This window comes from Vigna angularis, chromosome 3, assembly GCF_016808095.1.
Source record: "Vigna angularis cultivar LongXiaoDou No.4 chromosome 3, ASM1680809v1, whole genome shotgun sequence".
Classification (NCBI taxonomy): domain Eukaryota; kingdom Viridiplantae; phylum Streptophyta; class Magnoliopsida; order Fabales; family Fabaceae; genus Vigna; species Vigna angularis.
In genome coordinates, this window is record NC_068972.1 from 33,284,029 (window position 1) to 33,350,873 (window position 66,845).

A 66,845-nucleotide genomic window follows, 5' to 3' on the forward strand; every position below is an offset into this window, starting at 1 on the left:
GTTTAAACTAGTGTAAAGAGTTTGAAGAGATCAAGATGTTGATGTTGTATGGTCTTGATAGATGTCCTTCTAGGAGGTTAGGCCAACCATGAAGGAGAAGGTATAAAGAAGTCTAGAAGAAGACAATTTCATAAAGTAAGAACTCAAAAAGAGAAGCCTTGCAATTTTGGCAAGAAGACTTTACACTCAATCAAGTTCTAAGGATTACAAAAGGGTGCCTCTCCTTTTATAGGTGAAGGAGAAGGCTAGAGTACATGAAATGTTTAGGAGCCTTTTCATCATTTGATGAGGAGCCTCATCATTAAATGAGGAGCCTATGCATTAAATGAGGAGCCTAAACATTAAATGTTAGGAGCCTTATGCTTTGTAACAAACTTAGTCAAAACTTGTAATGCAAAGGATCCTTGCAACTAACTCCTTTCAAACCCATTTTTAACTCATTTCTAACCCATTTTAGGTGTTACCTTATAACTAAGGACCTAATGGTGCGCTAGCTCTCTCTTAAAGCCACCAAACCTTCTAAGCAAAGCTAAATAAAGTGTCTTGGCCAAATACAAGGCCTAAAATTGATCTATATTACATATTTACAAAAGTGCTTTAAGATAAAGAAGAAGACTAAAATGTCCTCCATAAGAGTAGAATCTTTGAAGCTCCATCTTCTTCCATCTTCTTTGACCATGGCTCTTTATGAGAGGTCCAATGTCTTCTAAGGTTTGAGGGAAAGCAAGAACAAGCTTGAAAGTCCTTCTTCTTCCAATCTCTTAACCTTAGCTTAAGTTGATGCTCCCTTCATGAATCTCCGTTTAGTTCCCAAAACGGATTCCATCAAAAAGCCATGATTATTCTAGAAGAGTCTTTTGATGAAATTGGAGAAAAAGTCTCTTTAAGGTCAATCTCTTCCTTTTTTAGTATAGTCCTTCGCCACAAGACGAGCCTTATACCTCTCCATATTACCTTTGGAATCTCTTTTGGTTTTAAGTATCCATTTTCAACCAATGGGTTTTACATCTTCTAGTAATTAGACAATTTCCCAAGTCTTATCATATTGGATGAAGTTATACTTCTCATTCACTACTTAATCCATTTTTCTGAATTAGGATTTTGCATGGCTTGACGAAAGTTGACTGGGTTATCTTCCATCATACCATTATTTTCCTTGTTTTCTTAGAGTAATACCACACAATCATATGGAATAACATTCTCCTTTCTCTCATGGATCTCCGCAAAAATACTGTCTCATGAAGCATAGATTCTTGAGGATTTTGAGTTTGTTCTTCATAACCAACCGAATTGTCTTGAGTAGGAGATTCAATAACCATTATCTTGTAGAGGTTATGAAATTGCTTCATAAAAAACAAATGTATGAATCAGATAAGAAATTTTCATAAATTCTTCTTTTAAGATAAAGTCTTTAACCTTAATCTTTATCCAAAAACTCAATATCCTCAATGTGCGAGTTTCCGTCGTCTCAAAACATTATCTTTAAGAAAAAACCTAGAAATAATAGTATGTACTCATAAAAATGTTATGATTTTTATGTATATTTGTTCATTACTTTTTAAAAAAAATCAATATCTAATATGGTTCTTATCAAATTAAAATATTAAATATAATATTTATATAATTAATATTTCATAATATATATATATATATATATAATTTTAATCATAAATATAATTAATTAAATCATCTTAATATTTTCACCAGTAATAATGATCGTAATATATTTAATTATTTATTATATATATCACCCAAATGCTAACATTAGCTATGATTAATGTTATAAGCTGTGATTAATGTTATTTACATATTTGAATATTAAAATTTCCTCGTCTGTCCGACGGAAATTTTAAGAATATATTTAAAAGAACTTATTCTACATTCATTTGGTCACAACTGATAATATACTATGTAAGGTGAAACAAATATAAAAATTCTATCTTACACTAATAATAAGAAGATGAAACTGTGCAAGTATAAGTAAATATCAGCGAAGCAAAAATGAATATGCCCTTGCAGCATTAGGACACAACGAACCTGCGAGAGTAGATGCTATCAACTGTTCACATTATATCATATTATACCCTTTGAGTCATTAATTTATACAATTTTCATGAGTAATATTTCATATGTTTAGGCATATATGACTGAAGAGTATTTTCAGTACAGTTTGTTTCTTTTGGCAGAACTTTGAAAGTAGCCATTTTTCCAATTTTGTTAAGCTATAAACGTATTATATGTGAAGCTTGCTTTTATACATATATATATATATATATATATTCTTTTGCAATGACAGAAAAGTAATTGAAAAAGAATCACCTTACCAAGGCATGTTTCACCAGAAATAGATATCCTTATCTTGGTTTGTACCTCACAGTCAAGAGAGTAGACACCAACACATTTCCAACGAAAAATTTTAAATTTTTTTTGAAGAAATTAAGTAGTAGGTGGCAAAGAAATTGAAGGGTACACGTGTTGAACTCAAAGCAGTGACTGCACAGAACGAGGTTGAACAAACGACACCTGTCCTTAACGTGGCAAAAGGTGCGATCAGGCTTAGGAAATTGGTCTCTGATATTTTGTTCTCTACGTGGGACAACCTCAGTTCCTCAATTCTTATATAATATGTTACTGCATTTAACAGCTTTTTATCCTTTAATTTAGTAACTGTGTTTTTGTGTGGCGTCTCTGTGAGTTTGAACACACACACTGTGCAAGTGTTGCCACTTCCAAAACCTCTTCTTCCCAATTAGCCTTATAATTAAGTTCTGAAAATGTTGTAAGCCACACAAAAAGAACTGGTATTTGAGTTGAACACATTTTTCAGGTATCTTTTCTTTTATTTTTTTACTATATTTTTGTATACATTTATATTTATATAATGTAATTGTGTATCCTTGCTGATCTGTGTTGTCATTGCATTATTCATTCTGTCTTTTGGTTTGAATATGAGTTATAGATTTCACATACCAGAATGCATGCTTGATCCTTTGGCTTGACTTTCTGGATTATTTTTTTTTTACTTGTAAATTTATATTTGAACAAGAGACTTTCACCTTCGAATTTTCTTCGAGTTTTTACACAAAAGAATTGATAGAACATATAATTTTTCGTTAAGAATAGCTATGTCTAACGACTTTTTCTTTTGGTAACTAACTCACTTTTCAAATGATGTATCGGAGTTTACAAGTTTTCTATATTTTCATTTAATTATAAATTAGGACATGCTATTTCTTAATTTGTATTATAATTTAAAAAGTTATACTATTTTATGATTGAACAAAAACCTACTTTTTATTTTTTGAAATCTGGCCATTTTTATTTCTCTGAAAAGAATTACATTTGAGAAGAGTTGTAGTTGTTGTTTTTGGTATTTTTGTTTAGTGAAAACTTAACTCACTTTAAAGAAAAACTTGAACGGTATATATATATCAGATCTCTTAAATATTCATTACATTATTACTATCATTATCAATATACTTGTAATTTTGATTAGGCACATAAAGAGTGAAATCCCCCTAAGAACAAGGTTCTAAATTTTGACCTCTTGAATTGGTACAATATTAATGGTTACGGAGGCCCATCCATACCTACTGCACTTCTGTGCTGTGTCTTCGATATTTGTAGGCAATGCACTAGACAAAGGATTCAACTTTTGCTGCTATCCCTTGCCCAACTTCATACACTCATAATATTCTTTCTTCATGCACTTTCTTAAGTGGGATTCGGTGGAGACCAAGAATTTCCTCTTCAGTCCAACAAGAATCAAAATCCACATATATGTTTCTCCATACCCTTTCGGATAATATTAAATAACACAGCTAAGTTTTTTTTTTTTTCTTTTTCAATTGTTTTTGACTTTTATCTGTGTATTGAATTTTACTATGTGGACGTGAGCTTGGGAAACCCCTTGTTTGATTCTCTTACTCATCCAATAGATGTGCTACAATTGTCACTACTACTGCGACATCTAGTTCTAGAGCTATGAATCGAAACATTCATTGCTCCCTTTAATTTTGATATATGTTTGGATTTCTATTTACTAACGCAATGCCAAAAATAAGAATTGAAAAGATAGTTTTTTGTTCTTTTATTAAGAACACAGTGCCATCATAATAAAGTTGTTTAGTTTCCCTCCTATTCATCTTTTGACCTTTCACAACGCAAGTGTAAGAATAAAGAGAACAAAAAACCAACGCTTGAAAAGCATGGTGGTGGCGGAGTCTGAGATGAACTCACAAAACGACGCTGAATCTTCGATAGAGTTGGAGCAACTGCACGACGTCAACAAGAATCACCCATTCTCTTCATTGGGAAGAGAAGCTTCTTCCATCTACTCCATCACCCTCGACGAGTTCCAACACACGCTATGGGAGAATGGCAAGAACTTTGGGTCCATGAACATGGACGAGTTTCTCAGCAGCATATGGTGTGCAGAAGAAATTCAAATTTTAAACAACAGCATCAACATTAGCAGCTTCTCACTGAATGAAGCTTCCGCAGAAAAAGGGTTGATAAGGAAGCAACCGAGCCTTCCTCGGCAAGGGTCTCTAACACTTCCTGCACCTTTGTGTAGGAAAACAGTGGACGAGGTTTGGTCTGAGATACACAAAGGACAACAACAACGGCAACCACAGAAAAACAACGACAATAACTGTGGAAGCGTTAATAATGATAACAATGCTCAAAATACCGATTCTGCCAGTCGCCAACCTACCTTTGGAGAGATGACTTTGGAGGACTTCTTGATAAAAGCTGGGATAGTTCGTGAACAGTGTGCCATTGCAACGCCAGTTCCAGCTTCTACAAGTCAAAATCAGCATTTGCAGCAGTATGGCTTCTTTCCTAATAACAACCGTACAATGGAGCCTTCTTTTGTCGGAAGGCAGGTGATGGGGCTTGGTGGCGGCGGTTTCGGCGGTAGTGCTGGTGGGAATGTGGTTAGACCACCTTATCAGGCGGTGACTAAGGGTGGTGGTGGGGGTGGTGCAGTTGGACAGTCTTCTGGGTATCCGGCGGCAGTGCCGTCAGCGGTTTGCTTTGGACCGAGGGCGGTGAATGGTGGCGGTGGTTACGAGGCAGTGAGCAACATGGGAGTGGTGGCGCCGGTGAGTCCGGTTTCGCCGGAGGGGATAGGTACTGGTGAAAATTTTGGTTCCAGATTTGGGATGGACAAAGTTGTGTCAAGAGGGAGAAAGAGGGCGTTTGATGGGCCTGTGGAAAAGGTGGTGGAGAGAAGACAGAGGAGGATGATCAAGAACAGAGAATCAGCAGCCAGATCCAGAGCAAGAAAACTGGTACTTTCTGCATTTCATGATTAAACTGCATTGATACGAAGCTAGATGTCTTGTCTTGTTAATCATTGTTCTTGATAAATATGCTTTTTGTTTGTCTGGTTCTTAGAAATTATACTGTGAAATTTGCACTGCAGCTTTCATAGTTTAGATTTGAAGTTCTATTCTTCCAATTTTTATGAGGGTTACACACTTTCTTTTAGCAATACAACTTCTCTCCAAAAAGGAGTGAGAAAAAGGAAAATTAATCTACAAATGAAGTAGTTTGTCCCTCTTGAAAATATGTGACTAAATCAACTCCTAATTTAGCCACAGGATCTGGCAACTTGTTTTGATATATTCTTTTTCAAATTTAGATAACAAGGATATCAAATTGTCAGTAAAATTTTGTTGGCTGCCACATGCCTAGGTGCGTTGTGATTTTCAGTTGGTGAGCTCCCGCATCACTGATAATTGAGGCAGGCAAAACAGTTAGGCTAATTAATTATAAAAGCACCTTTTTTTAACATTGTATAGTTTACTCTTTTGATTCTTCTTTATTGATAAACTTTCTTTCCCTTAAGTGACAAAAGGGTGATGTAAAGGGGTAGCGTAAAAGATGTTAGAATAGGCTTTTTCTTGTTAATTAAACTGATTACCTGCTTTGGAGGAAAAGGTAGAGAAAAAAGGTACCTGATTAGATAAGTAGGATTACTTTTGAGAGCTTTTGGCCTTAGAAAACTTCCCCCTGTATAAATTCAAACAAAGGAATGAAATTGCAGTAGAGGGATAAAAAGTTTTAAACCTTTAAAATACAAAATGGTTGCTTTCTTATCTTTACCCTTTGAACATAATATTGTTAATGACCTTTCTTTTCGTGGTATTATCTTTCACTTTTGCTTTGGCAGGCATACACAATTGAATTAGAAGCAGAATTGACCCAGTTGAAAGAAGAGAACGCCGAACTTAAACTATCACTGGTATGCCAACTATATTGTACTTTGATCAATGTTGAAGTTCTTTCTTTATTTTGTATATTGTACCCAGTAATTAGATTCCATATCTAACATGGATCATGCTTCTATACATAGGCTGATCTTGAAAGGAGAAGAAAGCAACAGGTAACTAATATTCTTATGCAATTAATCACAAACATTTATTTATTCTTATGCAATTAATCACAAACATTTATTTATTCTTATGCAATTAATCACAAACATTTATTTATTTATTCACATCACAATGTGAACTACAGTCACCTTTTTTGCAGCATTTAGAGGAAGGGAATTGGAGAGTTCAAAACAACCTTCAAAAGGCCAAAAATAAATCGAGATCATTGAGAAGGATCATGAGTTGCCCTTTATGAGAAAATGATCTGCATCTATAAACAGTACTGACAATGCTTAGATTTTAGCACAGAAAGGACTATTGGCTGTGGTGCATCTTCTTGTGTTTTTTCTTGAAAAGACTCCATGACGCAGAACTAAGAAGAAAGCAGGACATAGAAAAAACACTGAAACTAATGTCAAAGCCAATAAGGGAAGTTCGTGTCGATCAAAGGATTAGTTTACTGTTTTTCATGATGAGTGACTGGTTAGTGAAACATAGTAAATATATGTAGTTGCTTGTGTTATATTAATAATATTTTCAGTGTCAAATAAATAAAATCATTTACACTAGTTTTCTTGGTTTCATCAGCGGTCCATTACGAATTTATATTGAGGAAATAAACCGAGTGGGATACCATCAAATATTTTACAACGGTTGTATAAGCTTATTGCTAATTACTGCATTTCGTAAATAAAGTAAAATAAAAACCAATTTAGTATTCTTGATAAGTTGAACAGCTATATTGTATAAAAAAAGTAGCATAGTGATTCTGTTTGGTCATGTTCGAATTGAAACATTCATTGCTGCTTTTAATTTTGTTATATTTTTACAACAACAATGTTAAAAAAAATTGTTAAAATATTATTGATCTTATTGAAAAGGGCAGACTGTTACCAAAGTTACTGTAAACTAATCATATCAAAGTCACACTCTTTAATTCAAAATATTTTTAAAGTTGAGGCTTTAATTTAAAATATTTAAGGTGATATAATTTTGTTTAAAGTATTTTTAAGTGAAAATATTATAAAGTGAAATCGTATTATCCTCGCAATTCTTTATCTTCGCAATTTTTATCCAAACTGAACTCCACTCGAGTTTGGAAACTTCAATTAACTTCAATTTAGAATGCAAAATTAAAGTTGCCTCGTCTTGATCATTTTAGAACACGATTTATTCATATTTATAATTTTTTTAAAATTAAAGTTTTTAAAAATTTATATGGAAACATTGTTTTTGACCATAAAATCACAATTTATTCATATTTGTGATTTCTTTTAAATTAAATTCTTTTAAAATGTATACGGAAACAGTGTTTTTGTCCGCAACAGAAAAGGAAATCTGAAATAGAGATGGAAATTTGAGATAAAAATAAAAATAATAATATTTTAATATACATAAATTTTTTATTCTATTCTTTTTTATCATTTTCTTTTTAAAATACAAAAAAATAATTTTTAATGATCATTATATCATTCTAATATATCAAATAAATATAAATGTAATCATCCTACCATTTATTTTAAAAAATAATATTATTCAAATGAGTTGTGCATGAACGACACTAAAAAGAATGAAGCTAAATTTTATGATTGATAGGCAATGAATGATTCCATAAGTGAACATACACAGACACGTAAACATATGTACATATGCACAACACACATGTTTCTCATTGTAACGTGACTCAGTAAAATGGGCAACATATGAACAAAATAAAACAAAAAATTGTACGATAATCAATTTATTGCAATATTTTTATTTTTATAAAACACGAACATCCATAAAATAATCATTGGCACCTACTTATTAAGAAAAAGTACTTGTCCAAAGTAGGAATTGCCATATTTTGCAGAAAAGGAGAGCATAATTTTTTGTAAATCAGGCTTATGAAAACTACACTGACTTTTAAACAATATCACTCCTTTTATGGTTTAAAAAATTCTTATATGGAAAAAGGAAACATTGTTCTTTCTTCTTTGACTTTGTAATCATTTGATGATTTTTGAAACAATAAAGAAATGGCGGGATGAGGTGTCGAATAGTGTTTGAGGACTTTTCGCAAAAAGTGTTAGACATTGTTTGTAGGTGTTAAACAGTCTACAAACATTGTTAAAGGCTTAAGGATTTTTAAAAGCTTTTGGAAACACACTAAAAAGATGGCAAAGATAAAAGCTCGTTTTATACTGGTTCACTCAACCTAAGTTATGTCAAATTCTCCTTTAAGACTTCTTTAAGGGTTCCACTAACTTTAACAAGTTATAAACGAGTTTCACCACTCCTCGTTTACAACAGCTCAACTGGCTAAATAATGTTTAACTCCCACTGAGTTAAACAATTTGAGTGTTTTCAATCATTTTTTATTATCGAAAAACAAATGTATGTTTAAAGCTAGTATAGAAAAATAATTCTGTGATGAATCAATGTTTTCTACTATTCACTTAGCTTATTGTACTACATTTGTTTAGGGAATTGTGCTTAATTGTCCAATATTTTCTCAGTTTTGATATTCGAACTTAATTTGACCAGTAATTCTTATTTTAATTAATTTGAATTATTTGAGTGTAATTATTTTCATTATTAATTCCAGGGAATTGTTTGGAATATTATTTTAGGATTTCAAGAGGGCAAAAACGTCAACAACCACTCTTCACATAAGCGTTTTAGATTTAATTCTATAGTTTTTTGTGTATTTTTTGGACAGATTTACACCATTGGGCCATTTTGGGTCAAAGTTGTAAAAGCCTAATTTGTGGGCTGACTTGGAGACAAGGGTTTTAGCATCAAAAGGGGGGAAAACCTCCCATACCCTTCATTCTCATTTTTGGGGAGTATTTTGGCTCTTGGACAACTCTCCCATTTGGCGTTTTAGGTTTTATTTACGTTTTCCAGCACATTACATTTCAACAATATAATTTTGATTCTGCAATTTCATTTTGGACTCTTATCTTGAAATTTAGTTTTTTGCACTTTCAATTCCATGCACTGCAATTTCGTTTTAGGTTTTCCCATTTCATCTTCTATATTTCGTTTCTATATAGCATAACATTTTTCTGTTTGATTTCGTTTTTCTGCATTAAGTTTCACATTTCCAGTTCTGTTCGCATTGCCTCTGCTGTTATGTTACCCATTTCATTTTGTTGTTTCAATTCAGTCAAAATGATAGCTTAATCTGTTTTGGGTTGGTGATTAGTGACGTTGCATTGCTTCCATGAGGTTTCTGAATTGTATTGTTGAATCTGCTGCATTGAATCTACATTTCATTCAATTTGTTGTGCATCGTCGATTAGACACGCTTAGTGGTCTAATTTGGGTTGATTATCGCTTACTTAATTAATCTGTTCGGTGCATAACTGCTCAAATGTGTGCAATTAGTTTGCTTAATTCGTTTTAGGAAAACCCAATTAATCTTCGCTTAGTTGATCAATTGGTGTAGGAATAGGGTGAGAGCAGCGTTTAATTGATTGTTTACTATAAATTTTACAATAGTGTTTAGTCAGATAACGTTTAACGAGTTATCCAAGACGGCCTTTGCGATGAACACTAGTTTGATAGACGATTTTGTTAAACTTCAAAATAAGGGGTTCCTAGACGATCTTGTGTTAATAATATCTCCCTTTCAATGATTAACAAATATTATGCTAGTAGTTTATGCATATAGAATATCAGAAAAAAGAAAAATATAAGCATATAACAAATAATCAATATAAGTGTGTATGTATGATAAATGACTCCCCATTAGTAACAAGACATTGTTTACAACAACATTTAGTAAGATTGAAGGTAAAAATTGTTCAGAGTAGATAAATTATAAGTTAGGAAAAAAAATTCAAACAAAATAATTGTTCATGATTAATGTAAGCAAAGTGTTAACCATCAATTCGTTAGCATCATTCTAAGAATTTCTATCTTATCTTTTTACTCGTGTCGGTGGCATGATTTTAAGAAATTCTATCCTATCTTTTCTTTATATCATTGTGTTGAGATTTCTTTACCATTGTTTCTGTTCCTGTGAATATCTATGTTTAGTTGTTGAGATTCATGTAATTTATTTTAAAATTTTAAGAATATAAGAAAATTCCAGTTTATATACTAAATCAAGCTAAAATATTCTTATACACTCATAAAAAGGAGTCATTGTATCAAACATTTTTTAAATCCACCCACCATATCACCATTAACAAAAAAACATTGCTTGGAATTTCTAAGTGTTCTTTCATCTCATACATAAAAAGTATGGCTAAGCTCGAAACTCAAAACCAACAACAACAGAAAAAGAGTAACCTACGTCACATAATTACTAACTAACATAAAAGAACGCAACGTAAAAGAGATACAATGATATTTTTGTATGAAATTATATTATTCAAAATCTTACATAAATAAATAACATTATTATGGTACAGAAAAACTTTTTCTAACAAAAGAATGTATTTTTTTTTCGTACTTACTTCTTTTTCTTCATTTTCCTTTTTCTTTGATTTGCAATTCACTCTCCACAAGTCTTTTTATCTTTGTGGAACCCAAATTTGCAGATGGTTCACAACATCTTTTAAATTATAAGCTAAATTAATAGGCTACTTTTTTTAGTTTATTATTAGCCTAACAATATTATTGTACACTAAAACTATTGCTAACAAAAAAAATGTATTTATTTAAACAAAAATAAAGAAAAAATATTTAACTTGCTAATATAAAAGATGATGATTTATTCCTTTTCAATTTTGTACTTACTTTTTTTTCTTCATGTTCTTTTTTGTGTGATTCTCAATTCACTCTGCACAAGTCTTTTTATTTTTGTGGAAATAAAATTTGCACATGGTTCACAAGATCTTTTAAATTATAAGCTAAGGCTGCATTTTTTTAGTGTATTGTTGGCCTAACAAATTTTATAAATTCCAAACAATACATTAACCAAACACTATAACACCATCATAAACTAAGTTGTTGGTTAATAGTAAAACAATATTAATACACATAGCAAAACTCCAAGATGATATTTGTGTATTACAACTATCCTCCATATTAAGTATATAAAACTTAATTTTAGCAATGATGCATTAAGATAGTTAGTTCTTTTAAAGGATATAGAATTCATTAAAACATTTCTTACTAATGAATACAATAAGTGTAACGTAAGTTTATCTATATGAACAATCATCCTAGATATTTTGATTTCCCTTTTACAAAAGTTAATTATATGAACTTCTAGATAGATGTATAAAAACAATAGCTTGCATAATACACACTAGTGCAGAAATGACCTTTAACGTCACCCCATAGACGTCCGTCCACAACAGCTCCAACGTAAATAATTGACCGGTGGCATATCCGTAAATAAGTGAAACTCTAGACGTCCGTTGTGGGGGGGACGGACGTCTATAATATTATAGACGTTCGGGTCCCTCCCACGGACATCTAAAACCCCCCGCGAATATCAATTTGAAATCCCCAAAGACGTCATATTAATGATAGCCCCGACGTCTATAGGATTATAAACATCGGGGCCTCATAGTACTGGACGTCTAATAGTATTTATACTAAAACGCGAACCCACGAGCAGTTACGCTCACTGTTCATCGTCTTCCCCGCGAACTCTCTCTGCGGCATTGCATTTCCATGTGTGTTTTCTCTCTTTTGGACCGTTTAAATTTACTTTCAATCCGATTACATTGCTCTGTGATGAAATATCTTTGATTTGAACCGTTTAAAAATCGTTTTTGGTGTGTTTTGGTGTAGTTTGTTGTGTGCTCTTGGGTGGCTTTTTTGACTGTTTTTGGCCTACGTTTTAGGTCGTGCCCTCCTCAATTTCCCTCCCTTTCATTTGGAATCTACTTTTCAGGTTAGCTTGTTCGTTGATAAAGGTTTTTTGTATGCATGTTATTGGTTTTTGTGTATGCATGTTTTTGACTCTAAGGTATGCATGTGTTATTGGCTTTTGAATATGCATGTATTAGTTGTGTTATTATAATTGTGATATGTTAATGTAAGTATCAAATCATTGAGTGACACTTAGTTCCCGTTTGAAATTTAACACAAACGATTAATATTTTAATCGTTTGTGTTAAATTTTGAATTGTCCGATTGGACAGTTTAAGAAAATTAATTTTCATAATTTGCAAAACATGTCAATTGGAGTTTATGGATAAGATTGATAAAATTTCGGTCCAGTATTTGTGTTGTTCTCCGGATGCATATTTGATTGTGGTCATCGTTGACTACTCTCATTTCGTGTATTTCGGAGACCAATGCGAAATGCTGCCGAAATTTTATCAATTTTATCATGTAGACTTCTTTGCACGTGTCTTAGCAAATTATGAAAATTATTTTTTTTGAATGGGTAGGGCATAACCTTGTGAGAGTTAAAAAACTTATACTGATGATTTTACGAACATAGTATGGATTGAAGCTGGATGAATGAATGTCGCATCGGTGAAGAATATGATAAGGGTGTTTCGAAGTTCTTGCAATACGTTGAACAAAATGCTTAGTCTGTGAACGGGACATATTTTTGTCCTTGTGTTCGTTGTCTTAATCAAATACGGCAAGACTTAGGCAATGTGTGTGACCATCTATTCATGTACGGCATAATGAGGACTTATACCGTTTGGACTTGGCATGGAGAAGTACTGGACCAGCCTACCACGTCACGCGGAACATATTATGTGGAAGAATGGATGAATGACCATTTAGAGGACATGATTCGTGATGTCGGTGAAGATAATTTTGGAAGAGTTAATTTGTATGATTCTCTTATTAATGATTCAGAGCAACCGTTGTTCCCAGGATGCTCGAACTTTACACGTCTGTCTGCAACTTTAAAGTTGTTTAGTTTAAAAGCAAGGAATGGATGGACCGATAAAAGTTTCACCGAGTTGTTAGAGTTGTTGAAGGAGATGCTTCTAGAAAATAATACTCTACCTATTCGTAATTACGAGGCCAAATTTGTTTTATGTCCAATGGGTCTTGAATATCAAAAGATACATGTTTGTCCTAATGATTGTGTTTTGTACACAAAGGAGTTTGCTTCGCTAAAGTATTGTCCAACATGTGGTTTATCCCGTTTTAAAAAAAAATCTGACAGAATCACTGCTAATGAAGGTAATTATGGTGCACCTGCTAAGGTGATGTGGTATTTGCCTATAATACCTAGGTTCAAACGTATGTTCTCTGTAAAAGAAGATGCAAAAAACCTTAAATGACACTCTGACAAAAGAAAGTGCGATAATCTTCTTCGACACCCTGCTGATTCACCACAATGGAAAAAGATTGATGACAAATTCCCAGAATTTGGTGCAAATCCAAGAAACTTAAGGCTTGCACTTGCAACTGATGGTATGAATCCTTATGGAAACTTAAGTAGCAAACACAGTTCGTGGCCAGTTATGTTGATGATTTACAATCTTTCTCCTTTGTTGTGCATGAAGAGAAAATATGTGATGTTGTCCATGATGATATCGGGTCCTAAATAACCTGGAAATGACATTGATGTTTACTTAAAACCTTTAATTGATGATTTGAAATTGTTGTGGGAAGAAGGGGTCGACGTGTTTGATTCACATGTTCAGGAACAGTTCCGTTTGTGTGCAATGCTGTTTTGCACTATAAATGATTTCCCAGCGTATGGAAACTTGAGCGGTTATAGTGTTAAAGGTCATTTTGCATGTCCCATATGTGAAGAAAACACTAGTTACCTTCAGTTGAAGCATGGTCAGAAGACGGTATATACAAGACATCGAAAATTCATTCCTCGTAATCATCCTTATCGTAGATTGAAAAAAGCATTTAATGGAAGTGCTGAGGATGGGGTTGTGTGCAGACCCCGGAATGGTGAAGAGGTGTACAACGAAGTCAAAAACATTGACATTGTGTTTGGAAAACATCGTAAAAAGTACCTCTGCAAAAAACATTTGGAAGAAACAGTCAATATTTTTTAAGCTTCCATATTGGTTTGAACTTGATGTTAGACATTGTACTGATGTGATGCACGTTGAAAAAAATGTTTGTGACAGTGTCATCGGAACTTTATTAAACGTCAAAGGGAAGAGCAAAGACGGAATAAAAGCACGACAAGATTTGGCTGACATGGGAATCCGATCTGAGTTACATCCACAGATAATTGGAAGACGCACCTATTTGCCCCCAGCCTGTCACACACTTTCTAAAAAAGAAAAACAAAGTTTTTGTAACTGTTTAAGAAGTGTGAAGGTTCCACAAGGTTATTCTTCAAATATTAGTAACCTTGTGTCTATGCAAGACTTAAAGCTAGTTGGTTTAAAGTCTCACGATTGTCATGTATTAATGCAACAATTGTTACCTGTTGTTATTCGAGGCATATTACCTCCTTCTGTTAGGGGTATTCTGACACGTCTGAGTTTTTTCTTTAATGCCATTTGCAAGAAAGTTGTTGACCCTCGAGGTTTAGATGAATTGGAAAATGAGAGAATAAGACTACTATGTCAATTGGAGATGTATTTTCCACCTTCTTTTTTTGACATCATGGTACATTTGATTGTTCATCTAGTTAGAGAAATTTGAATATATGGGTCGGTCTTCTTAAGGTGGATGTACCCAGTTGAAAGATACATGAAGATCTTAAAGGGATATGTCAAGAATCAGTATAGACTAGAAGCTTCAATCATAGAGCGATACGTTGCAGAAGAAGCCATTGAATTTTGTTCAAGTTATATGTCATCTTGTGAACCCGTGGGTCTTCCCAAGAGCAGACATGAAGGAAAATGTGAAGGTAAGGGTGTTCGAGGTGTGAGAATTCAAAGTGTTAGCAGAAAAGAAATTGACCAAGCTCATTTGTACGTCTTAAACAACACTATTGATGTCATTCCTTACATTTCTGACCACGTTAATGAAATAAAGGCAGCAAACCCAAAAATGAGTGAAAAATGGCATCTTAATGAACATGTGAAAACCTTCTTACAATGGTTTAAGAAAAAGATTTATGCGACTCCACATGTTTCTGAAACTTTATTGAGGTTATCTCGTGGGCCGAACACAGATGTCATTACATATGGTGGGTACTATATAAACAATATTTCTTTTCAGACAAAGGTAGAAGATGACAAAAGCAGAGTTCAAAATAGTGGTGTCACACTACAAGCTGAGGCTGTGCACTTTGCTAGTTCTAAAGACAAAAATCCAATCACAGCATCCATCAGTTATTTTGGAATAATACAAGAAATATGGGAAGTTGATTACGTCACTTTTAGAGTCCCAGTTTTCAAGTGTAAATGGGTTGATATAAATTCTGGTGTCATGACAGATGACCTTGGTTTCACATTGGTAGACTTGAACAAGATGAATTACACTGATGAACCATTTATTATGGCTAGTCAAGCAAGACAAATATTCTACGTCAATGATCCAGCGAATAACAAATGGTTAGTGGTTTTAGAAAGAAAAAACATGCATGGACATGATGATGACGATTCTCTTGATAAACTTGAGACAACATCTGTTGCATCTAGACCCACTGAAGACCCAATTGATGACGTTGCCGATGTCATCCAAGCAATTCGTAGTGATCACAATGAAGGGATTTGGGAAAAAACAATATCTTAATAGGTTGATATTTTGTTTTTTATTGACTTTATATGTATGTTCATCATAATTGATTTATTACTAACCTTGTATAATTTTTCAGGTATGTCGGCCTCAGACTCAGGATTGGGAAAGACTAGACGTGGTCGAGGCGTCACCCGAGTGGCAGATGTGACATCCGGACGTGTGGATGGTCAGAGGAGACATGTTGACATTGACCCCAGATCAGGTCATCCATCAGGGCCAAATGCTGATAGGTTTAGGAGTTATTTGGTCAAGTTAGCAAAAAGTCATGTCTCTATCCTTCATGCATGTTGGGATGACGTCCCAAAGGTCGACAAGAACCTCTTATGGCAAGATATTCAGGTATGTTTATACTTCATGCAATTTGTGATGTACTTATCTTTCATGTTTTCTTATCAATAACATGTTTTTTGTTTTTGACAGCAACATTATGATATTCCAAACACAATACAAATTAGAAAGAAAGTGTTATCGCATATAGCGATAAGATGGAGGGATTTCAAGACAAGGCTGACACGACTCTATGTGTTTGGAGACAGGCAACATGAAAATCCCTGTCAGCAATATACATTCACAGAGGAGGATTGGATGCAGTTTCGTGCATCTAGAGAGTCTGAGGAATGGAAGGTATGTTTCTTAACATCTGAAAATGTATTCATTGAGTTTTTATGATTTTACACTTATTTATATACATGGTTTCACAGGGTAAAAGGTTAGCCGCCCAAGAAAGACAAAGGCTAAACGATGCACCACACTTGTTATCACGATATGGTTATGCAAAACTGGAAAAGAAACTTAGAAAGTCTAGAGCGGATGCCTTGGGACTTGAGTCGCCGGACCTAGCACCTGCACCTGCTAGGTACGAGCTGTGAAAGGCTGCTCGGACTAAATCTGATGGGAACATGACATCTTCCTCAGCTGCCTTGATCTCACAGAGAATTGTAAGTTCAAATTATAAGCAGTTGTTTGATTGTGTATCTATCACAGCATGTCTTCTAAGTAACAATTTTTTTTTATGTGTAGGATGAGTTGGTTGAGCAGCAGACTCAGGGCACATTTGCTGGCCAAGGTAGGGACGACATTCTAACAACGGCCATTGGAAGACCCGAGCACCCAGGACGTGTACGTGGAGTTCCTGGGGCGATTGGTCTTCGTGACTACTTTGGCCCTACACAGAAAACCCCCCATCAATGAGTCAGGAGACACTGAGGCAGATGGATCTTCAGTGGGAGGAAAGACTCAACCAAAGCATGAGATCAATGGAGCAACGATTCATGGAGCAACTACAAGAACAAAAAGAAATACAAAGAGCGCTTGAAGAAAAGCTGCATTCCATGACGCAAGGCAACATGGGGGCCGCTGAAACTCCCACACCACCTCGTGTCAGGACTAGAGGATCATGTTCTGCTGTAGAACCCACTCAGTATAGTGGTCAGTATGAGCTGTTGGTTGATGGGGATCCCCCACGCATTGTGGCTGTCGAACGAGTGCTTTAGGGAGGGCAGACTATTCATGGTGTTGCCATATTACCCCAACACGTGCGTGTGACGATTGACGAGGTTCGGGATCCCCAGGCTCAGGTGCCTGTACCCACTCCAGAAATTAACTTTGTGGGGGAGGCCATAGGATCATTTATTGCCTGGCCTAGAGCATTGATCATGTCACACATCGCTACTCCACAGGTATAATGTCTTTTTCCTTAGTATTTCTATGTTTATTCTTCAAATATTTGTTGATAACTCTTTGACGTAAATTCTTATCTTCAGTTCACACATCCTCAGAAGCAGTCAATTCATGATACAGTCATACATGAAGATGATGACATGGCTGAAGCGGAGGATGATCCTCTATCAAAGCTAATGACAAAATTACCCAGGTTGAAGAAAGCACCATTAGAACTATACTGGGATTTGAGAGTATTTGGTGTTCCCCCACATGTGCCAGTTTATATCACATTCTCTGATGCATTGGAGGTGATTGGGGGAGACAGGATGTTGAATATTTCCATCATTCAGCTGTGGTGCATGTAAGATAGTCAATTTGGTCTTTCCTATTACTTTTATTTAGATTCATATAGTTTCTAACAACTTAACTTTGTTGTTTTAGGTACATGGACACAATCGTTGTAGACCAAGGTCGGTCTTCCATGTACGAATTTGTTGAACCTCAGACCATTCAACCGTCTGGTAACACACTTCAAAACAGACAACATTATTTGCAAACATGGATGGATGAGTCAAAAAGAGACGTATACCTTGTACCATACATTGATGGGTAGGTGTTGTTATATGTGGCCAGTTCATTATTATAGTTTCCGTAATTAGTTAAATAACTATTTATCCTTTATGATAGCATGCACTGGCAGCTGATGGTCATCATTCCCAAAGCATGTAAAATTATATGGTTTTGTTTGTTGCATAGGAAGATGAAAAATGACTTGAGAACAATGCTTCAAGGGTAAGTGTTTCTCCAAAAATGACTTTGAATTTGATGTTCACCTTCAACTTTTATGATAAATATAGTCATATTAATTATACTTTGTGTTTTCAATCTGTACAGAGTTATTGGTAAATCACGTGGTCAACTGGTTCAAATTTTGTATCCAAAGGTTTTAAGTCATTTATAGTTCTAATTCATTTTCTATGTTATTGAATGATCTAAATTCTTAACTATTTAGTTTGTTATTTTAGTGTAACCAGCAGCTAGATTCATGGGAATGTGGCTTTTATGTGATGTGTTGGATTAAGACCATCATTCGAGCTGTCATTACAGATGACTGGAATGAGGTAATAATGTATACCTTGAATACATTACAAATCAAATTCATCTTCAAACATATATGAAACCATAATGAATCTTTCTTGAATTTTGCAGCGCTTCAAGAGTACATCGCCTATTCCAAAGGACACAATTAAACAGATAAGGCAGGAGTGGACCGCTTATCTTCTGCAAAGATGGAGTTAGGAATAGTTTTATTTGTTGTTGAACATTGCTTAGTTTTAGTTTAAGTTTTATCTTGATAGTTTTAGTAGTGGATTATATTTTACATTAAGTAGAACTTTGTTTATATGAAATGCATATATATATTATTGCAAAATTGTTCTAGGACAATTTTCTGCTTTTCAGGTGTGGTTTTATGGCAAAAAAAATTAATTTTTTAAAAAAATACGCCCAGTAAACGTCGGTTAGTGCACTGTCGGACGTCTATAGACATCTGGCAGTGCACAAACGGACGTCCAACCCCACCCCTACCACAAAACAATTCAGGCAGGTGGTCGTCGGGGGATACACCTCGGACGTCTGTGTAGACGTTGGGGGAGGGAGGAAACGAACATCTTTGGGGATGTCAGACGGGCACGTGGGACGTTTATATGGACGTCCGAGGGTGTACACCAGACGTCTGGATAGGCGTCGGGCCTGACACATCGGACGTCTATATACACGTCCGATGTGGACCCCCCGACGTCTGAGTAACGTCACCCACAAACACGTCGGGGGAAGGTCGAACGTCAAAAGGCCAAAAGAACGGACGTCTAAAGCCCTTTCTGCATTAGTAACAAGAGAAAATTTATTCATTTGCAGTTTTGTATTTATTTCTTTTTCTTCCTCTTCACTTTGGTGTGATTTTCACTTAACTCTATAGAGTCTTTTGTTATTAATGGATTAAAATTGACCCTTTGATAACAAAAAAAAATTATTTTTGGTTTATAAGCTCAATTAACATCAAAATGATTGTATACGTCCCATATAACCCATTAAGAGAACACAATAATGCAAACATAACACAATCATAAACCAAGGGGTGGATTAAAATTAAAACAACATTAGCACACATAGTGATGGTCTAGAATTGGTTTTTATGTATTTCAATTATACTACAAGTTCTTTAAGTCATGATAGAAAGATAAGTAACTAGTTTCACATCAAATTTCCTTCAAATACTTGTTTGGTATTTGTTCTGCCAAGTAAATGTAGAAATGTCCCATAGCTCCAGTACGAAACTTGTTTTCATATATGGATTCTAGTGTTAGTATTTCTCCATCTTTGATCTTTATGGAACCAGGTTTTGGATAACAAACTAACATTCCAACTAGGTAACTTGTTTCATTTCCTACTTCTTTTCTAGTTCCGTATTTTGGATTTGAAGTGCATAAAACCCTTCCATCCAAAGTTCAGCATAATCATAAAAGTGGACATGATTCAATAAAATATTTTTCTTATAAAGATATATAAGTATCAACAAAATTTATTCCTAATGAATATATGAATTAAAAAATATTTAATGTAAGTTTATCAGCATGATATAGCCTATATGGGAACAACAAATATCAAATATTACCTGTCCATATATAGTAACATTGACAACACCAGTGTGCATATGAGCAGTGTCATATATAAGATAACCACCTTTTGTCATTGGGATGTCTGCTTTCTTAACATGAGGAAAGTCATTGTCATGATTTAAAAATATTTTACATACCTCTAAGTTTATATAAGTTAAATATATATTAAGATTATACTTTAAAAATTAATTGTTGAATTGTTGTGTCCTTGAATCTTAACTACCGGAAACAAAGTTGTTTATAGCTAGACTAATACCATGATTATAACCTATTTTTTTAATCAAAATAAACAACTAATGCAACACACACCAAGGTTGTATAATTTTCGATGTTCAAGTGCTACGATTGTGATATCACTTATATGAAATGCTGAAAAAGTAAATTTCACATATACATGTTGCTCATTGTTATGTGACTCAGTAAAATGGACAACATACCAATAAAATAAAACAAAAACTGTGGATGTACGATAATCAATTTATTGCAATATATTTATTTTTATTAAAGACGGACATGCATAAAATAATCATTGGCACCTACTTACGAAGAAAAGACAATTATCCAAAACATCAATTGACATATGGCAGAAAAGGAGAATATAATTTTTTGTAAATCAATCTTAGCAAAACTACATTGACTTTTAAACAATATAACTCCTCGTTTATAACAACCCAACTGGCTAAATAACATGTAACTCCTGAAGTACCTGAAAAACACTAGAAAGGGGAGAGGGGGTTGAATAGTGTTAATGAAAACTTTTTTCGCAACCCTTCTGATATAGCACTCTATCGAGATTTTGGAATATTCTTTAAAAAGATTTGAGGTTCGACTTGAAATATATGTATAAGCGTTGATAAGTTTGTCGTACTATTCAAAATATATCAATTGTAGTGTTTTGTAAGAACTTACTTAAAAAGAAATTATCGTTTAGCTTGGAAGTTCTTGTATTTGAAATATAAAGCTTAACTGCAGGTTTTGTAAGAGGATCGTTTAGGTAAGAGAAGAGAAAACAACATAAGAGATTTTATACTAGTTCGCTCCAACTTAGCTACGTTCGGTCTTCTCTGGAGAGGGTTCCACTATAATCTTCACACGATTACAAATGACTACTAGCACCACTCCTAGTACTTAGCTACCTCGTCGGGATGTCCTTTGAGTATTAACACCACTCCTAATATTCAACACCCTGTCGAGATTTTCTTTGATTATTCGCACCACTCCTGGTACTCAACAACCTTAGCCGAGATTTCCTTTGAGTATTTAAACCACTCTTGGTACTAGACTACCGCGCCTAGATTCCTCAACTCAAACAAAGTTTAGTTGCAAGTGTTTTAATTCTCTTCAGAATTGCAATCAACGATTGCTTACAAGTAGTTAAAACTATATCTCTCAACGAGAGGATTTGATTACAATACAACGCAGTCTAAATACCCGCAAGGATTTGATTAGAAATTTGATGCATAAGCTCGAGAGTATCTCTTTCTTTTTTTCTTTTCTCTTCTCTTTTCTTCTGCTCAGATGTATTCTTTTTCATGAGCTCTTTCTCTTTTTCTCTTTAGGATGGATATTTTGTTGTAAGCTTTTCTTGTGCTTTTGAGCTATCCTCTTGATTTTGTTCTTGAAAGATCTTCTATTTATAGGCTTCTTAGATATTTTTCTGTTAGACTAAGTTTGTAGTATGCCTTTATAGTTGTGTTTTCTCTTCCTTCTTTTCGCAGTAGTCGTTGTATAAGTCAACTTTGTCAGAGCATGCATACTTTTTCAGTCCTTTGCTTGAAGTAGGTTGTACGATCTTTTTAGACTTTGCTTCAAGTGAGGCACATTTCGTGAATATCTCCTTTGTCTCTAACGTTCACATTTTGATATTTGATTTATAGCACTGTGGATGCGAGTAGAATAACTTATCTACAAAATTGGAGTGAAATGTGCATGCAATATATATGACTTCTCTTATCACTTTTTGTTGTTTTTGAACGTTGAACATTTAATGTCATTTAATGCTTTATTAGAACAACAAAATGCTTTTTGATTTCCTACCGTTAGGTAGCATTTTGTAATTAAGTTCTTTTATCTGAAGATACCAAGCGTAGAAAAATACTCCACCAAAGGACGAGGTATTTGTTTAGCTAATGGTGTCGTTTGATCAAGTAAACGCTTCATTATCTTTTTTCTCTTTTTAGACTGATAGTGTTTAGCTTGCTTAAGCTTTCTTTTATATTTTAATGATTAAGTCTTTTAATGTATTTTATCAAAGACATTGTCTCAACCTATTTTGTTTTCGAGAGAAGCCAAATTCTTAATCCAGGTATTATAAGCATTGAGCGTTTAACTCAATCTCTCTTGGATGCTTTTAGACAGAACATCGTTTTAGCCTAGATGTTTTTCTATTTCCTAAGACTTAAGTGTTTTCCTATGTTTTTTCTATTTTTGGAGTTCAAGTTCTAGGTTGTGTTTGTTTGGGGTTTAGGCTCTAGTGTTGTGTTTTCACCCTAGCTTACTTTCTGATTGTTAACTCGTTTTAATGTTATTTGATTAAACTTCAAAACAAAGAGCATTTGTTTGAATAGAAGGTTTTGTCTTTAACAACTCCCACTAAGCTAAGCAAACCGATAATTTTGAATCACTTCTCAATATCGAAAAGCAACAATATCTGTAAAGCTAGTACAGAAATATAACTCTATTAGAGGTGATATTATGATCAAAATAATAAAGATCTCATAAACTTGTTACAAACATGAACTACCAACGGTACATGATGCACAACTAGAGAGAGAGAATTTCAACGAAGTAAGAGTATGTTCAATTATACCGTTCTTGTTCTCTTCTTCATGAGGTCTCCATTTTATAGAAAACTTCGAGAAAGATCTGTTACACTTAAGCCATTTACTTTTGATAAAGTTGTTGTAGCCTTTTTTATTGTGTTAGATATTGTGCTTTTGGAGAGAAATATTGTGTTGTTGTAAGGATGATCACGCAAAAAGCAATGAGGAAAAAAATCCTAGCATATTCCTATATCTCTTAACGTCTTTTTGGATCAGCAAAGAACTTGAACAAAGCACCTCATCCTTGATAGGATTTTCACAGATAAAGGAGCATTACACAATATACAAAATAACTATTTTTCTTCTGATTAGACACATTAGATCTAAACAATAGATTGTTTACTATAAAGTTTACGATAGTGTTTAGTCGGATAATGTTTAACGAGTTATCCAAGAGGGTCTTTGTGATGAACACTATTTTGAATATCTATGTTTAGTGGATGAGATTCATGTCATTTCTTCTAAAATTTTAAAAATATAAGAAAATTCGTGTTTATATACTAAATCAAGCTAAAATACTTTTAGGCACTCATAAAAAAATTTGCACAAGAAAACACCGTCAGCCTAAATCTTAATCTCTAATAAAAAAAAAGCAATCATTGTATGAAACTTTTTTTAAATCCACCGATCATATCACCATTAACGAAAAAACATTGCTTGAAATTTCTAAGTGTTCTTTCATCTCATACATAAAAAAGTATGGCTAACCTCGAAACTCAAACCAACAACAATAGAAAAAGAGTAACCTACGTCGCATAATTACTGACTAACATAAAAGAACGCAAAGTAAAAGAGATGCAATAATATTTTTGTAATTACGAGTAACTTTTTTGCGTACAACGTCCTAAGCTTGAAATGTAAATTTCAAAATATACAATGCATGACGTCACCGTCACTAGTAAAAAATTGGGTTTTTACAGCGCACATTATGCCACGGTTCACTAGAAACCGCAGCATAATGGTGCGCGGTGGCAGTTTTGTAAATATAACAGCGTATATGCCGCGATTCTCTGGAAAATCGCGACATATACCCCTGTCAATTTATTGCAGGGGCTGACTGAGTCAGAGAATTTCAGAAGTTACAGGGGTATATGCCGCGGATCGCTGGGAAACCGCGGCATATACCGCAGTAACTTCTGAACTTCTCCGTCAGTCAGAGAATTTCAGAAGTTACAGGGGTATATGCCGCGGTTACTCAGAGCAACCGCGGCATATACCCCCTGTCATCCACTGATATTCCCCAAAAGGCAGTTGGGGAGACAGTTGTATTCAGTACGTTACAGGGGTATAGGCCGCGGTTCTCAGAGTAACCGCGACCGATTCTCCTACCTGAAATAAATTTAAAATGAATTTGAAATATTTAGAAGATATACCGCGGTTGCCCGCTAAACCGCGGCATATAGTTTAAAAATAATTTCAAAAATGCCATTTAGGTTATTTTTTGAATGAGTATAGGCCGCGGTTCGTTGTAAAACCGCGGCATATAACCATCTTATACCGCGGTTAAGTAGTGAACCACGGTAGATTCTCCAGTCAGGGTTAAAAAATAAAACTTTGGAACAGTATCGTCGTGTTCGCGCAGACACTGCGAGTTTTCTTCTCCCGGCGCCGACCACCCATCTCAGTTCCCTCGTTTCTTCACCGTTTAAACTCAAAATTGTTCGGCCATTTCCCATTTTTGACGATAAGAAACAGTTTTAGCCGATCAAAATCGTTTGAAACGCCTGTCATTCCTCTCCGCTGCCATTCCCCTTTGTTGCACCAAGCTTTTTCGCCGCCCCTGTTCCAGGTATTTATGCCCTTTTGCATTCTTAACATGATTTCTTCATTAGTTTTTGCATAATAACAATTGCTATAGTTTTGGTAATGTATGAAATTACTATAGTTTTGATAATGTATGGTATAGGTTTTGCTAAAATTTTGGTAATGCATGAAATTGCTATAGTTTTGGTAATGTATGGTATAGTTTTTGCTATAGTTTTGGTAATGTGTGTTGTAGTTCTTGCATTATTTATAAACCTTAAATTATTATTCACTAAGTTTCAATGATATGTATGAAATTGCAAGTTTGATTTTTAGTAGCTTATCTTTTTATGTAATATTTAGGAATATGGATCGAAATTGGATTAATTTACCACGTATTAGTGTTGAGTACGAGAGAGGTGTAGAGGAATTTATACAATTTGCGCAACGTAATGAGGGGAGAAGTGATGATGAAGTGAAGTTTAGATGTCCTTGTGTGAACTGTTTGAATGGGAGAAAGTTGAACGCAACTCAAATTAGAGAACATCTTATATGTGATGGTTTCCTAAGATGCTATACAACATGGATATGGCACGGCGAAGAAATGCATTTTCCCACTGACTCTCAAACTGTAAATGTTACTGATTCCACCATGGAAGAAGATCGACCGAATGAAGACAAATTGGAGGACATGATCCGCGATGTTGGAGCAGAAAATTTTTCCAAAGCTCATGTGTATGAGACGATGTCGACTGATGCGGAAACACCTTTGTATGTCGGTTCAACTAAGTTCACACGTTTGTCAGCGGTGTTAAGGCTCATGAATTTGAAGGCGAGCAATGGATGGACTGATAAGAGTTTTACAGAACTGTTGACGTTGTTGAATGAAATGTTGCCAGATGGAAATACACTCCCCACTCGTAATTATGATGCGAAGAAAATTCTTTGTCCAATGGGTATGGAGTATAAAAGGATACATGCTTGTCCCAATGACTGCATTTTGTATAGGAAAGAGTTTGAATTTTTGACAAAGTGTCCAAAATGTGGCTTATCACGATACAAGTCAAAAAACAATAGTGAAGATAATGGTCAGATAGAAAAAAATGGATCTGCTTTGAAATAGTTTGGTACCTTCCAATAGTGCCCAGACTTAAGCGTTTGTTTGCGAATCCCAAGGATGCTAAAAACCTTAGATGGCATGCAGATGAGAGAAAAATTGACGGGCTGCTTCGTCATCCAGCTGATTCAAAGCAATGGAAAAATATTGATCGACAATTCCCCGAATTTGGTAAAGAGTGTAGAAATCTTAGGCTTGGTTTAGCCACTGATGGAATGAACCCATTTGGTAATCTGAGTACCAATCACAGTTGTTGGCCAGTTATATTGATAATTTACAACTTATCTCCTACATTGTGCATGAAGAGGAAGTACATGATGTTGTCTATCATGATATCTGGTCCAAAGCAGCCTGGAAATGACATAGATGTTTATCTAAGCCCACTAGTTGAAGACTTGAAGGTTTTGTGGGTTGATGGGGTTGAAATATTTGATCCATTCGCTTTAGAGACTTTTATGATGCGTGCAATGTTATTTTGCACCATTAATGACTTTCCTGCTTATGGTAATTTGTCAGGATACAGTGTCAAGGGTCATAAAGTGTGTCCTATATGTGAAGAAAACACTGCAGCTCATCAATTGAAACATGGAAGAAAGACGGTGTATCTGCGTCATCGGAGATTTCTAAAACGTAATCATCCATATCGAAGGTTAAAAAAAGCATTCAATGGAGATCAAGAGAGGGACAAAGCACCAAATCCACTTACTGGCCTTCAAGTTCTTGAAAAAGTTAATAAAATACATCATGTATTTGGGAAAACATCCAAGAAGTCATCTGTAACGACCCCTTGGAAGAAGAAATGAATATTCTTTGATCTTCCATATTGGTCAAAGTTAGATGTTCGACATTGCATAGATGTGATGCATGTAGAAAAGAATGTATGTGATAGCTTGATTGGTACATTACTCAACATTCAGGGAAAGACAAAAGATGGAGTGAATGCTCGTTTGGATTTGGTTGACTTGAATATCCGAGAAGAGTTGGCACCCAAGGAGATTGGTAAACGTACTTATTTGCCCCCTGCATGTTACACAATGTCTAGACAAAAGAAGATAAGTTTTTGTGTATGTTTAAAGAGTATCAAAGTACCACAAGGATACTCTTCAAATATGAAGAGTTTAGTGTCGATGCAGGACTTAAAGCTTGTTGGCATGAAGTCTCACGATTGTCACGTCTTAATGCAACAGTTGTTACCGGTGGCTATTCGTGGAATTTTGCCCAAAAATGTTAGGCACACCATAAACAGGTTGTGTTCATTTTTCTCGTCAATATGTAGTAAAGCCATCGATCCTACAAAGTTAGATGAACTTCAAGGCGAGATTGTTATCATCTTGTGTCAACTAGAGATGTTTTTCCCTCCATCTTTTTTTGACATCATGGTACATTTACTTGTTCATTTGGTTAGAGAAATCAAGTTGTGCGGACCGGTATACTTAAGATGGATGTATCCTATTGAGCGTTATATGAAGATTTTGAAAGGGTACGTTAAAAATCCATATCGTCCTGAAGGTTCGATGATTGAAAGGTATATTGCTGAAGAAAGTATCGAGTTTTGTTCAGATTACATGACATCAATGAATCCAATAGGAGTTCCTCGCACAGCATGGTTGAATAAATTTTCTACAAGTAAAAGCATCTGAGGTGTCAATGTGGTGACAATAGATCGCGAAGAATTGTTGCAAGCGCATCTTTATATATTGAACAACACAGATGAGGTGATCCCTTTTTTGGAAGCACACAAAGCCATTGTTAAGAATAAAAATCCAAGACAATCAGAGAAATGGCAATTGATGGAGCATAACAAAACATTTATGTCTTGGTTCAAATCTGAAATTGACAAAGAGCCACATTCTTCTGAAACTTTATTGTGGCTTGCAAATGGTTTGAAGTTTGATGTCGTGTGTTGTACAGGTTATGAAGTCAATAATTGCACATTCTATACAAAGACTTTGGATGATAAAAGCACAATACAAAATAGTGGAGTCAGTTTAGAAGCTGAGTCACTTCAATTTTCCACATCAAAAGATCAATCTCCTGTACTTGGATCAATGAGATATTATGGTATAATAGAAGAGATATGGGAGGTTGATTACACCAAGTTTTTTGTTCCATTGTTCAAGTGTAAGTGGTTTGACAATAAGAGTGGTGTGAAAATAGATGACTCGGGTATGACACTGGTTGATTTTCGCAAGGTGGGTTACCGAGACGAACCGTTTATCATGGTACATCAAGCATCTCAAGTTTTTTATGTCAAAGATCCTGCGTCTGACCATTGGTATGTTGCTCTTCAAGGCAAAAAAAAATTGAAGTTAACGAAGACAATCTGATTAATATTTATATTGCTGACAACCATTCATTTCAAACTACAACAAATTTGGATGACCAATCTCTAGTTGACGATGATGTACATGCAATTCGGTCAGATCATGATGAGGGAATATACATATGATGAATCCATATCTTTATGTATGAATTTTCAATTTCTATATAAGTATTTTATTAATATAACATAAGTTTTCCTTTTATACATTTCCTATGATTACTATTACATGTTTTGTTAATTTATATGATATTACATAAGTCTTGAAATAAAATTTAATGTTGTTATTTATTTTGACAGATATATGGCTGATCATCCACATTCTTCAGGGGATGAGGCTCCCCCAACCAGATCCACTAGAGGACCCACTAGGATGAAACAACTATTGATCAGGTAAAAATAGTGGTGAAAGAACTCCGGTGAATGTGAATGTCACCACGGGTGTGGCAACTGGCCCCCATGCAGATGACTTCCGATCATACCTTGGAGTGGTGGCACGTGATAAGATTAGCATTCTCATTCCATCTTTTGATCATGTGTCCGAGGTTGATCGGAACATTATTTGGAAAGATATATTGGTAAGTTAGTTAATAGCATTTGAATTAAAATTTGTTTATATTGATAATTTTGTACTAATACAACTTTATTATGTTTTTTTCAGCTGACATTTGACATTCCAAATGTCACAACACTTAGAAATAAGTGTTTGTCAACTGTTGCAGAAAATTTCAGAAACTTTAAACGCAAGTTGACATCAAGATACATCTTTGGACACCTTAAACATAAAAGTCCATGTAGTTCATATAAGTCCATTGATGAGGAGACTTGGCGGCTTTTTAAAGAGAGTCGGATGTCAGAGGAATGACAGGTTAGTGTAGTTCATATTATTCAATTCCTCATTAACAAATATATATCATATGAACTAATTAATTAATGTGTATGTGACAGGCAATTAGAAGCAAAGCACAAGGAACAAGTGCTCACAACAAAAACCCCCACCTATTATCTCGTGGTGGGTATAGGAAGCTTGAGGAGAAAATCCTCAAGCAAAAGGCAGATGCTATACCACCATCTCAGGGTGGTAGCCCTCCTCAGCCTCCTTCTCCACCGTCTAGACATGAGAAATGGAAGTTGGCCCGTATGCGACCATCGGGCACCTACTCTTCCGACACTGCACGAGAGATTTCTGAAAGAATTGTAAGTTATCACTGTTCTTAAAATAATAAGTATTGTCATTATACATACTACATTAAACTATTTAAAGAATAATGGTGTTTTGTAATGTTACAGGACGCCTTGGTTGAGCAGAGCTCCCAAGGCCAATTCACTCCAGAGGGTCGCCAGGATATTCTTGCTGCTGCGATTGGACGACCTGAGCACCCTGGACGTGTACGTGCTGCAGGTCCTGGAGTAGGAATTACAGATTATTTTGGGAGCTCTTCTCGTCAGCCTTCATATTCATACAACGATACACAAAGGATGACAGAAGAGATCACAAAAAAGGTCCGAGAAGACCTTAGAGAGGAGATCAGGGCCGAGGTGAGGGCTGAATTCCACGTCATGTTCCAGCAGCAGTTTCAGAGCATGCGCCCGGTGCCGTCTCCTATAGAGGAACATGTTATCCCTCCCCCTCCCACAGGTAAACTTAATAAACATTTATGTGCAATTATTTCTATCTTTTGTATAATCTAACATTTACTCTGACAGGGAGAAGCGGGAAAGGAAGTTGTTCCGCATCAGCCATCCCAGAGGATGACATGGACGATGGTAGTCCATGTCTGCTATACATTTTAGAGGATACTGAGATGGTGCTGGTAGCTCGTGGAACAGAGTTTAGGTCAGCGACTGTATGTCATGGTATGCAACTATTAGAGGATGAGGTGAAGGTCTCAGTGGATGAAATGATCATACCAGATGCCTCGGTTCCTTTGTCCACAGAAGAGATTTTCACTGTGGAACAAGCATATAAGTCGTTTATCACTTGGCCTAAATTTTTGGTTAAACCAGTTTCTGACCCCTCGGTATGAAATTCTTCTTTACACTTCTCAATTTTAAAGGTTTTTGATGTCAAAACTTATCTTATCTTTTCATGTAACAACAGACGCAGGCACAAGAGAAGATTCCTCTATCTGAGGATGACCCTCTTTCTTCATTGCATCTACTTGCTGACATCCTTAATGATAAGCCTTTGGAGGTTGAGTATGATGCTAATGTATTTGGGACAGGCTCTGAGGTCCCAATATACCTTAATAGCCAAGATGTCCGTGAGCTTGCGTCGGGAACACAGGAGTTGAATATTTCAATTATTCAACTATGGACGATGTAAGTCTATGACCAATTATTTATATATAAAATTGATTTATATATCAAGTATCCTTATATCAAAGTTAATTTTTGATTTCAGGTATATGTCTGGGGTCAGTAACAAGTTGGGGCGTTCTGATGATTATGGATTCATTGATCCCCAATCAATTCATGAATCAAATGATTTTGAGCAGATCAACATGAATCTGATAAGAAGTTTTGGAAGGGGCAAGAAAATATACTTTTTGCCTTATATATTCGGGTAAGTGAACTTTGTTAACATAATAATGTTCCATATGTGATTTTAATATTTAATAGTTACGTTATTATGAATTTCAGGCGCCATTGGCAACTTCTTGTTATGTCTATGCAAGACAACTATGCTTTGTGGTTCTGTTCATTGCACAGGCCTCCTCCCACACAACTCAGACAAGCAATTGATTGGTAAGAACCTCAATGTTTGGACTTTCTTTGTTATATAAATGAATGCTAAAACCTTTTTTTATATACAGTTCTATTCCAGCAAGTATGATGATGGGTGGGAGATCAATTGTTAATAGTAGAAAGATTGCTTGGATTTCACTCAAGGTTTGACATATGCTAAAGTCATACTTTGTTATAATTGTTTTATTTTAATGTTATTCACTAACTATTATCAACTGTGATGATATATTGTAGTGTAACAGACAAAATGGGTCATATGAGTGCGGATACTATGTAATGTATTGGATGACCCATATTGTTCGTTCTCACATCACAAGTCGCTGGGAAACGGTAATATTTAACTTTAACAAATTTTGATTTTTTCCCAAATGTTGAATTCATATACACTAATTAATATGAATTGTCTTTTGCAAAGATTCAAGACTACTACACCAGTTCCTGAGAAGTCACTATTATTCATTAGGAACGCTGCTGCGAAGTATATAATTAGATTATACAATAGCTCTTAGATTTAAACATTGCATTTGATTAGATTGAATTTTCTTAAACTTTGTACTTTATTTGATGTTGAAATACATTTGAACATGTGTTTGTTATGTTCAAATTGAATTTGTGTACATGTTTTTATATGCAGATCTGTTTTTGTGGTAGTGAATATCACAAAAACAGACCTGCAATTTTAAAAAACTGCAGGGGAATATGCCACGGTTGTAACCACAACCGCGGCATATAGTGTTTCGTTTTTTTTTAAAATGAGACATATGGTCGCGGTTAGTGCCAGCATCGCGGCATATACTGGAGTCTTTTGCCGCGGTTGAACCGCGGCATATCGTTGACAAATTTATTTTTTTTTTAAAAAAATGGATTTAGGCAGCGGTTCCTTGGACAACCGCGGCATATTTCGCAACCTATATACCGCGGTCATAACCGCGGCCTAAAGTCTCTGACTTACTACCGCGGCTGAATATGCCGCGGTTCGTAAACCGCGACGTATAGTGAAAAATAATCGCGGTAAAATTCCCTCGCTGCACTAGTGCGTCCGTCATAAAATTTAAAATTTATGTCGAACCATTGTTTATTTCTTATTGTAATTTGTTTATTTCTTATTGTAATTTGTTTATTTCTTATCGTGAAACCCCTCTCTTTCCCACTTCTCGTCTGTGTTTCAAACATTTTGGCTATCTTCTCTAGTTGTAACTCCAACCAGTGTGTTCCTAAGTACATTGGTGATGTAAAGTTCATTTATCTTCCGTCTTAGTGTTTGGTGTATTGGATTTTTATGTTCGATTAGATAGTAGGTTAATTAGTTTCATTAAAGTTAATGATTTAAACATTTATTTTGTCATTTAAATAAGCGTTGTGGTTGTTTCTGGTGACCTCAATCATGATGGTGTATAAATGTCTCCATTGAATTGTTGTTGCTTTGATAACATGTTATATAGATGCTTAAATTTGATATTATGAATATCAAAATTAATTTTTAAAATTAAGTTAAATAAATAATTTTAATTAAAATTTTATAATTGAAATTTAAAATATACGACAGTAAATTTTAGAAGGACTATTTAATTATTTAAGTCATTAGGACTGACTTGATTATTAAGTCATTACTTTATTTACAAAAGATTATAATAATTAGCGTATCCATGTATCCATGTCCATGTTGTAAGAATATTCATGAGTAGTTTCAATACATAAGATAAATATTAGAAGGTACTGCATCATTACAAATTTGTATATGAAATTAAATTATTCAATATCTTATATAAATCAATAACAATATTATTCTACACTAAAACTTTTGCTAACAAAAAAATGTATTTATTTAAACAGAACTAAAGAAAAAATATTTAACTTGCGTAATATAAAAGATGATGATTTATTCCTTTTCAATTTTGTACTTACTTCTTTTTATTCATGTTCTTTTTTGTGTGATTTTCAATTCACTATGCACAAGTCTTTTTATTGTTGTGGAACTCAAATTTGTAAATGATTCACAACATCTTTTAAATTATAAGCTAAATTAGTAGGCTGCATTTTTTTTAAGTGTATTATTGGCCAAACAAATTTTATAAATTCCAAACAATACATTAACCAAACACTATAACACCGTCATAAACTAAGTTGTTGGTTAATAGTAAAACAACATTAATACACATAGCAATAACTCGAAGAATATATTTGTGTATTACAACCATTCTCCATATTAAGTATGTAAAACTTAATCTTAGCAATGCTGCATTAAGATAGTTAATTTTTTTAAAGGATATTAAAAAATTTATTACTAATGAATACAATAAGTGTAACGTAAGTTTATCTATATGAACAATCATCCTAGATATTTTGATTTCCCTTTTACAAAAGTTAATTATATGAACTTTAGATAGATGTACAAAAACAATAGCTTGCATAATACAAGAGAAAATTTATTCATTTGCGGTTTTGTATTTATTTCTTTTTCTTCCTCTTCACTTTGGTGTGATTTTCACTTAGCTCTATAGAGTCTTTTGTTGTTAATGGATTAAAATTGACCCTTTGATCACACAAAAATTATTTTTGGTTTATAAGCTCAATTAACATAAAAATGATTGTATACGTCCCATATAACCCATTAAGAAAACACAATAATGCAAACATAACACAATCATAAACCAAGTAGTAGATTAAAATTAAAACAACATTAGCACAATAGTGATTGTTTAGAATTGGTTTTTATGTATTCCAATTATACTACAGGTTCTTTAAGTCATCATAGAAAGATAAGTAACTAGTTTCACATCATAGAAAGATAAGTAACTAGTTTCACATCAAATTTCCTTCAAATACTTGTTTGGTATTTGTTCTGCCAAGTAAATGTAGAAATGCCCCATAGCTCTAGTACGAAACTTGTTTTCATATATGGATTCTAGTGTTAGTATTTCTCCATCTTCGATCTTGATGGAACCAGGTTTTGGATAACAAACTAACATTCCAACTAGGTAACCCTTTTCATTTCCTGCTTCTTTTCCAGTTTCGTATTTTGGATTTGAAGTGCATAAAACCCTTCCATCCTAAGTTAAGCATAATCATAAAAATAGACATGATTCAATAAACTATTTAATTTCTTATAAAGATATATAAGTATCAACAAAATTTATTCCTGATGAATATATGAATTAAAAAAAATTTAACGTAACTTTATCGACATGATATATCCTATATGGGAACAACAAATATCAAATATTACCTGTCCATATAGAGTAACATTGACGACACCGGTGTGCATATGAGCAGTGCCATATATAAGATAACCACCTTTTGTCATTGGGATGTATGCTTTCTTAACATGAGGAAAGTCATTGTCATGATTTCTCGGGATCGTGTACTCTGCCTATAAAAAATTTAGGAATTTATTTTACTTACATACGGATGAAAACAACAATTAATACCCTGATATTTTTGTTTGGAAAATAAATTAGTCTCAAAAGTTTGTTTATAATTTGTAAAGTATAGTATGTATTGAATAAATAATCTACCTGACAATCATGAATTGGTGCAGAACCATTTGATATTACACGATCAGTTGAATCAAGTATGTAAAACTTAAGAGGCACTTGGTGTTCATCCCAATCAACCCACCTCATTTTGTATCTTAGGGAAAGCTTTCTCGTTGGGCCACTAAAACCATTTCTTAATTTGCATTGTACGTTATCTTGACAACAAAAGAGTCCTCCTTTATAATTTCTAGACAACAGTTGACCATTAATGCCTGTCGTGACATTGTAAAAGTCCTTTGGGAGATTCATACGCTTACACCTGCACTCTGTACAACCTTTTCTATCATGTGTTCCACGTGTATCGATAACCATGATGCTAAACAACCATTTTTCTCTAAACCCACGCTTTATTTTTGCAGCATTACCTAATTCAACTGCAAAAGGATCTAGAAGATTTTAATGTGTTCCTCGTGATTCTCCTCCCAAGCCCCAATAATGTGGAAGCAAAAAACCTTGGCATGCACCATCATTTCTTTCAAATTCGATACCATTGCTAAGGTCGTGAGATTGTTTAATGTAGTGTGACATGGTAATGTTTTCAATATATTTTACAGCAAACCAATGATAAAGGTATGTTTCATACAAAGGTACTGAATTACCAACTTCATCAACTACTTCAACATCAAAACTCTTGACCCCAATGTGACCCCTTGGAAAGTTAATATCTAATAATGTTTTCACCGCAATTTTTCCTGGCCCCACTTCGAATTTTTCAGAAAAAAAGTAGCTGACTTTATATGATTTTCACTAGACTCTAAAACAACTGAGTGGGTTGTGTCAGAAAGAAACATCATTATTGATAATAAAATCATAGCTACTTTAGAGATAGTCCTTGTATTAACCTACATAGAAATCGTTGCCATTAGCCATGAAAATATGTATATAGGAACATTCTTTTGATAATCATGTAGGTAACTTAAAATATAATGAAAACATGTGAATTGGATAACATTGAAATGAAAAGGTAAAGTAATGGAACATCGATAATAAAAAGTTCATACCATATAAGAAAAAGATAGTGTGTTGATCATGGCCATGATTTGTTCGAAGATGTATGATCGTTCAAATTTTAAAGGGAATAAATTAAACGTATATGAAACTAATTACTGGTTTTATATATATGGTGATACCTAAACAATGATATATCTGTCATAACTAAATTTTAAATTGATGGTGTTTGTCTCTTTTTAGTTGGATGTATAAGGTGTTTGGTAATGTATTTAAACCTAAATTAACTTGTGTTGAACTAGTTTTACATATTACAAAACTATTTGAAAACTTTTACAACTATTTATAGATGTACAAGCAACTTACTAATGATTTGTTTGAGCAAACTTGACATGGTTTCACTTTTGTAGGTTTCCTTTTTCCTTAAATAAACGTAATTACCTATTTCATGACAGTAAAATGTTGACTTAAATTATACTAATGAGATGAAAATAAAAGATGAGTCATATAAATTACACAAAAAGAAACTCGTTCAAATAAACCTATAAGAAAGAGGCAAAAACATATTATTTTAATATTAATTAATGGTACTTTAATGAATATCATATATTAAAGGAAACTTCTTAGTAATTTATATATATATATATATATATATATATATATATATATATATATATATATAAAGAGAGATAGTGTGTGTTGATTAAGTATACTTATATTTAGTTTATTACTATTCATAGTATTTTAGTCTATATGATTTAAAAATATTTTACATACTTCTAAATTTATATAAGTTAAATATATATTAAGATTATACTTTAAAAATTGATTGTTTGTTGTGTGCTTGAATCATAACTACCGGAAACAAAGTTGTTTATAGCAAGACTAATACCGAGATTATAACCTATTTTTTTAATTAAAAATAAAGAAATAATACAACACGCACCAAGAAGGTTGTACAATTTGCGTGCAAGTGCTACGATTGTGATATCACTTATATGAAATGTTGAAAAAGTAAATTTCACGTATACATGTTGCGCATTGTAATGTGACTCAGTAAAATGCACAACTGACGAATAAAATAAAACAAAAAAACTTTGGATGTAAGATAATCAATTTAGTGAAATATTTTTATTTTTTATTAAAGACGAACATGCATAAAATAATTATTGGCACCTACTTATTAAGAAAAAACAGTTATCCAAAACATCAATTAACATAATTTTTTTTAAATCAGTCTTACCAAAACTACACTACCTTTTAAACAATATCACTTCTTTTATGGTTTAAAAGCTTATGAAATAGAAAAAAGAAACATTGGTTTCTCTTCCTTGGCTTTGTAATCATTTGATGGTTTTCGAAATAATAAGCAAATAACGGGATGGAGATTCGAATAGAGTTTGAGAACATTTCGCAAGAAGTATTGGGTGTTGTTTGTCGGTGTTAGAGAGTCTACAAAAATTGTTGAACGCTTGAGGATTTTTAAAAGCATTTGGAAACACATTAAAAAGAGAGCAGAGATAAAAGCTTGCTTTATATTGGTAGACTCAACCTAAGTTATGTGCAATTCTCCTTTAGGACTTCTTAAAGGGTTCCACTAAGTTTAAAAAGTTACAAATAAGATTCACCAATCCTCGTTTATAACAACCCAACTGGCTAAATAATATTTAATTCTTGAAGTACTCGAAAAACACCAGAAGGGGGGTTGAATAGTGTTAATGGAAACTTTTTTTCGCAACCCTTCTGATATAGCACGCTATCGAACTTTTGATATATTGATGGAATTCATCCTAACATACCTTCCTTAGTGTTGTCATTTTATTTTTACGTGTATCGTATTTTTTAGCTTGTAAGGAGCATGAGCCTTATAAGTACCCAGCTCCACCCTTTATATTAGATACTTTTAAGAATGAGAATTTGATTTCTGTTGAGAGCATTCCAGATACAATTTTCCTTGAAAGTCAGGCTAGCGAATCCTAGAGATCCTCCTCTAACCACCTTCAAAACACCATCCTCCATTTCTTCATTTTGCATTTTCTCCATGGTGCTTCCATAGCTTTCTCTTTCCTCCATGGTGTATTTATTCACCAATCTGCTTCCTCTACATGGTGTGTTCCTTCAACCATGCGTAAGGCTTCGCCACGTCTTCCTCACGAGAGCCACATCTTTATTTGGCATTCTCTCTCACGAACCACATCGTCATTTTATGTTTTTCTCTCTTGAGCCAAAATCTTCATTTGCTCAAGATCACTCCCTCATGTTCAGTGTTTCTCACTGTTTTACGAGATTCATTTCTCGTTTCAGCCATAGCTCGCGTCCAAATCTAGTTTCCTCTCCTCTGCTATGTTTTCCATCTTCTTTCACCATTTCCGTCCATTTCTACCGATTGATTCTTCGTTTAGAACCATTCTTACTGATTAAACTCATGTTTCATCCGATTAATTGGTTCGAAATCGTGTTCTTCTCTATTTTAGGGTTTATCCTTCAACTTTGTGATCTCTCTTTGCAATTAGGTTTTTTCCACTGAACAAACCTTAGATCTTAGGGTTTTCTTGAGTCTGTTAATAGATTTGGTTTGTTCGTTCTCTGTTTCTCATTCTCTCTCAAGATCATCATATTCCGTTGCGTATTTCACTATCGAAGGAAACTTGAGGAGTTCAAATAACATTCTCACAACTTCAATCAGTCTTCTCCTCAAGCATCTTCCATCAAGTGGTATTCAGAGCTTCAGGTTGCTTCCATGCTTCAAGCTAAGTATTTATCTATGTTTCAACTTTTTTTTTCTCATTTGATTCTCGTCTCTGTTTGTGTAATGTTTGATTTGATTATGTCTTCATTTTGAGTATATTGTCTTGTCTTGAGCAATATGTTTCATTCTACTCATATATTATTTTTTTTAATGTCTAAATAAGATTCACATATGTTTGTTTGTTCATGAATCTCAAGTTCTGTGTTTAGGTTTCCATAAACTTGTTTGTTCTGCAATTGTGTGTTGAGTCGTTCTAAGCTTTGCATCTTATTTTCATTTTGTTCGGTCATTTCATTTTGTTTGAGTCATTTTAATTTCTAAATCCATTTGTGTCAAGTCTTAGTCATGTTATTTGTTTATTTTGTCATTTAATTTCTAGTTTATGCCTTGAATTCATGATTCTTAATTCTGAAGTGAGTCTTGTTGTTTGCTTCACAACTGCACACCATATGAGCCATGAAAAGTATGACTAAGAGCTTGGGTGCAAGTTTATTTGGCAGCAATATAGATCTAAATTGGCCATTGCATTAAGCTTAAATCTGATGGTAATGCTCTAGCTAGGACAAGCCAAATCTAGAAGCAACCAAGCCAACAAGAACAAGATGCTCAAGGTTTTAGATGGAATGTTGAATGGTGGTGGTATAACGTAGAGGTTGTCACAGCTTTGGTTGTTTGAATGGTGATGAAAGGTGTGTTTGGTGGTTCTCTAAGAGTAGTATGGCACAAAAATGGCAGCAAAACTTTACTCTAAATTAAAGGTGATTACATGATGGAGAACATCTCTATTTATGGGCTAAGGTGTCTCAAAATGGGCTGACACATTAGCCTAAAACAGCCACCTTGGTTGGCTTGGAGAGCAAGGAGAAATCCTCTCAAATAGGAGGGAGACAAGTGGAAAAAATCCTCTCAAATGAGTGACAAGTGGCTACTACCTATGGAAAAACTCTTCATTTCTAGAGTGACACATGGCCACTAACTAGGAGGAAAACTCTCCAATGGGATGCTTCCACAAGTCTAGGACGAAATTCTTCTCCCTTGTTCTCCAAGCTTAGCCAAAATGTTGACTCCTTGGTCAACACACCCATTTTAGATTTCCAAGCATAGTCAACTTTGGGCATTGGCCCTTTGTTGACTACTTTGGTCAAAATCATATTCTACTTGGCCCAAAATACAAGGCCCAATTGAAATCTTACACTACTAGGCCCATAATACAAAGCCCAAATAAAATCTAGACTACTAGTCCCATAATACAAAGCACAAATAAAATATGGACTACTTGGCCCAAAATATAAGGCCCAATATTATTCTTACTCTACTAAATCTTCATGATGGCTTAAGATGGCCTAAGAGAAAGAGTCTAGGTCCATCTTCCATAGATGTCTCCAATTCTTCATGAATGTGCTCGGTCATGGCAAGGGGTATGCCATCATCCCCTCCTTCTTAAAAAGGATTTGCGCTCAAATCTTCAACATGGGCTAAAGTCAACTTCCTTTCTTCACAATCTTCAATTCTTCCTTAGTTTTCCACCAGGATCAAATACCCATTTTATAACACAAGTTAGAACAAGTGTTATTATCGATAAGGAGCAATATGAGTGTTGAACCCATTCCCTGATGTGTTTATTTTTATGATGACAACACATTGATTGTAACAACATATATGTTTTCATGATACAACAGAAATATATTTGTGATTGATACATATGTTGGTATATAAATGATTTGTTGTGATTAAAACATATGATGATATGTTGATTGGTCTGCATACTACTGTGATCATAATACTGTTGATATCTTCTGTATGCATACTATATGTTTTATTGTGATAAAACCACAAGCACAAAGCAATTCTGTATGAATTAATCCATTACAGTAAAGTTGTAATCAATTCAGTTCATCAAAAAGCTTATGTTTTGAACTGTGGCAAAACAACAAGTCTTAACCGATTACATTAAATGTAAAGTTGATTAAAACTCGTGTCTTTGAAGATATCATTTTGAAATGTGTTGTGATCAGTTTTTGAAGTGAAAAAGTTTTCAGAATTTATTTAAGTGTAGAGCTTAATCGATTACATTGTTTATGTAATCAATTAAGTATGTTATCATTTGAAAATTATTTTCAAGCTATGTCATAACTGTAATAACGGTCGTATTTTTCAAATATGTTGACTAACATTTATTGCGAATCAATTACATTAATTGTGCATTCAATTAGAACTGTGTTAATTGTAATTCTGTTACATATGTTATTAATGTAACCGATTACATTACTAACGTAATCGATTGATTTGCATCTGATATGAGATAACTATAAATTGACGCACTGCACACATCTAAAGAATTTTTTATCATTTCTAAACTTTCATATCTAATATTGTGAATTGAGTAAAGAATTACAAGTGTGCTGAAAGGCTTCAAGAATCAAGAACTCAAAGAATTAGAAGAAACCTAAAGGATTCCTATGGTGAAAAATTTTGAATGTATTGGTTGATCAGTCTCTGCACTACTGAGGTGTTTCTACATTGATTAGAAATGTGATTCTGCAATCTTGGATTTTGTTTTTCCTTGTGCATGCGGCCAGGAAGAAGAGTGAGGAGCTCTTGGTACTTTGAGAGGGGATTCTCAAAGGGTTTTGTAGTGGAGACGTGTGGTTCTTTATGCAGGTGTTATCTTTCTAAATTTGATTGTTGAGTGGGAGAGGTGTTTACATTTTGAGAGAGTTCTCTGTAAAACCTTTGGTGTAAAACTCAAATCATCATAGTGAAATAACCTTCAATCTAAGGTTGATTGGAAGAAAATTGGATGTAGGCATTGAGGTCGAACCGGTATAAATCCTCTGTTTGTATTTCTTTCCTTATCTCTTTTACTTTCAATTGCATGCGCTTATTACCTGGATTGCAAGATAGATTCAAGATCATTCTAAGTTTGCAAAAATATTTGAAAAGAAATTGTTTTTATTGATCACCAATTCATCCCCCCCCCCCCCCTTCCTCTCTTGGTAAAGGAAACAAGGCAAAATCTTTTATAACAATTGGTACCAGATATGGTTTTCAAAAGTTATTTGAAAAACAATTGATTACTCTTTCTGTGAAATCGATTAATTGATCTTGATGACCTCTGTTTCCTAGACCTTTGGTGAAGGTGCTTCTACAAATATACCTCCTCTGTTTGCGGGAGAAAATTATGCTTTCTGTAGATAAAGATGTATGGGATACTGTGTTAAATGGTCCTTTTGAACCAAAAAAATTAGTTGATAGAAAACTTGTTTTGAAAAACTTTTCTGAGTGGAATCAAGAGGAAAATAGAAGAGCTCAATATGATATAAAGACTAGAAATGTTATCTCTTCTGCACTTACCATTGATGAGTTTTTCAGGGTGTTAACATGCAAGAGTGCCAAGGAAATGTGGGAAGTCCTAGAAGTGACTCTCATGAAGGCACTGATGAGGTGAAAAGAGCCAGAAAGAATTCTCTAATCTAGGAATACGAGAGGTTCAGGATGAAGGCTGGAGAGAATATCTATGATGTGCAGAAAAGGTTCACCCACATAGTAAACCACCTGATTGTCCTTAGAAAATCCTTTTAGAACGAGGAGATCAACATAAAGATTATGAAAAGCTTGAATAGGAGTTGGCAACCAAAGGTAACAGTTATATTTGAATCAAGAGATCTAACCACTATGAATATGGCTACACTTTTTGGTAAGCTCATGGAACATGAGTTGGAGCTGGGAAGACTGAAAGAAGAAGAGGAGACTGAACAAAAGCAGTCTATAGCTCTCAAAGCATCCAGCAAGAAAACCTCTAGGAGAACTGAATCAGATGTTGACTTTGATACAGGCATGTCACAAAAGAAAGTATTGAACATGATGGTAAAGAAATTTACAAAGTTCATGAAAAATAGAAATGTTGTATCTAATTTTGCAGGCAGTTCTAGAGAAGGCAGGAGAAAAGGAAAAGTTGGAACTCCTACATGCAATGAATGTGGAAAGGAAGGACACATCAAACCTGACTGTCTAGAGATGAAAATGAAGCAGAAAGTTGATGGAAAGCATAATCAGGATAGAAGGAAGAATAAGCAAAGAAAGGCATACATTGCTTGGGAAAATAGTGACTCTGAAGATTTATCCAGTGATGAGGACAACTACAGTCTACAAGAGGAGACAAACCTGTGTCTCATGGCTGGATCAGTGTGTTCTGAAAGCAGCTGCAACAACTTTGAAAATGAACCTATAGAAGTTAGATATGATCAGTTGTTGGATGCATTCCAGGAACTTCATGCATAAGCCATGAAACTCCAATACAAGGTTAATCGATTAATCTCTGAAAGGAAAGATTTTGAATAAGGAATAAATAACCTTGTTGATGAAAATGATAAGCTGAAAATTGAACTTGATCAACCTTTACAATCTGCTATTAATGTAAAATCTGAAACTTGTGATTGTAAAAAGGATTACAAGGATTGTCATGCTTATTTGGAGAAAATCAATTATCTAACTAAGACACTAGCAAAATTCACTCTTGGTAGATCAAATCTAGATGTTGTACTAAGATCACAAGGGAGAGTAATTAATATACAGGGAATAGGATACAAAGCTAAAAGTGAAAGAGTTAACTCGAAAAAATTTATTGATTTAAGTAAACCTTTAATTACTACCTGTTTCTATTGTAACTTTATTGGGCATACTGTTAGAAATTGTTACTATAGAAAGGTTGGTGTTCCTAAGGGAAAATTTAAATGGATTCCCAAAGAACGGATCCCTACAACTAACATGAAAGGCCCCAAGTTCATTTGGGTACCTTCTTCAAAACCTTTTGAAAGTTTTGCAAGAAAATGAATTGGACTTGCAACAAACAGCACTCAAGGAGAAATTTCAATGGATTCATCAAAAATCACTTGAGTATCATCTTTGGTAACATTTGTTGTTAAATCTGAATCACATGCATCATTGTTCTTATTTGTGAATGTGTATTGATGTGTGTATATGATGTTTGCTTGTCTATTTTGCAAAATTGACTGAATAATTGTGTTCACGACTTTTAACCGATTGCATTAGTAATGAAATCGATTATTTGTTCTTTGTATTTCTGTGTTTTTAAAAACCTGAGACTGTTAGAACTTAACCGATTTCAAAACTAATCAAATTGATTGAAATGTTATACTGGACTTCCAAATTTTTCAAAAATTTAAAATCTATCTTTTATTCTGTTATTGATGGCTTTTATCTGTCTTTTGAAAAAATTTAGGTGTCTAGTTCAATTTTGGCTATTAAGCCATTTATATTTTGATTTCTACTTGTAATCATTTTGGCAATATCACTGAATGAAATCATTTAAGTTTAAGTTACATCAGTATTGTGTGATGGATTGATATTGATTGATTATATCTGTTGAATCTGTTGTATGAATGAAAACTGTGTTATTCACTGTCATATTTCTTTTTGCATAATCATACTTGACTTGATGATTTTGTTATTTCACATTTATACTTAAACTATATTGACATTCAACAAAGATTGAGAAAAATGTGATATGCAGTTCTGTGACTGTATAAAAAGTGTTTACAGGAATTAGCAAATGATCTAATTTGGATAAGAGCTACTCTGTAAAATTTAATCGACTACAAAAGCAATAGAATCGATTAATATGTGCAAATGTGGTTTGAAACTCCTTACTGTTAATTCATTTACTCTGAATCACTTATTTTGATGAAATATGTGTTTATACATTCTGAGACTTATCATTTTATATCCGCTGTGAATGTTTATTCTTAAATGTTGCACATATATAAGTTCAGTGACCTCAAGCATTCTGATTACTACCATTTCATATGATACATGCTTGAAACTATTTTTTTGATATATATTCTCTGATACATCTCCATCTTTTGCTTTGATATTGATTTATGTATTTGAATGACTTTAGAGATACTGCATATTGATAGGGGGAGCTTAAATATCAGATTGATAAAATTCATTTCTATCACCCTCTTACACGGATTGATAAGAATAAGGGAGAAATGGAAATTGTTTGTACTGTTGATTATTGATAGGGGAGCATCATTTTTTATTATTGTATAAATTTGTTGATGTATCTCAATTTGATTCATTGTCTCTGTGCTTTACACATACATTGTGCTTTACATATACATTGTGCACTTATACATGTCTTACTAATGCCCAGAGGAGAAGAGATAGTTGAAATTTTTTTATTGAATCAACAAGAAAGATAGTTGAAATTGTTTGAAATTGATGAGATAGTTGAAATTGTTAATACTGATTGTTAACATATCTAAGACTATGTATCTATCTATATCTGATTGAAAACAATTTCTAGATGTGCATTGAACATCATGGTTGTGATTCATCAAAAAAAAGGGAAGATTGTTGATAGGGGGAGCAATATAAGTGTTGAACTCATTCCCTTATGTGTTTATTTTTTATGATGACAACACATTGATTGTAACAAAATATATGTTTTCATGACACAATAGAAATGTGTATTTATGATTGATACATATGTTGGTATATAAATGTTTTGTTGTGATTAAAACATATCATGATATGTTGATTGGTCTGCATGTGATCATTAATATTGTTTATATCTTCTGTATGCATACTAAATGTTTTATTTTGATAAAACCACAAGCACAAAGCAATTATGTATGAATTAATGGATTATAATGAAGTTGTAATCAATTAAGTTCATCAGACAGCTTATGTTTTGAACTGTGGCAAAACAACAAGTTTTAACCGATTACATTAAGTGTAAAATCGATTGAAACTCGTGTCTTTGCATATATCATTTTGAAATGTGTTGTGATGAGTTTTTGAAGTGAAAAAGTTTTCAAAATTTGTTTAAGTGTAGAGCTTAATTGATTACACTGTTTATGTAATCAATTAGGTCTATTATCATTTGAAAATTATTTTCAAGATATGTCATAACTGTAATAACGGTAATATTCTTCAAATATGTTGACTAGCATTTATTGTGAATCGATTAAATTAATTGTGGATTCAATTAGAATTGTGTTAATTGTAATTTTGTTACATCAGCTATTAATGTAACCGATTACATTACTAACATAATCGATTTATTTGCGTATGATATGAGATAACTATAAATTGACGCATTGCACACATCTAAAGAATTTTTTATCATTTCTAAACTTTCATATCTGATATTGTGAATTGAGGAAAGAATTACAGGTGTGCTGAAACGCTCCAAGAATCAAGAACTAAAAGAATTGGAAGAAACTTGAAGGATTCTTGTGGTGACGAACTGTAAACCTATTGACTGATCATTCTCTACACTACTGAGGTGTTTCTACATTGATCAGAAACGTGATTCTGCAATCTTGGTATGTGTTGTTCCCTGTGTGTGCGGCCAGGAAAAAGAGTGGGGAGCTCTTGGTACTTTGAGAGGGGATTCTCAAAGGGTTCTGCAGTGGAGACGTGTCGTTCTTTATGTAGGTGTTATCTTTCTAAATTTGATTGTTGAGTGGGATACGTGTTTACATTTTGAGAGAGTTCTCTGTAAAACCTTTGTGTAAAACTCAAATCATTATAGCGAAAGAACCTTCAATCTAAGGTTGATTGGAAGGAAACTGGATGTATGCATTGTGGCCAAACCAATATAAATCCTCTATTTGTATTTCTTTCCTTATCTCTTTTACTTTCAATTGAATGCGTTTATTACTTGGATTGCAAGATAGATTCAAGAACATTCTAAGTTTGTAAAAAGATTTGAAAAGCAATTGTTTTTATTGATCACCTCACTCCCCAACACCCCCCCCCCCCCCCCCCCCCTTCCCTCTTGGTAAAGGAAACAAGGTAAATTCTTTTCTAACAGTTATAATAGTGAGTATGTGAAGGATATAGCTCCCAGTAAGGATACACCTTAAATCAAATGAATGATTAAGGTCTTGGAAAGTTGGAGCATTTGTCTTGAAAATTTATTTCCCACACAAGGATGTTTTGGGTCTTTCCTTGCCATGCTTCTAGAGGAAGATGGCAAGGAGACCTTTACACTTTTACACAAGTTTTTGGCCCTTAACATCATAATTTTCTTGTTGGAGCATTCTTGAGACTTGTGCATCATGCTTTGACACTTAGAACAAAAGGTGTCTTTTATTTTCTTTTTATCTTCTTCTTTTTCTCTTTCTTTTCCTATTTTCTTTGTCATTTGTGCTTGTTTCTCTTCCACTTGAGAAGGTGTGAGAGGATGAAGTATAAACTTCTTTTTATGGTGAGTGATGGTTATTTCATTGGTGTGGCCATTATGTAGAGATTATCTATAAGAAAGCCAAGGCCTTCCCAATAAAATGTGACAAGCAGCCATAGGTACTATATCACATAACACACTATCTTCATAATTCCCTATGGATAGCTTGACCATCACTTGTTGATTAACTTCCAATTCCTTGTCCTCATTGATCCACTGAAGTTTATAAGATTGAGGATGAGGAAAAGTAGCTAATCCAAGCCTTTTAACCAACCTAGTGCTACAACAATTCGAACATGAGCCACTATCACAACAAGGGAACATGTTTTTTCTAAGATTTTACATCTAGTGTGGAAATCTTTTTGTGTGTGCTCTTGTGAACTAGGTTGATTATGGAGAACCCGTCTTATCATAAGAATTTCTCCCTCACAATGATGGGCATCCTCACTTGTGCTTTCTTCTTGTTTCTTTGCACCACTTCTCTCACTTTCACTCTCACTTTCCTCATCTTGGCTACTATATACATCAATACCCCTTAAGATCATGGTCTTTTTGGTGGGGCATTGTGATGCAATGTGACCTCTACCAAGACACTTGAAACACTTAATTTCACTAATGCGAGTGTCAGATGATGTTCCCACCCTTAGCCTCTCTTTTTCTTTCTCTTCTCCCTCCCTAGATTCCTAGAGGGTTATTTTTCTACCACTTGCTTACCCTCCCTCTTGTAGTCTTTCTTAACAATAGAGTTAGAGTGGAAAGCTTTCAAAACTTTTCTTAAGATTTGTTGCTCTACGTTAATGCAAATTTGTACCAAGTCATTTAAGTCTTGGTAGGGCAACAATTCCACTCTATCCCTAATCTCAAGATTAAGACCACTTAGAAACCTAAAGATGATGGTCTCTTCTTCCTCCCTAATTCTTACCCTCAACATGTAGAGCTCCATCTTTTGCCTATAGCTCTCAATGCTCATGTCTCTTTGTTGGAGCCTTTGGAGTTTGTCCATTAGCTCCCTATGATAGTATGAGGGAATGTGTCTTCTTCTCATGACACTTTTCAAGTCATTCCAATAGGTGACTTAGGGAAAATTAGAGAGTCTTCTCTCTCTCACAAGGGAGGTCCACCAATACATGGCATTCCCTTGGAAACTCAATGTGGCCAATGTGACCTTTCTTTCCTCACTCACTTGATGACACTCAAAGACTTGTTCAACTTTCATCGCTCAATCTAAGTATTCCTCAACATCTTCTTTACCATGGAAATAGGGGAGGTCTACTCTAACCTCTCTTGGAGTGTGCTCTCTATCATGAATTCTATGTGGGTGAGGTTAACAGTATTGGTTTGCAAGCCTACTATCTACCTCATGGTGTGTAAGTTAAGTTGGAGTTTTAGAAATCCTCCTTGTATGCCAAATTTTAAGCGACTTTAGCTCTTTTGCTAAATTTTTCAAAGTGGGTTTTACATCCTCACTAAAGTCACTTCCTATTTCAAAGGAATTAGTCTTAGATATCCTTAAAGGTTTTCAAAAATATGCAATACAACAAACAAATACTTAAATTTCAAAGCAAGTTCCTTAAGAGACTTAAGGAGGCAAAAGACACCTAAGTTCACTTCCTGGAAAGGGAGGTGAATCACAATGGATTTCTTAAATACCAAACCTTTTCTAGCCAAAGTTTACCTTAGGCACTCTTGAACCAAATTTCTCAAAGGGAACTAAAGTTGAAATTAAAGTTGACACGCACTAAGCTATCACAATTAAAGAAAGCAAATAAACTAGCTATAATGATTAAGTTAGAAGAACTTTGGTTCCTCCAACCAACCAACTAAAAACGAAATTTACTAAGAAATAAAGGTTCTTATTAGGATATGGGATTGAGCACCGAAGATTCCCCTAAGATACCTAACAAGGCTATGAGTTACAAGAGAAAAAAAGAAAGAAAGATTACAAAGCCAAAAATTACAACCAAATCAAAGCTACCTCCCAAGGTGTTTCTCTCCTTTCCTTTTGGCTAACACTCTACACTTCAAGTTCCCTTTGGGTCTCCACAACTTAGAAGGATAACTCTAATATATTGGATCACCTCACAAAGAGAACCTACACCACATAAAGTAACCAAAACCGAAATTGTGCAAGAAGAAACAAGGAATAAAAGCAATAAAAAGGTCCAAAAACAAGAAAGGTTTTGCAAAAGGAATTTAATTATGAAAAAACTAAGATATCCAAGAAGACAAGCAAGAAATTAAAGGTTAAGAAAGAAAGGTTAGCACTCAAAAGAAATTCTAATGAAAGGTGCTAGAATAGATTCACAAAACAAAAATTACTAGAAAAAAAGTTGGTGGTTCTTGTCTTTTGGAAACTTTAAGAAAATGGGGCACTAAGGCCACTCTTTTAACATCATAGCAAAGCCTTTTAGCCACTAGAAAGTGAAGATAAAAATCCCAAAAACACTGAGAAAAACGTTCCAAACAGATTGCACAAAAAACAGTGGTAGTGGTCCAAGCACACAATTTTTTTTCAGCACTTTTTATAGGCTCTCTTTTGGTACTCTTTTGAAGCCTTTTGCTTAAAAGCTTTTAGAAATTCTTTTTCCACTCTATTAAGGTGAAAAATAAGACCACAACACACTTGGAACAGAGGTGATATATGGGTTTTAAAAGCCACAAAGACAAGAAACACAAAATAGAAGAGGATCCTACTATAATCAAAAAAGGAGTTGAAAACAAAAAACGTCAATAGAGAAAAAATATTTTAAGAGCTTTTCAATGACCTAATGGCAAGTATGAACCCAAAACATCAAAGATAAGACCCTCAAATGGTTGTATATGGTGTAGTTTTGCAAACTAAGTTATATATTTTTTTGATGATTTTTCAAAGTTATTAGAGAAAATTGATAAGAAAAGAACTACACATGACTCTAGACAAACATGGATGGATTAAAAACTTAAAATGACTCAATCAATGAAATGCACCAAACATAAATCAATAAAAGACCCAACAAAAGCTTATTAACACATAATGGAAACCTTATTGGTCAAAATGGAATGGTTCCAAAGGATAGTAGAAACTAGAACCATAAAACACAAAAAATGAACAAGTAAAAACTAAAAAAAAAAAGACAAGAAAGGAAAGCATTAAACAATAAGGAAATAACAAAGGATAAAAACCAAGAAACTTAGCTCTTTGAAGACCAAGGCTCTTGATACCAAATGATGGCAATTCTCTAACTAGGACAAGCCAAATCTAGAAGCAACCAAGCCAGCAAGAACAAGATGCGAAAGGTTTTAGATGGAATGCGAAATGGTGGTGGTATAAGGTGGATGTTGTCATGGTTTTGGGTGTTTGAATGGTGATGGAAGGTGTGTTTGGTGGTTCTCTAAGAGAGGTTGGGCCAACTCTTATAGGAAGGTGGCTAGAGGAGGCCACTTGGGTTGCTCTAGCCTAGGGTGACCCTAAAAGAGTAGTATGGCACAAAAATGGAAGCATAACTTTACTCTAAATCAAAGGTGATGACATGATGAACATCACCTCTATTTATGGGCTAAGGTGTCCCAAAATGGGTTGAAAATTTAACCTAAAAGAGCCACCTTGTTTGGCTTGGAGAGCAATGAGAAATCCACTCCAATAGGAGGGAGACAAGTGGTAAAATCCTCTCAAATGAGAGAGTGACAAGTGGCCACTACTTATGGAAAAAATCTCCATTCATAGAGTGACACATGGCCATTAACTAGGAGGAAAACTCTCCAATGGGATGCTTCCACATGTCTAGGACGAAATTATTCACCCTTGTTCTCCAAGCTTAGCCAAAATGTTGACTCCTTGGTCAATACAACCATTTTGAATGTCAAACCATAGTCAAGTTTGGGCATTTTCCCTTTGTTGGCTTATTTGGTCAAAATCTTATTCTACTTGCCCCAAAATACAAGACCCAATTGAAATACTACACTACCAGGCCCATAATGCAAAGCTCAAATAAAATCTAGACTACTTGGCCCATAATACAAAGCTCAAATAAAATCTAGACTACTTCGCCCAAAATATAAGGTCCAAAATTATTCTTACTCTACTAAATCTTCATGATGGCTTAAGATGGCCCAAGAGAAAGAGTATAGGCCTATCTTCCATATATGTCTCCAATTCTTCATGAATATGCTAGGTCATGGCAAGGGGTATACCATCAAAATCAGTTTATGTGTTAATTACAAATGAAGTCTGGTTTTCAGTTGAACTGCTAAGCAGTGGCAAGTGTATACCATATAAGCAATGAAATGCCTAGCATAGCTTAGTTACACTTTGTGAAAACACAACAGTAAGTGATTGAAACAATTTTCACCGAGAATTGGCCTTATTTTGATTTTTCTAGTGTGGGAGTGAAATTCAGTTTAGTATTAGATCATTACTAAGCGTCTAAGTATTTTAAATTCCTAGAGTCCTTGTTGTTTGGTCTTTTAATTCACTCCTGTAGAATTATTTTTTGAATTTGGAATCTGTTTTTGCACTTTTGGTGTTTAAAATTAGTGAGTTGGAGAGGAGATTACATTTGAGATGTGTTCTCTATAAAGCCTTGTTGTAAAAACTCAAATCTTTATACTGGAAGGTCTTTCAATCTAAGGTTGATTGGAAGAGACTAGATGTAGGCATTGAGGCCGAACCAGTATAAAATGCTTTGTTTTTTTTCTATCCTTAAACTCCTTTACTGCATTATTTTCATTATTGTGTTATGTGTTAAAGATCATTCTAAAGATTTCCAAAAAGATAGAAATGAAAGCATTTTTATTAAAAACCAATTCACCCCTACCCCCCCCCCCCCCCCCCCCCCCCCCTCTTGGTGTTGGGAAACAAGGCCTAAAACTTCTTACACTAAGATTGAAAGCCACTTCACTATAAAGATTGAGTTATACAACAATGTTTACAGAGACCCTTTCTCAATGCAATCTCCTCTCCAACTCCAAATCTAATATAGAAGAATAAAACATAGAAAGAACAATCCCCTTTCTGTAGAAACCCTTTGAGACACTCCTCAAAGAAACCAAAACCTCACATTTTCTTCCTAGCCACCGGCAATAGGGAAACCACAATCCACAGATTGCAAAATCAACACTGATCTGATTCAGAACACCTAAGAGTGTGGATGATGATCAACAGACGTAAGCACACAATAATTCCTTCAAGAATCCTTTGAATCTTCCAAACTTAACGCTTCTTGATTCTTGGAGAATGAGCACCCCTGCAGTTTCTTATCTCAACTCACTTTGTCAGATATTAAAGATGAATGTTCAAAAGTTCTTTATGTAGACAGCTATGCGTCAATATATATTTTTCTCAAGTCTGACGCATCTTAATCGATTACAATATTAATGTAATCGGTTAAGCAATTAACACTGTTATACCAGAATTACATTAAAACATATTTAACAGATTACGCATTTAATGTAATCGATTGCACAATTAATATAAGTCAAAAAAACTCAAAATATGATTGTTATGGTTGTTAAGATTTATCATGAAAACAGTTTTTAGTGTGCACAAGATTTAACCAATTAAGAAAATCGTGTAATCGGTTAAGTATAACACTTAAGCAATTTTGAAAACTTTTTTCAATTGAAAACACATCACTGCACTCAACAATCAGGTATAAGTAAAGACACGAGTTTTAATCTATTATACATATAATGTAATCGGTTAAAGCTTGTAGTTTGTCACAATTAAGCATTTGCTGATATCTGATGAATCTAATTAGTTACATAAACATTGTAATCGGTTACTTCATTCAGATATGCTTTGTGCAAATAGTTTTATCGTTCAAAACCATGAATATGCATACAACAGATATAAACTCATGTATAACCACAATAAGTATGCAAAACAAATAGTTCAAGCACAAACAAACATATAAACATAGCTTTGCATGTGAAAACATTTATGTTGTTGTGCAAGTAACTCATTGAAACATTTATGTTGGTTTCATCATCCAAAACACACAAAGGTTTGGGTTTAGCTTTAACATAGTTCCCCCTATCAACAACATCACATTGAGAATATCAGACATCACAAATTTAACAACCAACAATAACATGTGTTGCACTTATATCAAAAAAATAAATAAATAATATAAAACTTTATGTTCTAATTAAGACTTAAACATGTGACCACTTAGCCCATCAAAGATTTTTCACCAATTGAGCTACAAAACACATTGTGAACTCATGCACATCTAAAAAACCATACTCAAGTCTTATTTATAAGCTCTAAATTTTCTCACGTCTTACAAAATAAATTAGAAGATCAAATACAAAACACAATTGACAAGTTTTAATGAATTTAAAGATATTTATATTAATATGTATATATATATATATATATATATATATATATATATTGTTGTAAAAAGCTGACAGAATCATGAACAAAATTTCCTGAGGCGTGTAGTTTCACTGTCCTTAAGGACTTATCCGCGGTGTATTACGCAAGTCCCCCAGGATACAACAAGAACTTACCAAAATATTTCTGAGGATCTCAGAACTAGCAAGGATCTCTAAATAGAGTATAAAATAATCCCAGAATATTTTTAGGAAAGGAAGAAAAGAGTAAGAATGAAACTAAGAGAATAGAGAATAAGAAAAGTGTGATTTCTTATGATTATTTTTTAGTGACTGGAGTGCTCTATTTATAGAGCCTATGATGGAACTAACCCTCTTAGCTTGAGGAGTAATTCACGTAAAGAGTGCCATCAGCTGGCAAAAAGCTTCCAACGTTAAAAAAACTAAAGCACAAAATTCGGTGGTTGTGGAGAGAGAAAAGCAACGTTCAAAAACAACCCTAAAGTTGCGCGAGAAAATCACGAAAGGATTTTGCTATACTCTTATGCACATTATTTTTATAACAATCCCCCACATATTGCAAAATATATAAAACGAAAGAGAAAAGAAATTATTCTGGGTTTCACAAGATGTAAAACTGGTATAGCAAGCTATATGAACCAGTCTTAGATCAAGAAACTTAACACACAGTGTAGTTGGTATAGCAAGCTATATGAACCAAAGACACTTGAGTGTGTTAGAGGTTTATCAATCACAGTACACCCCTATAATCCTTGTTGTTATCACTGTGATGCACTTACTAGGCCATGCGCGTGCCCGGTATTCATGAGTGCTCTAGAGATCATGCCAAGATCTCATGCAAGCGACCCCACTTGACACTCATATAGGTGATTTCATCAAATGTATGCTGCAAATCATACATCACCCATAAGGGATATGAAGATCATTAAAAACTTTGTTTAATTACAAAGTTTAACCTCTCAGTAATGCAATCTTTAGCACTTTAACACACACACACCATAGGAATGGACATATTTGATTTAAAATCAAATTAGTGCTATCAAAACTAACAAGTGACTTGTTTTTACCCATATGAACCTTATTCATGGGATCTCCAATCACAAAGGTTGGGTTACCATCACTTGTTTGTTTACTAGTGGCTTAAGTCTCATTCCCCTCGATGTTTCTAAGATCATATTTCTTTCTAAGGGTTTTGTCAGAGGATCTGCTAGATTCCGTTCTGACTTCACATAGTCAATGGAAATAGTTCCACTCTTTAGCAGCTGCTTCACCAAATTGTGTCTCAATTGTATATGTTTATTCTTTCCATTGTAATTCTTGTTTTTTTTTAGCTATAGCTATTGTCGATTGGCAGTCACAGTGTATTGACACCAATAGGGTTGGTTTCATTCCTTGTAGAATGTTTGCTAAGAAGTTTTTCAACCACTCAGCCTCACTACCAGCCATCTCAAGAGAGACAAACTCATATTCCATTGTTGATCTTGCATTAATAGCTTGTCTGGTTGATCTCCATATAATCGCACCACCCCCAAGTGTGAATACATAACCACTAGTGGATTTTGTCTCATATGAATCAGAGATCCAGTTAGCATCACTGTACCTTTCTAGTACAACGGAAAATCCACTATATTCAATGGCATAATCCATTGAACCTCTTAAGTAGCTCATAAGCCTGGAAAGTGCATCCCAATGTTCTTGATTTGGACATTGAGTGTACCTACTTAGTCTACCTACTGCATAAGCAATATCAGGTCTAGAAAAACTCATCAAGTGCAGTAAGCTCTCAATTATCTGGGCATATTGAGATTGGAATATTGATTCTCCTCTATTTTTCATTAATTTAGAGTTAGTATCATAAGGGGTACTCATTGGTTTCAGGTCATAAAACCCAAACTTCTTAAGAAGTTTCTCAATGTATTGTTCTTGAGATAGTAATATACTATCTCCCTTCCTTATGATTCTAATACCTAAAATCACATTGGCTTCACCCATGTTTTTCATTTCAAATTTTGATCCTAGAAACAATTTAGTTCTAGTGACAATCTCATTGCATGTATCAATCATTAACATGTCATTCACATATAAATATATAATAACATATTCTCTATTTTCATATTTAGAGTACTATCAATATCATTAGGTGAAAAGGCCAAATTTATTTTTTTGAGTAATTAAGTAAAATTACCTATACCCCCACAATTTTAAAATATTTAAGATTGGTAAACAAGATAATACCTAGTTGTGCTTCTCTCATTTGTAGGTAAGTATACGAAAAAATTACTCAAGTACCTAGCCTCATCTTCTTATTTCTTTTTCTTTCTCTTGAGAGAAATCTTCTCCACCTTTCCTCAAACATTACAAAGGCACGACATATGAAAATTAGGATTCATCATCCTAACTCCAACGAACTCCAAGTTGTCGCCTTGTCTCCCTCTTCTTCATCCTCATCCATGGTCCCTACAATTGCGATTAGAAGTCACCGCTGCTGCAAACGCGTTGACAGCCTCCAGAAGTTCTGTCTTGAGAAGACCTCGACTTTTGACATGTCCAGAAGTGATTTCGCGAAGACCGTCTGAGTTTCGGAAACAATGGTTTGGCTCTTCGAAGGCATGTTGTTGATGTCATCCATAAGTCCTTAAGATTGTTGTAAAAAGCTGACAGAATCACGAACAAAATTTCCTGAGGTGTGTAGTTTCACTGTCCTTAAGGACTTATCCACGGTGTATTGCGCAAGTCCCTCAGGATACAACAGGAACTTCCCATAACATTTTTGAGGATCTCAGAACTAGTAAGGATCTCTAAAGAGAGTATAAAATAATCCCATAATATTTTTAGGAAAAGAAGAAAAGAGTAAGAATGAAACTAAGAGAATAGAGAATAAGAGAAGAGTGATTTCTGATGATTATTTTTGAGTGACTGGAGTGCTTTATTTATAGAGCCTATGATGGAACTAACCCTCCTTAGCTTGAGGAGTAATTCACGTAAAGAGTGGCACCAGCTGGCAAAAAACTTCCAACGTTAAAAAAACTAAAGCAAAAAATTCGGTGGTTGTGGAGAGAGAAAAGCAACGTTCAAAAACAACCCTAAAGTTGCGCGAGAAAACCACGAATGGATTTTGCAATACTGTCATGCACATTATTTTTATAACATATATATATGTATGTATATATGTATATAAAGTGATTAATCATTTTAAATTGTTTAACCGAATAATTCAATATTCAATACATAATTAATATTGTCTTTCATAATACATGGAGGTAGTATATAATTTTTGTATTAAATCTTATATTGTATAGATTGATCGGTCTATGTAGCCCAGTCGGTTAACCACATAGAAAGTCATCCCTGTGACCCCAAAACAATGTTAGCCGAACAATCATCGATCGACTTGGTAACCGTTCGGTATTTTGCACATTAAAGATTCCATAATTTTATTAACAAGGTAAAACCATGCTTATGAGATATTGGGTCGTGATTGAGCCAACCTTAATCAAAAGCCCCCTTTGAAACATATAAATACAGAAGTAAGGTAGGTGATTGCATTTATTAGACCTTTAAGACTTAATTGTGATAATCGATTGGTATAGTTGAAAACTGACTTAAGTGTCGGAGTGCCTTTAACAGGTCCTCACCCGCTCGGACTTGGACCTTAAAGAAGAAGATTTGATAAGATATTGAGGAAGATAGACAATTTGTATCAAGAGAAGTGACACAAAGTGTGAAGGTATAGTTCTTAACCCACATACCGAAACAAATCTCAAATGCGAAACTAAAACTAACTCAATAACAATTCGTAAATAAACAAAATACGAGCGCATATAATTACGAATTATTAAAGAAACAAATAATGCAACATATATCAAACATGCAAAAGAAATATGTTAAACATAAAAAAATATACTTATATACAAATATACATTAAATTTTTATGAACTAGAGAGCACGAAACTAGTTGTAACCGATTTCCAAACGTATGAAGTGAGGAACTAAAAACCTGAAGATAAAAATATAAAAACATTTTATAAAATACCAAAAATGAAAAAACAAAATCACATGGACCGGTAACAATGGTGGGTGACAACAGGGCCTCAAGGAGATTAAGGAAAAGGAAGATAAGTTGGGAACAATGGACAATGGTAGTGGTAACTACGAATAGTGGTGGTTGAAGGCATAATGAAAATGGTTGTAGACCGTGGTGAATCAAAATGGGGGAGTGGAACGAAAAAGGGAAGGAAAGACAGATGACAGCACTAGTGAACGCAACAATTTGCAGTGGTGAACGGAGCAAAGAAGTTCACAAAATCGGTGATGTAAGGACAAAGCACGGTGATGAGTTCGTAAATTTTTTGCCTAAATTTATCCTAGGCAGACATTTGGGTTCAGTTATTAATAAAACTGAAACAATAATACATCTATGACTTTGTTTCTATTAAAAACATAGGCATAATAATGTCTACGAATAAAAAAAAAATATTTTTCGTAGCAATTTTTAAATTTTTTTAATTTTTTGGCCTTGAGTAGGGAGAAATCAAAACCATTAAGATATATTGTCTTAGTTACGTAAAAATACGAAGCATAATGTCTTTGAATAAAATAATAAAAATATTATTTTTATTGACAATTTTAAAAAATTTTCCAACTTTTTAGTCTCGTGTCTAGAAAACTGAAATCATAGATGTATATGACTTCAGTTCTACGAAAAACTGAAATCATAGATGTATATGGATTCGGTTTTGCGAAAAATCAAGGTAATATGCTATTTTCAAGATAAAAAAATTAAATACGAAAATATTACAATTTTGAAATTTTTTGTATCCTTTTTGGTCAGGGGTCAGGAAAATCGAAATCATAAAGATATATGGCTTCACTTTTGTGAAAATTAAGGCCATATATCCTTCTAATATAAATTTTTTAAATAAATAGCAGGATTTTTTAAAAATTTTGAAATTTTTATCGCACTTTTTAACATCGGATCTATAATAACTGAAATCTTATATATAGTTTTGGTTATTTGAAAACTAAAACCAAATCTTGTTATTAAATAATTAAAAATAATAATAAAAATTTTGAAAAATTGTAAAAGTTGTGTAGTTTTCAATTTCAGTTCTGGAATAGCTGAAATCAAAAGAAGTATATGACTTTGATTTGTATGCAATCGGGTATTTTAACATTATCACTATTTGTTTTCTTCAAACTAAAATATATCATAAATTAAAAAACCAAATATGCACTGGTAGATAAAGATATGTTATACTCTTTGGAATGTATGTTGATACATATTATCTACTTTTATATATATATAAATATATATATATATATATATATATATGTATATATATATATATATATATATATTTTGTAATACAATTTATTTCTTTCTTTTTTATTATTCTTATGTAACCTAGAACTTTTAATAATATTTCTCCTTTAAATCCACGTTGACAAAAGTTTCACTCTATTGACGGTAATTAAGTAATAGTTTTTCTTTTTGTGGTTTAAACTTAAGGAAAACGTGAATGATTAGGATAAAGTCCAACAACATAATCAATGGAAAATACTAATCTATTAAATGAAAGGTTTTCAGCATGAAAGTGGAATGAAATTGTTGTTCATTATTCATGATATTGGAGTTGGAAACACAGCAATATTGAGAGGGATATGAAATGTTATGACATGAAAGCAACTTAGTGAATAGGTGACATATTGCGATGGAAGTAATGAGACACATGGACCCAGACGATGAATATATCATGGTTCGCGCACTTGCATGGCTCAGTGCCTTTTACGTCAGCTTATACACATATGTATTTATGGGTCCCATTCAACCCTAATAGCACGTGAATTGCGTTTCCTTTTTCAATTAAAAACCTTTCTATCCAAGATAAAATCATGAATATGGAGGACCACACATCTCACACTCCTACATCATGCCACCATAAATGTTTATCTAATTCTTTCTATTTAAAATGCATTATTTGAAGTAGAATATACTTTTAAAAAAACATAATAAATTCAATTAAAAATACATTATTGGATTTACGATCTATGTTGTATTTTTCATGAGTGTATTAAATGAGATTGTGCAATCAATAACTTTTTTTGGAATCAGAAATATATCATGGTTGTATAATTTGGAATGTATTACATTCATGGAAATATACGTTTTAAATTATACAATTCAAAATATATATATATATATATATATATATATATATATATATATATATATATATATATATTTAGATTAAAAACGCGTTTCATATTGCACGATATAAAATATATTACTTTTTCAAAAAATGTTATAAGTTACAATATCTATAATAACTTACGAACTCCACGGTATGAGAAATTCACGTATCAAACAATCTAGATTGCATCAAACAAAAAAAAGTAAAGAAACAATATTGTACTAGGAGGATTTTATTATCTTTTACACACCCAATGGAAATTCAAGAAGAAACCATGTAGATGAAAAAAGAACAATTCTTTACAATGTATTTAAGAAAAAAAAAGGATGTATTTTACTAAATAAATTATAACTAGTATTTGCACTTAAAACACCTATCATTCTCGTTTGTTTAGAATTGAATGTTAGAAAAACAAATCCTGTAATTTGTAAAAGTAAAAATATTTTAAATTCAAAACTAATTTTTGAAAACAGTAACTCAGTTGAAAACTTTTAAATATTTAAAATTAAAAATTGAGGCTAAGAAAAGAAAATACTCAAGGGCACTTGTCATTTTGCTGTGTTTTGGTAAAGCCGATTTGGCACTCGATTGCTCGACCTTGCTATAAACTATAATCTGCCGGTGTATTTAGTTTTAGGAAAAATTATGTTTTTACACCTTCAAAAGTTATTCCCACTTTGAAAACTCACTTTAATAATATAATAATATATATTAAAATTTAATGTTAAGAAAATAAATATAACTAAAATATTATTATTTTAGGTTATTATAAATGGAATTTTAGCAACCCGTCGTTGTAGTTTGGGTGGGACAGAATTGTTCTCAATTTAATGATTTATCGTGACTAGAGTTTGACACTGTATTTTATTGTAATCGGTGGTTGGCTGTATGATTCCTTGACAGGGTTGTCTTTTTTTTTGTTATGCTTAGAAAAAAATTGTTTTTAAGTCATTATATGTTCTATCAAACCTGATCAACTTGTATATATTTTATACTAATAAATTTAATCATCAAATTTAAAAATTATGTAAAGTTTATCTCTATATTAACCTAAAAAGTCGTGACATATATTTTTTGAACAAAAAAAAATTTTTAAAAAAAAGTTTATAAACTAAATTATAAAATTGAAGTCTTATTTGACTAAAAGTAAAATAATACAAATATATTACTCCTAATGAAAATAAAATTTATTTACCCTATTATTGCATAATGAATTGGAGTGGGAGAAAAAAAAATGGAAAGAATATCCTTTCTCTCACCCACACACACTCACACTGCAACACCGAATTGGTTGCTTTTATTCTGTTCATTTATTTGTTTTTCACTTTAATAACAAAATAATTGATGATGTTGAGGCTGATTTTTTATTGAAGGATTGTATTATATTTTATTCCTTTTGATTGTTATTAAATTTCGTAAGTAAATAGTTTATCTTCAGGGAGGTTTGATACTTTGACTATTACATTGTTTGGAAATATTTTTCAAAAGAGAAAAACTATTTTGCAGAAAGGAGTTCCGAAAGGGGTGAGTCATCGTCCAGAAAATAGATTTCTAAAGTCAACTCTTAAAAATAATTTTAAAAACATATTTTCTGAAAACAATATTTCGAAATATACTTTTCACCTTCTAAAATCGGCTTGTATGATGAGGTTTGCACCCCACTTATATATTATAATTTGTGGGGGTTGAGTTAGACCCCCACAAAATCGGCTTGTATGGTGAGATCTATGTGGGCATTCTATTCCACCCGCTATCATATTAGAAAGTGGTTTTTAAGCCTAACTCAACCCCACAAAACCGGCTTGTATGGTGAGGTTTACACCCCACTTATATATTATAATTTGGTCTTATCTTTAGTCGATGTGGGACTTCCAACACACCCCCTTCACACCGAGGTATAGACATCTCGAGCGTGAGAATAGAATATTAATGGGTGGTTTGATAGCGGGTGGAACAAAATGTCCACAGAAAATGAAGCTCATTCACATTGTACTAAATGATTTAACAGGAACAAATTATTGAAGAAAGTTATGAGTAGAGAAAATTGTTGTTGTTGATTTTGTCCTCTTATTTAGAGAAGAGACCACTGATCGTTCCTTTTGTATGTTTCAGATTGATAAGCATATTTTCATTTCATTTTTGTAAAAAGAATGAAAATATTCTAACAAATTACACATCTAGATTTGAGTAGATTGCAGAATATTGAGTAGTTTCCAACAAGAAATGCATAGATATACCAATTAATTAAAAATCAACCCAAAATTAGTAAACTATTCATAATGAACCTGTTAGGTCTCAATTGGATCAGAAAATTACTTTATTTAAGTTTATTTTAAACAATTCACATCTCCAATTTGTTTGGTCAATATAAACATAATGTTGTCATTTTGAATTATCATTTGCCGCAGAAGTAAAATTAAGAAAACCAAAACGCACTGAATTTCAAATTGGAATTTAAACTTAACAAATTTGTTACATCATAGTTTAACTTCTACTCCTTTCATTTCTACGATTTTATCAAAATTTCTATTAAGAAACTAAATGTTTTATAACTATTATGGGTTGATGTTAACGTCTTTCTCAAACCTTCTGTGTTGGCAGTTGTTCAATGCCATCGCAACTTCATCTACGCGGGTACCAATTCCACGCTCCACAACCTCCTTTCGCATCGGGAACCTTCCAAAAGCTCAGGCTCTCCTCCGAATGATCAGAAAATAAATAAACGCAAAAAGTAAGAACAACAAATTGTGGTGTCATTGATTGCTGTGAGTGAGTGAGAGAGGAGATGGAGATGAGAGAGAAACAAATTGGATAAATGAAGAAGGTGGATTAGGATTAGGTAAGTGTTTCTAATTTTTATTTTTGATTTTAAATTAAAATAATAATTATTAAAATACCATATGTTTAAAGTATATTTTTTTTTAATGAATGAAAAAAAATTTGTCTACTAAACTTAATACACTTTGTTAAAATATACCAAAAGAAAGTTATATGTTACGTGTTGAAGAGAAAAGAGAAGCATAAAAGATGTCATCCATGACATCATAACATTTGAGCATGATAACGTAGCAATTATCAAATTTGGAGAAATACGATGAGGGTATGTGAGGCAAAGAATTCCAAACATGACCGGTTGGTAGACATGAAATTGATGTGCTACCACACTCACATTTTATTTTTACTTAAAAAGGTTCTAAACTGAGATGTAATTTTCAAGATCTTTTCATATCATTTTGTTCAATTACAATTATAATTTTATTACTTTAACATTTTTAAAAGAGCCTCTTAGTTCTAGAAGGAGTTTAATAAAGGTTTTTAAATATTTTTGTAAAACGTAGATGAGATGTTTAGGGGTGATTGTCTAATAGCCAGAAAATTATTTAGAAAGATTTTCACAAAAAACGGTGGTGTAAAACGTTTAAAACCTGGTACAAGGTGATATCAACAGCAGATCTTGGTCAATAATTACGAAGAAATTAAAATAATACATTCAAAATCTATATATTTAATTATTATCACTAAAATAATAAAATTTATATATGAAATTCATCACTCGTAATTTTTTAAATATTAAAAAAAATACCAATCACTAATATAATATTTTAGAATATGTGAAAAATGGATATTTGTCTAGTTTTATAATTTTTCAAATATTAAGAAGAAAACTCCTTCGTATATTTCCTTTTATCAATTTTCAAAAATAGATCTATTTTTTTTATCAATATATCTATTAAAAATAAAATTTAAATAATTTATCAACATCTAATAAAAAATCGAGAAACGTAATCACTAAAAGAAAAATCTATAATAATTAAGCCACAGTTAAAATATTATCGAAAAACGCATAGTAAATAACTTTTCTTTTTAGGTTCATAAAAAATATTATACAAAAAATTCATATATGAAATAAAAATAAAATACTATAAAACTAATATTTCACTATCAAGGGACCAAGAGAATTACCTTTTTTATTTATTTAAAAATGGAATAGAATAGATTATAAATAAATTAGAGCATAAATAATAAATTTGTGTCTAATTTTCTTTTCTTTTTCAGAAAAAAAATGTCAGAATAAGATATAAGTATAATTAGTGAGTAATTCAAAAGACGATGAAAGAAAATTAAAAAATATTTTAATAAATACTTGTATTTAATTTTATGTTTTATTATTTATTAACATTAAATGATTTATCTTATAAAAGAATAAAAATATATCTAGTTTAACTCTCATTGATTCACACTATATACTACGTTTTGTGCTTTTAGATAGATTAATGATCTTCTCTGGGTTCAAATTGCTTTTATCCTAAAGGTTTTTTTTTATTCACACTTAAAAGTAGATGTGATCAATAAAAACTTAGTATTATTTGTTATGATTAAAATAATGGGTTCTCTTAAGAAGATTTCATTGAGTTATAAGGATTAGACGGTTGTCTATCCGTATGAGATAATTTACGTCTAAATATTAATTAGTGTGATAATAATTCAAATTACAATTCAGTGTTCTTTATTGAAATAAATTTTCCATATTTCTTAGAGAATAAAAAGATAATATATTCAAATTCTTCTTTAAAATACATAGTTCTCCTAATACCAATTTTCCCATGTTAAAATAATATTTGGTAAATGGAAGTCACATCCTTCAAGCATAAATTATTTCTTGATTGCTAGTTTTGAGCAAAATAGTAAGCAGATTCTAGAAGGAGATTGAATACATAGTCTCAAGACTTTTCTTCATAAACTATTTACATTATCTAACAAATAATAACAAAGTAAAAAAAATACATTATACATTTATATTAGTTCAGCTGCAACTTTTGAATTATGTGCAGTCCTCTTTTCAAATCAAATTTAAGAAGTTTTAATATTCAAAATTTTGATAACTAGAAAAACAAACCACTCCTAGTTTTCCATTCTCAATCTTCTATTGAGACTTAAAACAAGTATTCTTATTTGTCACTTCTAATTACAATCTAGATAAGATAAACCAATGAAAGATCAAAGATAATACGAAAGAAAGGCTTCTTTACAACTGAGTAACTTTGTCAGAAAACATTACAAAGACGTAACATTTTCCAACCAAAGAAAGTATTATAGAAGCTTAAAACAAAGAACTATAAATGTAGGTGTTGTTTGTTTCTCTTCATTATGTTCATCCAAGAAGCTTGTCCTTTTATATAGCTTTTTAAAGAGATTATTATTGTTTTCTAATCTTCAGAAATAACATCTTCCTCATCAGTTTGATAACATAATCATTTGACTCTTCACACAACTATTTCTTTAATTGTATGTTGTTTGCGAAAAGATGTCCTTGCATAAAAGGTTACCCTTTCTTATTAAGTCTTCAATTTGTAAATATATATAAATACACAAGAATATTTGACAAAAAAATTTTATTGTTTTCATTTTTATATGTATTGCTTTCTTATTTTTTTAATTTATTTCAATATCAATTGATACCTTAAAAAGGTTTTTCAAGTGTTGTTTGAATCATATATTTCTATACCAATTTCAGAACTGATATAGAAATAAATGGTATAAAATTTTTTCACTTTCTATACCAATTAAGGACAGAACCAGTATAGAAGATTGAGAGTAACAACAAATCGACTATACAAATAGAGATAGAAGAGACGAAAAGAGAAGGCAAACGGTGTTTGTGATTTGGGACGCTGATAGCAAGAAGAGTAGGAAGAAAGATGAGAATGAGGGTTAGGAATTTGATAAACCTCTATATATGTTTGTGTTTACAAATAAAAAATAGTAAGAAACTACTTTTATGCTGGTTATAACTAAAGTTGATATAGAAATTTTTTTTTCTCTATTACAAAAGTGTCACTACGTCCACCTTTTATACCAATTACAACTAAAACTGTGTAGAAAGTTTTCTTTATTACAAAAATGTCACACATCCACTTTCTATATTGATTATAGTTATAACTGGCAGAAGTGTTATCTTATTTATAATTTTGTCGCATGTTACTTACTATAATAGACGGATTATAACTAGTATAAAAAGTTGCTATAAAAAGTGATTTTTAAACTAGTATACGTAAATCCTAATTCAATACTAATCCTATAGTTTATGTAAACCTTAGTTGGATTTCTATTAAAAAGAAAAAGACAATAAAAAAGACAAACAAAAAGTCCAAACCTTTTCAAGAATACTTTATTCATCCCAAACTCATTCAAGACCATAGACATCCATAAACAACAAGAATAAAGTCAAAAAGCTTAACTTGGTGTTACTCTTTTGCACTTATAGTTTCTTTTGAACTTTCCTCGATTTTCTTTGTTAGTCTTTCAAATCTCTATAAAAGAAAATATAAATAATTTTCTTAAAAAAAATTATGCAACTGATATAGAAAGGTTTATATTTCTTTAGAAAAAAAAAAGAATATATTACCTTGATGGTATAACTAATATAATATGTTCTCGTCGATTGATAATTAATAAAGAAAGTTTTCACTTTCTAAAATGTAGAATCGACGCAGAATGCAGAAATAAACTATTCCAAAACCCTCTTTTATATTATAGTAACTCAGAACTAATAAAGACAGACTAGATTTGGTCATACTAATTTTCACCCAAAATGTTATTCAAATTACACGTGATGAAAGTCACACATTATACTCTTTATATTATTAATTAAGAATTAAGAATAAGTCTGGAATTGAGAGCCGAAAGCAACAAAAACCTATCATGTAAATAATTAAAGTGCTAATAATTGTATCACATTATTAGAAGATGAAAGAATTATTGATTAAAAGGTACTCCTAGAATGTCACAAAAAGAAAAAAGAGGAAATGCTGTTTGAAAGAGAGAAAAAAATATATATAAAAATTATCCGAAGTAATGAAGGAACAAAATCTGTCAGAGAAGATGTGTTGGTTGGTGTCCTCAAAATTGAGCACGTGATGTGGTATTGTAGTTTGGAGCTACGATACAAAACATCATGGACGATGCAGCAAGGATGTTTCCGATGGTAGTTTATTCTGTCCAAGCTAGCGCACGGGTTCATCGAGCTTGCTTTAACTTATTTGTTTATGCTCTTCTGAGTTCATTCACTTTTTGTTGCAGCATTTGTCTACCACTGAACTATGTAAGAACTTATCCATTTAAGTTAGCCTAGTTAAAATGTATTACTTTCAATTATTAAAAAAAGAAACTACTGAGTTTAATTTATGTACAAAAAATTCAACTATGAACTAATTAAAAGAGTATAGTTATTACTATTTAAGGTAGTTAAAATTGATATTGTGGTTAATTAAGGTAGTAAGAGTTCATAAAATCATAAATCTGTGAAATCATAACATGAATCTTGTAGATTTTATTTTCTAATAAAAATGACAAATTATTAATTTAAAATTAATTTTTTATCAATACTTTATCAAACTTAAGTTTAGAAAATTAATCACTTTGTGAATCCTTTACAATTTTAATCATAAGAGTTTTAAGAGTATAACAAAAAATATTATTTTATTTTAATTTATTGAAATTTACTAAAGATGAATGGTGCAGAAAATAACATATTTAATTTTTTTTAGATTTAAATTTTGTTTTAATTAAAATATTATTTATCAATTTTAATTAAATTTTATTTTAATTCAAATTCATTCAAGAAGGTGAATGTGATGTTGCACCGGACTATAGCAACAAGTAAACTTTTAATTGTACTAAATTTTAATTAGGATATATGCAAAAAAAAAAGTTGAATTTTAATTGCATTTACTTTTTATTGGAAGGTGTTTGCCTAATAATACACGTATTAATAAAGTTTCAATTACACTAAACTTTATTATATTTAGGTTTTAT

The 66,845-nt window shown here is 32.9% G+C and overlaps 3 protein-coding genes and 1 pseudogene across 8 annotated transcripts; 3 read left to right on the forward strand and 1 right to left on the reverse strand.

Annotated features, from left to right (window-relative positions):
* The first annotated feature begins 2,642 nt into the window (after positions 1-2,642).
* On the forward strand, positions 2,643-6,967 carry LOC108324255 (protein ABSCISIC ACID-INSENSITIVE 5). 6 transcript variants are annotated; one of them, XM_052875308.1, is made up of 5 exons: positions 2,643-2,827; positions 3,628-5,297; positions 6,182-6,253; positions 6,365-6,394; positions 6,529-6,967. In XM_052875308.1, exons 2-5 carry the CDS (start codon positions 4,209-4,211, stop codon positions 6,637-6,639), a joined length of 1,302 nt encoding a protein of 433 aa, XP_052731268.1. In that variant the 5' UTR covers positions 2,643-2,827; positions 3,628-4,208; the 3' UTR covers positions 6,640-6,967. The 6 variants fall into 6 exon arrangements, with proteins under 6 accessions (XP_052731268.1, XP_052731269.1, XP_052731267.1 ...); XM_052875309.1 differs by having other exon boundaries at positions 6,544-6,967; XM_052875307.1 differs by having other exon boundaries at positions 4,130-5,297.
* Positions 6,968-18,319: 11,352 nt separating this feature from the next.
* On the forward strand, positions 18,320-18,983 carry LOC128195993 (uncharacterized). The gene is made up of 4 exons (XM_052875320.1): positions 18,320-18,416; positions 18,519-18,567; positions 18,650-18,745; positions 18,834-18,983. The coding sequence occupies exons 1-4, from the start codon at positions 18,328-18,330 to the stop codon at positions 18,921-18,923; spliced, it is 324 nt and encodes a 107-aa protein (XP_052731280.1). The 5' UTR covers positions 18,320-18,327; the 3' UTR covers positions 18,924-18,983.
* Positions 18,984-29,824: 10,841 nt separating this feature from the next.
* LOC128195869 (uncharacterized) lies at positions 29,825-30,729 on the forward strand. Its single transcript, XM_052874567.1, has 3 exons — positions 29,825-29,943; positions 30,012-30,226; positions 30,709-30,729. The coding sequence occupies exons 1-3, from the start codon at positions 29,865-29,867 to the stop codon at positions 30,727-30,729; spliced, it is 315 nt and encodes a 104-aa protein (XP_052730527.1). The 5' UTR covers positions 29,825-29,864.
* A 3,130-nt stretch (positions 30,730-33,859) lies between these two features.
* On the reverse strand, positions 33,860-37,609 carry LOC108323651 (uncharacterized; annotated as a pseudogene).
* Positions 37,610-66,845: the final 29,236 nt, after the last annotated feature.

Coding starts and splice junctions, on each gene's coding strand:
- LOC108324255 (XM_052875308.1), top strand. CDS start 4,209: ATGGTGGTGGCGGAGTCTGAGATGAACTCACAAAACGACGCTGAATCT. Junction 5,298..6,181: donor GATCCAGAGCAAGAAAACTG/GTACTTTCTGCA, acceptor TTGCTTTGGCAG/GCATACACAATTGAATTAGA. Junction 6,395..6,528: donor AAAGGAGAAGAAAGCAACAG/GTAACTAATATT, acceptor TGTGAACTACAG/TCACCTTTTTTGCAGCATTT.
- LOC128195993 (XM_052875320.1), top strand. CDS start 18,328: ATGGTCATCATTCCCAAAGCATGTAAAATTATATGGTTTTGTTTGTTG. Junction 18,417..18,518: donor TTGAGAACAATGCTTCAAGG/GTAAGTGTTTCT, acceptor CAATCTGTACAG/AGTTATTGGTAAATCACGTG. Junction 18,746..18,833: donor TTACAGATGACTGGAATGAG/GTAATAATGTAT, acceptor TGAATTTTGCAG/CGCTTCAAGAGTACATCGCC.
- LOC128195869 (XM_052874567.1), top strand. CDS start 29,865: ATGTTCCAGCAGCAGTTTCAGAGCATGCGCCCGGTGCCGTCTCCTATA. Junction 29,944..30,011: donor TATCCCTCCCCCTCCCACAG/GTAAACTTAATA, acceptor TTACTCTGACAG/GGAGAAGCGGGAAAGGAAGT. Junction 30,227..30,708: donor TGATCATACCAGATGCCTCG/GTTCCTTTGTCC, acceptor TTTTGATTTCAG/GTATATGTCTGGGGTCAGTA.